Source organism: Lacerta agilis, chromosome 18 (genome assembly GCF_009819535.1).
Source record: "Lacerta agilis isolate rLacAgi1 chromosome 18, rLacAgi1.pri, whole genome shotgun sequence".
NCBI classification, from domain to species: Eukaryota; Metazoa; Chordata; class Lepidosauria; order Squamata; family Lacertidae; genus Lacerta; species Lacerta agilis.
This window is the reverse complement of record NC_046329.1, coordinates 9,054,272-9,124,475: the sequence shown is the minus strand read 5'-3', so window position 1 is coordinate 9,124,475 and position 70,204 is coordinate 9,054,272. Positions and strand designations below refer to the sequence as shown.

The 70,204-nt window shown below is 48.1% G+C and overlaps 3 protein-coding genes across 5 annotated transcripts in view; 1 reads left to right on the top strand and 2 right to left on the bottom strand.

The window, feature by feature from the left end:
- The window catches only part of ARID3A (AT-rich interaction domain 3A), an 18,072-nt gene extending 12,932 nt beyond the window's left edge, over positions 1-5,140 (bottom strand). Inside the window, exon 1 of the mRNA XM_033136914.1 lies at positions 4,739-5,140. Within this exon, the coding sequence (XP_032992805.1) occupies positions 4,739-5,139 (401 nt within the window). The 5' untranslated portion in view covers position 5,140. The remainder of the gene's footprint in view (positions 1-4,738) is intronic.
- Positions 5,141-22,550: 17,410 nt separating this feature from the next.
- Positions 22,551-41,867, top strand: SCAMP4 (secretory carrier membrane protein 4). Its single transcript, XM_033136845.1, has 7 exons — positions 22,551-22,611; positions 27,847-27,903; positions 34,639-34,767; positions 36,250-36,406; positions 38,655-38,756; positions 40,530-40,647; positions 41,626-41,867. The coding sequence occupies exons 2-7, from the start codon at positions 27,897-27,899 to the stop codon at positions 41,800-41,802; spliced, it is 690 nt and encodes a 229-aa protein (XP_032992736.1). The 5' UTR covers positions 22,551-22,611; positions 27,847-27,896; the 3' UTR covers positions 41,803-41,867.
- A 7,665-nt stretch (positions 41,868-49,532) lies between these two features.
- Positions 49,533-62,264, bottom strand: TMEM59L (transmembrane protein 59 like). 3 transcript variants are annotated; one of them, XM_033136836.1, is made up of 8 exons: positions 61,952-62,264; positions 58,459-58,564; positions 56,917-57,011; positions 53,660-53,806; positions 52,700-52,808; positions 51,265-51,382; positions 50,023-50,140; positions 49,533-49,754 (listed from the first exon to the last, which is right to left on the bottom strand). In XM_033136836.1, exons 1-8 carry the CDS (start codon positions 62,198-62,200, stop codon positions 49,596-49,598), a joined length of 1,101 nt encoding a protein of 366 aa, XP_032992727.1. In that variant the 5' UTR covers positions 62,201-62,264; the 3' UTR covers positions 49,533-49,595. The 3 variants fall into 3 exon arrangements, with proteins under 3 accessions (XP_032992727.1, XP_032992726.1, XP_032992725.1); XM_033136835.1 differs by having other exon boundaries at positions 49,534-49,754; positions 50,023-50,164; XM_033136834.1 differs by having other exon boundaries at positions 49,537-49,754; positions 50,023-50,221.
- Positions 62,265-70,204: the final 7,940 nt, after the last annotated feature.

The window sequence follows — 70,204 nt, the reverse complement described above, 5'->3', positions numbered from 1 at the left end:
TACAATTCCCGGGATTTATTCGCGTGGGGGAGACGCGTGATTTTAAAAGCACGGCAAGGACGCGATTCTAGTCCTCGTGGGGGACGGGGAAGGTTTGATCCCGTAGGCATCAAAGCAAGATCGCTTTGCACAGAGTTGTCCAGCTCAGCAAAGTTGGTTTTATTCCTGCTTCGGCGAATGTCTCTAATAATCCCCAAAATACGCAAATCTTGGTGGGTTTCCCTGCCTTCTGAGCCCCCTAACCGTTTTTAACTTCTGCCCAGTGCAAATAAGTCCTCTCTTCCTGAATCTAACAGCCTTCAAGTTTTGATGGATGGCCCCCCCCACTGGGCTATTACTACCAGAATAATGATGATGATGATGATGATGATGATGATGATGCAATTATGATTGATTTATTTTTAGAGGATCAGCTGCCACAAAACGACGCAGCCCAACAGCACATTTTTAAAAGCATTTCCGACTGTGGGAGCAGTGTCAACTTGGAAATAAGCTGCACTGAACCCAGCCGACTTCGGAGTCAAGGGATTTCTGCCCAAGGACAAAAGCTTTCGAAAACCAGAAGTGGGAGATGAGGGGGATCCAACCATCTCTGCATTTCCTGAAATAAGGCGGCGATTCCCTCTCCCCCTTCCAAATTCTTCTCTAGGCAGTGTCGCCTATTGGTTATAGTATCAGACTAACGGCCGCGAGACCGGGGTTCGAATCCCTCCCAGTCTGCCACAAAGCTCAGTGGGTGACCTCACAGCCTCTCAGTCTAACCTACCTCACAGGGTCGTTGTTGTTGTTGTTATGGGGAGTGAAAGAATTGGGGGGGGGAGCTGCCTTGAGACCCTTGGAGAGCTTTCCGAAAGTCAGAGCCCGAAGGTGGCACAGGTTTTTTAAAAAAATCTGGGGTCCTTTAGCTGCTAGATGGCCCTTGCGGGCTTCCCTCCCAGAGCTGGAAGGCGGCACAGGTTTGAAAATAAAAGCCTGGGATCCTTTAGCTGCTAGATGGCCCTTGCGGGGTTCCCTCCCAGAGCCGAAAGACTGCACAGGTTTAAAAATAAAGTCTGGGATCCTTTAGCTGCTAGATGGCCCTTGCGGGGTTCCCTCCCAGAGCCAAAATGCTGCACAGGTTTTAAAATAAATTCTGGGGTCCTTTAGCTGCTAGATGGCCCTTGCGGGGTTCCCTCCCAGAGCCAAAGGGCTGCACAGGTTTAAAAATAAAGTCTGGGATCCTTTAGCTGCCAAATGGCCCTTGCGGGGTTCCCTCGCAGAGCCGAAAGGCTGCACAGGTTTAAAAATAAAGTCTGGGATCCTTTAGCTGCTAGATTGCCCTTGCAGGGTTCCTTCCCAGAGCCGGAAGGCTGCACAGGTTTAAAAATAAAAGTCTGGGATCCTTTAGCTGCTAGATGGCCCTTGCAGGGTTCCCTCCAAGCTTTAAACGCGTGTCTCCTGTCTGCAGCTCCCATTAGGGTCTCTGAACAATCGATTCGGCAAATTATCCAGAACACTAAAATAATAATAATAATAATAATAATAATAATAATAATAATAATAATAATAATAATAATTTCGAGGGGAGTGGGACCTCTCCAAACTTCGGAAGACCCGGACGCTTTTCAAAACAGCTGGAAATTTTTCAGAGAGGGATCAGGAACTTGAATCGAAAGCTCTCCAGGCATTTCAGGGGGTGGTGAGGGGGGGGGGTTTGAACCTGCCAAACTGGTCTCTCCTCCCTGTTTTTATTGTCTCCTGACCCCAAGCAGATCTGGGTGGGGCAAGGAAAAAAAACAGAGAACAGGAGGCCGGTCAAAAGCAAGCAGCAGCCGGGGAAACCGATTTTTCAAGTTTATTTCCCAAGGATCCGAACTCCCTTTGGCCCGCCCGCCCCCCCCCCAATTGCTATTTTTCCAAGCTGGGGAACGAGAAATCTCGCAAACTCCTTATTAAATTACCTAATCTGAGTGTTTCTTAAAAACTTTTCTTCTACTTCTTTGCTCCTTTACAGAAACACTTTCCATAATAATAATCATAATAGAGCTTATTTTCTTCCCTCCAACTCCTATCTTTCTCCTCCAGAAGCCTTTCGAGGAGAGTTTAGCCATTCTTTCTATTGCGGCGAGGAGGGGGGGAAATTCTGGTCTGCGGCTGTTTTATTACGCACATTCGGCGGGGCTCGGAGGTGCCAAACCAAAACCACGGGTCCCACCCATCATGCCCAGAGTTACGCGCTCTGGCTGGCAGCAGCTCTCCAGGGTTGGAGGAGTTCCCAGCCCCACCGCTGGGGACTGAACCCGAGGGCTCCTGCTTGTAAATGCAGGTGCTCAACCGCTGGAATCTGCAGCCCTTTATCAAAGCATCAAGTTAAGGTTGTAGTCCTCATTGTTTTCGGATGGCTTCATAGGAAGCCTCCTCCAGCGAAGCCGGCAGAGCTGCTGCCGGGAACTGAACCCGGGATCTTTGGAGAGTGCAAAGGTACAGCGGCACCTCCGGTTCCCAAACTTAGTCCGTTCCGAAACCAAAGCGTTCCAAAACCGAGGCGCGCTTTCCCATAGAAAGCAATGCAAAACGGATTAATCCGTCCCAGACTTTTTTTTAAAAAAAACAGCCCCTAAAACAGCAATTTAACACGGATTTTACTATCTAACGCAGGGGTCAGCAAACTTTTTCAGCAGGGGGCCTATCCACCGTCCCTCAGACCTGGAGGGGGGCGGACTATATTTTTTTGGGGGGGGGTGAACGAATTGCTCTGCCCCACAAGCAACCCAGAGATGCATTTTAAATAAAAGCACGCATTCTACACATGTAAAAACACCAGGCAGGCCCCACAAATAACCCAGAGATGCGTTTTAAATAAAAGGACACGTTCTACTCATGTGAAAACACCAGGCAGGCACCACAAATAAGGTGAATTTTAAATAAAAGGACACATTCTGCTCATGTGAAAACACCAGGCAGGCCCCACAAATAACCCAGAGATGCATTTTAAATAAAATCACACATTCTACTCATGCAAAAACACCAGGCAGGCCCCACAAATAACCCAGAGATGCATTTTAAATAAAATCACACATTCTACTCATGCAAAAACACCAGGCAGGCCCCACAAATAACCCAGAGATGCATTTTATATAAAAGGGCACGTTCTGCTCATGCAAAAACACCAGGCAGGCCCCACAAATAAGCCAGAGATGCATTTTAAATAAAAGGACACATTCTACTCATGTAAAAACACGCTGATTCCCGGACCGTCCGAGGGCCAGATTGAGAAGGCAATTGGGCTGGATCTGGCCCCCGGGCCTTAGTTTGCCTACCCATGATCTAACAAGACCATTGGTCCAGAAAATGAAAGCAATAAACGATGTACTGCAGCCGCGGAATCGATCCATCGGTAGCTGAGCCGGGTTTCACACAGCCACAAAAACAAAAGAGCCGCAAAAAAACAAACCAAAATTGCAAAATAAATTGCAAAAACAGACAAGACCTCAGCGTAGCAATCGGAAGCGTAACACTCAAAACGGAGCACATTCGGCTTCCGAAAAAAAGGTTTGCAAACCGGAACACTTAACTTCTGGGTTTGCAGCGTTTGGGTTTCCAAGTCGTTTTGAGTACCAAAAGTGTTTGAGAACCAAGGTTCCCCTGTATAGCTAAAAACAACGCGAAATAAATGTACTTTTTACACATGCAAAGTGATTTTAAACTTTTGGGAAACGATAGATAACGAAATGCAAGAAGAAAAAAAGTTTGAAATAACTTTTGTTTTTTAAAAAAGAAGTTTTTTATTAGGGATTATGGGTTATTAAGGAGCAGGAAAAATTCTGTACATGACAACAGCCCCACAAACGTTATTAGCCCAGCGATGGAAGAAGGAAGAAAGGAATGGGCAAAGCTAGTTGGTGGATGACGGTCGAAATGGCAAAATTAACTGGGAAGGTTCGGGAACCGAGAAGACAAAATCTTTAAAAATAAGAGTGGGGAAAGTTTAAAATGTGTACAAAAGATTATTGTAGGCAGGTTAAAACATGGGCAGGAATTTAAAATACACTTGTAATGGAACAGTATGTATGGATAACTTAGAAAGATAATAAAAAATTTTGGGGAGAAGTAGCGATATCAGGTTGAAAACAGGATTAATACGGCCCAGGGAAGTCAGGAGATTCAGAATAATCTCAACATTTGGATCCGGTTTCGTGGTGCGTTTGCACTTTTGAAGATCAAATTAAAAAATTGTTTCAAAAAACAGAAACAATACGGAACAAAACAATTAGAGCCGAACAACAAAAGGTCAAGGTGCTAGTCCTCAGGGCCGGATTTAGGTCTCAGGTACTGAAGGTAACGGGGCCCTTTCTATGTCCAGCTGTCCTTTGCCAACAACAAATTGCCGCTGTTTTTGGTGTTGAATATATGCTATATGGTCATTGATGGACCTCATAGGTATCTCAAGCCATTTGCGCATGCAGAATGTAGGCCCCCTATATATAGAAAGGAGCAAACCGGTGATATTTTGGGGAGCAGGCTAGCAGGGGGGGCCCGTGACTTACATCCTAGGAGCCTACACAACACAAAACACTGTTGCTGGATGCAGGTCTCATTTTATTTGTTTTTTATCTTATATTTTGGAAATGTACACACAGGTATTTTTTTTCCCCTTTCACAATTTTTTTGGGGGGGCCCCAAGAGAGCTACAGCTCGTTCAGCTTATACGTAAATCCGCCCTCATCGCTCCGGGATAAAGGGCCGCCGCAATACTCACATCTCCTCGTCCTCGGAGACCGTTTCCCGCGGGAACACCCCTCCGCCGTCTTCCTCGTCCTCCTCGTCCTCCTCCTCGTCTTCCTCTTCCGCCGAGCAGCGGCTGGCCTCCGACGGGCCGGGGCTGGACGACTGGCTCAGGCCGGCAGCCGCCTCCCGCATGGCAGCCAGCGCCGCCATCTGCGCCCTCTGGATCCGGGCGCTCTCCGGCTCCCCTGCCTCCTCGGCGGCAGTGGTGGCGGGCTCCTGGCTACGGCCGCGGGAGAAGGCCGCCGCCGCGGCGGGAACCGGCAACACAGCCGCCTGATGGGCCGGCGGAGCCTGCTGCCGCGACTCCATCTCCTGTTGAAGGCGGGCTCTCTGCTGCCTCTGCAAGTTCTCCATCACCGCCTGAAGCTTCATGGCTCGGCCGGCAGGGGGCCTGGCGGGGGCCGGCGGCGAAGAGCCCTCGCCCTGCAGGGGGGGCGCCGTGGGGCGGCGTCCGGGCGGAGGCAACGCCGTCGGGGACGCCGTCGGGGGGCCCTTCTGCCCCAGCGGTCCCCAGCGGAGGGCCTCGGCGGCTGGGGGGGGGAAAGGGGTTCGAGACGGGGGGCGGTGCCGAACGGTTCCTGGCGGGGTGCGGGCTTCAGTGGCCGGCCGCCATCCTGCGCCGCGGGGTCCCTCCGCGTCCCAGACGCCCCGAACTGTGGGGCTGTCCTGCGATACTCCCGGGGGCTTTTCCGAAGTGGGTGGTGGGTTTAAATGCGGTCCTTCGAGGCTGCGGCCTCTTCTGCGTCATCTAGGCGTCAGGGAAAGAAAGCCCTGCCTGGAAGAAATGGGGAGGTGGGGTGGGGGGGCGGGAGAGAGAGAGAGAAAAACAGGCACGTTAGCACATTGAGGACTAGAAACTTGACTTGGTTCCCCCCATCCCCTCGCGGCAGGGACTAGAAACTTGATTGCCGGTCGTTTCGTTGGGTTAGGGAAATGAATGTACCCAGAACAGCCCTCTCAACATATTCGCACAAAAAGAGGAAGGAAAAAAAGGGAGGGGGAGGGATAACCTTTTTTAATTCTCTTTTTTAACAAAAGGGAAGCGAGGGGAGGTTCGGCTTTGGCAGGAAGGAACGAACAGACGGGGCCGACTCCAGTCGTCGTTTGAGGTTAGCAGAATTTGACCTTTCCACCAGTGCTAGAAACTCAGATATAAGCGAATCGCCAAATGGCCTTCTCGGTGGTGGCGCCCATCAGATGCCAAGGAGATAAAGAACTTTTTGAAGAAATCTGAAGGCAGCCCCGTTTAGGGAAGCTTTTAATGTTTGGCGTTTTATCGTGTTTTTAATTTTCTGTTGGGGAGTGGCTGGGGAAACCTAGCCAGATGTGTGGGCTATAAACAATAAATAATAATAATAATAATAATAATAATAATAATAATAATAATAATTATTTTCATTTCATTTCTATTCAGCCTTATCATTCAAGGGGCGGGGGGATCTCCAAGCGCTTTACAACACATTAAAACATGCAGTGAAAACAATCTGGAATAAAACGAATTCAAGGAAAATATTTCAGATCCTTCTCAAAGGGTGTTTGTTGCTCATAGTTATTCGCTTCCTTAATTAATAGAGCTTGCCCCATAGCAGAAGGACTCTAGGAGATCGGGGTGGTGCAGTGGTTGTTCGAATGTCGGACTAGGGCCTGGGTTCGAATCTCCGCTCGGTCCTGAAGCTCGCTCAGTGACCTCGGAGCCACAGCTGCAGCACCCTAGCCTACCCGCAGGGCCGTTGTAGGGAATTAATTTTGAGGAATGGGGGTCGAACCATGGGCTCCTTGCAGCAAAAGCTGGGGTATTAAAAGGCAGCAAATAACCTCTTCTGGCCGAGAGGCCAGCCACGCCGCCAACCCAGCGACCGGAAATCTCCACGTCGGTCACAATTGGACCCGCGCCGGTCGTAAAATGCCAGCCGCTTCTCAGCTTTGACATAAAAACAGGTTTCTGGAGTCGGGAGCCATTAATCAACCGGCCCAGCTGGTGAGTCCAGAATCAAGTCGCCGGATCTCAAGGAATGCTTTTTTTTATAAAAAAAAAAACCTGCATATCTGGGCACACGCTCCTAATATTTAACCCAGAGGGCATCTGGCAAACCAAAGACAGACACATACCAGTAAAAACAAAATTAAAAAAAAAAATTCCTTCCAGTAGCACCTTAGAGACCAACTTAGTTTGTTCTTGGTATGAGCTTTCTTGTGCATCCACCGTCTCCATTTCGGGCACCTCGGTTCCCTTACCCGGATTTCCTCCGAAACGGAAAACAAAACCGGCTTTTCACGCGAGGAAGAGTCCTTAAAGGCGCACAGCGAGGAGAGAGGCAGAGGGGGGGCGGGAAATGTTACCAGGACGGGCTGCTGCTCTCTTATTTCCCTCGCGAAACAGATCCAGGAACTCACTGCCACAGGGTTTTTATAAGGGCATTCGGCAAATTAAAAGGGGGGAAGGAAAAATCCGTTTCTCAGCGGCCGCTCGCCGGCCGTCGCTAGCTGGGCTCTTGAAAGGATTAAAAAACCCAAATTACAAATTCTGAAGGCGAGACACCCAGCCTTGGAAAAAAGAGATTTCCGGCCGGGTTCGAGCATTCCCAGACGGCCTCGTCTCGCTCGATTTCTGAGCTCATTCGGCAAAGCGCATAATAATAATAATAGCCGCCCAGAGTGGCTGGGGAGACCCGGCCAGATGGGCGGGGTACAAATAATAAATTATTATTAATTATTATTATTAAGCGCATCTTATGGCATACCCTGTAGTAAGAGTTTTACCCAGAGGAGGGCCCATTGAATTTAATGGGCACCTGCGCCGGCCGAGGCCATTTCATTTCGAAGGGGTCTCTCAGCACTGGATACCTATGTTTTTATATATATATCACGCACGTCCAACAGGTAGATCGTGATCTACCGGTAGATCACTGGACGTCTGTGGTAGATCTCTGGTAGATCACTGGCTCCCCCGAAGAAGCTCAACAGCTTTGGCTCCCCTAAGAAAAGCTCATTTTTTTTTTGCCCTTCACCACCCAAAAACAGGGATTTCCTTCTCCCTAAAAAAAGCTCAACAACAACTTTGACCCGAATGCCTAAAAAACGGGGCTTTCCTCCTCCCCGAAAAAGCTCAACAATTTTGACCTGAACCTCCCCAAAAGGGGTAGATCACAGCCAGTTTTTAACTCTGTAAGTAGATCACAGTCTCTTAGGAGTTGGCCACCCCTGATATATATATAAATTTTCAGAATAGATAAACGCATTCATTGGGTGTACTCTGCCAAGCGAATCGGCTACGGATACGAACCGGTTTCAATCCCGCGCGCAGGAAACAACGTGGCCGCACACCTCTTCTTCCTCTCTCGCGCAACTGCCACGGAAGGCGGGCCACAGGACCTTTCTGATGTCATAGGGCGCTGCGGCCAATCAGGAGCTGCCCTGCCTCTCCACAGACCGCGGGCAACAGCTTCCATTGACGGAGCCACCCCAAAGGCATTTCGAGGTTTCTGCCCTTCTTAACTCGTATCAGGGAAGGTTATCGACAGCGCCTCTGAAAAAATACGCAGCAGCCGGGAGCTGCGATTGGGGAAGAGCTGCTTCCCAGCGGCTGAGCTTCCAGTATCAGAGGCAGTCTACCTTTCCCAAATACCAGCTGCTGGCAATGCCACCCAACCCAAGGCAGAGTTGCGGCAGGTGTGCTCAGGGCCGGCTCGCAAATAAAACGCCACCCCACCCCACCCCCAAAAAATGTACTGGTGGGGTAAAGTATGAATTAACGTGGATATTATAAGGCTAACCACGGTACTCCGAAACCAGAGGGGAAACGGCTTATGAGAATGGAAGAAATATTTAGGTATTTGTTAAGATGTGGGGTTTTTGTTTTTTGTTTTTATATATGTGAAATTGGAATATAGGCTACAGCTTAATAAAGTTAAGTGAAGAGAGGATATAAGAAGTTGAGGCGTGGAATTTGACGGTTTATTTAATAAGAATAAGATTCAAGGCTTAAGATAAGTTGATTATAATTGCAAGACTAAGATTAGATGTAAGAAAGTAGATTTTACAATGTTACAAAGTTACCAAAGAAGATTGGAAATGAACGCAGAGGAGAGGATGTGAGGAAGTCCCAGGTTTAGGAATATAAAGAAGATAAGGATGAGTAAATAAGTGTTTTGTTTGTCTGTATTTATGCATAGTTTGTTGTAGTGTGTGTATTTGTATTCTGTGTATTTTTCTGTTAAAACCCAATAAATTCTTAATTTTTTTTTAAAAAAATTACTGGTTTTTCTTGAGTAACCCACACGGTTTTTAAGGTTCTCATCCGGTTGGCGGATTCCGTTTCTAGTTAACTACGCCATCTGTATTCTTAAAACCACCTGGAAACGACCGATTTTTAAGTCCACTTCACGCCCCAAATCAGGCATAGGCACACTCGGCCCTCCAGATTTTTTTGGGACTACAATTCCCATCATCCCTGACCACTGGTCCTGTTAGCTAGGGATCATGGGACTTGTAGTCCCAAAACATCTGGAGGGTCGAGTTTGCCTATACCTGCCCCAAACCTTAAAATACCACTTTTTTGGCGGCGGGGGGGGGGGGGGGCCTCTTAGGAACATCCTCGGCCCAGTATACCTGAAGGAGCGTCTCCACCCCGAGAAGCGCGGTTACAGGGAACCAGGCAGAGGGCCTTCTCGGTGGTGGCACCTGCCCTCCCGTCAGATGTCAAGGAAATAAACAACCACCAGACTTTTAGAAGACATCTGAAGGCAGCCCAGTTTAGGGAAGCTTTTAATGTTTGATGCTTTATTCAGTGTTTTTAATACTCTGTTGGGAGCTGCCCAGAGTGGCTGGGGAAACCCAGCCAGATGGGCAGGGGATAAATAATAAATTATTATTATTAATTATTATTATTATTATTAAATATCTTTGCGTGGCAGGTCTGCTTTAAGCTCTCCACTTAAGCTCAGCCCTAGAAACCAGCTGATTATGCAATTACAGGTGAAACTCGAAAAATTAGAATATCGTGGAAAGGTTCGTTTCTTTCAGTAATTCAACTTAAAAGCTGAAACTAATATATGAGACGGACTCACGACATGCAAAGCGAGATGTGTCAAGCCTTTATTTGTTATAATTGTGAAGATTATGGCGTACAGCTGATGAGAACCCCAAATTAATCTCAACTTTGGGGTTTTCATCAGCCATAATCGTCACAATTATAACAAGCAAAGGCTTGACGTATCTCGATTTGCATGTCGTGAGTCTATCTCATATATTAAACTCCAGTAGCTAATGAAAACAATTGCTTACATAAATGGATATTTTAATTTTTCGAGTTACACCCGTAAATAGTTCACTGGAGCACGTGCAGAGTGATTTTTCCTCCGCGTCTCCAAGGAACTGACAGGTCGCTCGTTCCCAAGTTTAGAAATTAAAAAGCACCCCTCCCCTACCCCCGTGTAAGCTTGCAATGTCCTCTTGAACCTTCTCCCCCCCCCAAAAAAAATAGCAAGAGATCGGCTGCAGAAAATCCTGCCGATTTTTGCGCCCCCCTCGAATCCTCTATACCTGGAGACAACCCCCAGCTGTTCAGTTCAGAAAGAGGAAGGAGGAAGGGAAGGAGAGAATTTGAAGAATGGCTGAACTGGCAGGAACATCTCTCTCCTAAACCGCCCCCCCCCAACAGTGCTAAAGACATTAATTCCTTAATGATCTTGTAGGAGGCAAGAACTGACAGACAAAGGGGAACTCACAGAAGCCCCTTGCTTAGCTCACCAAAAAAAAAAAAGAAAGAAAGAAAACCTACAGGCCTTTCCGCTTTTCCAGCAGAGTCCAGATGTTAAGCCCCTGCAGTGCGAAAAGAAGTTGTAAGACATCTGGGAAAGAGTGTGGTCTGCAGGAGTCCCAACTAAAAGCTAAATAAAATCGCTTCAACGGGCACGGGGGTTCTTCCCGGTTCCAAAACGAACGGCTTTTGAGATATTCCGACCCAAATCCCGTCGACGGACCCCTTAAAAAAGTCACTTTGAGATGTAGGGGGGCAGGGTTCGTAAATGGAGTTCAGGTGGTTAGGGGGGGGAGGCCCGGGAGAGATGCGCTCCATTCATCTTGCTCCATTCATTTGCCCAAACCTCTTTTAAAGGCCTCCGGGTTGGCGGCCTTGTCCCTTCCTCCTGCGGCAGGCAGTTCCAAAGTTTAACTCTGCCAAGAAACCCCTCCTGAATCTTCCAACCGCCAACCTTATCGGACGGCCGCGAATTCTGGTGTTCGGAGAGAGGCAGGAAAACTGCCCTCTGTCCGCTTTCTCCACGCCGCGATTCATTCTACAGCGCAGAGCGGGCCCCTTGTTGTTTAAAACAGCCGTTATCCAGGGGGCTGGACTAGATTCCTCTGTGGGTCCCTTCCGATTTACGTAGCTCCCTCCCGTGTTCGGTGCCGGCCACCCCACAGCGGCGGCGAACATAAGGAGGGGCTGCACATAGGAGACGCAGCCTAAGATGAAACAGGCAGACGTGCGTTTCCATGCACGGAGCGCATTCTCCGGGCAGAGGGAAGATTTCCACCGTCGAAATGGCCGAATCTGCACCGATTTCAGGGACCACCTCAGTTTTAAGAGTTAGTTAAGAGGACCCGAGGGCACCCAAGGAAGAAGATTTTACTTCCCGGCTCGGACGGAAGTGTACCATTTGAGAGTCGCGTGGTGCATAAGGGAGTCCCCTCGAGTGGTTTGTTTAATTTTAGGTCCGGCCACGAGCCGAGCCCAGAGAGAGGAGTTTGCTCCCCTGCTCAGGTCCACATGCAAATGTCTCTCGCTGACACCTCAAGGTCTTTCCTCTGCAAACGCCATCTGTCCAATTGTTGGATTAGACGGCCAAGGATGTGGGAATTTGCAGAGCTGGGTGTGTGTGTCTGTGTGTGACCTTGCGGGTGACTTTTTTAAATATATTTCTCCGGACCTCTAATAAACGTTGTTGCCTAACTGCGATTCCCCCTGTGGGGGGGAATGAAAGAAATCAAAGAAAACACACCCAGGGGCAGTTTCAACATTCCCGTCACACCTCTGCGTGACCAACAAACCCAGGGGTGGGGCTCTGCAGACTAGTTGTGGGGTCACCTTTAAACTTTGTCACCGAAGTGAGCGACTAAGAGTCGCCCCTATGGAGAAATACGAAGTGGGTAATAGGGGGTGGGGTGGGGTGGGGGAGCCTGGCAAAAACATCCCACTCGCCATGATTTTTTTTTAAAAATGTGCATTTCATCTGTTTTAATATGTAGATAAGAGACTGCGTTCACCATGGCCACAGAGATAACCTGCTAGTTGGCAACAGGGGACTCAGTTTATTCTACGCTGGGGCGAGCCACACAGCACCCCCCGAATTGTCTCAAAAGTTTCCTGCCTCAGAAGAACAGCGGAATAGTCTAGCAGTCAGGGGGCCTGTCCGCTGTCCCTCAGACCTTGTGTGGGGCCTGACTATATTGGGGGGGGGGGAGAGAGAGAAAATAAAAAATGAACGAATTCCTATGCCCCACAAATAACCCAGAGATGCATTTTGAATAAAAGCACACATTCTGCTCATGTCAAAACACCAGGCAGACCCCACAAATAACCCAGAGATGCATTTTAAATAAAAGCACACATTCTGCTCATGCCAAAACACCAGGCAGGCCCCACAAATAACCCAGAGATGCATTTTAAATAAAAGCGCACATTCTACTCATGTCAAAACACCAGGCAGGCCCCACAAATAACCCAGAGGTGCATTTTAAATAAAAGCACACATTCTACTCAAGTAAAAACACGCTGATTCCCGGACCGTCCGCGGGCCGGATTGAGAAGGCGATTGGGCAGGATCCGGCCCCCCGGGGCCTTAGTTTGCCTACCCATGTTGGAGCACCAATTCCAGTTACAGGTAGGTAGCCGTGTTGGTCTGCCATAGTCAAAACAAAATAAAAAATAAAATAAAAAATTCCTTCCAGTAGCACCTTAGAGACCAACTAAGTTTGTTCTTGGTATGAGCTTTCGTGTGTATCTGAAGAAGTGTGCATGCACACGAAAGCTCATACCAAGAACAAACTTAGTTGGTCTCTAAGGTGCTACTGGAAGGAATATTTTTTATTATTTTTTGTTTTGTTTTCACCAATTCCAGCAACTTGCTCTCAAGTGGCGAAACCCCCGTGACCAAGCGAGAAGCCCACCCCCTTCAGCAGACCCCAGAGCAAAAAGGCAACTCTTTCCATTTGGGATTCCTAGCAGCTGACATTCAGAGGCATTTATTGGGACAGAGGAGCGTGAGATGAAACCCATTTAGAGTCGCCTGTTGTTTAAGTCTCTCCGACAGACACAGACACACACACACAAACGGACAGCCATTCATACCAATGTTGACACCTCGGCTGAAACACTTTAAACTCCAAAAACTCCCCACCCCAAGAAATAGGTGAGGATAATCAAATTGGAAGGAGAGGGTCCCTGCTGCCCCTCTGCATGATTCGCAGAGCCAAAGGACCTCCTCACCCCCCAAGAAATAGGTGAGGATCATCAAACAGGAAGGAGAGGCTCCCTGATGCCCCTCTGCATGATTCGCAGAGCCAAAGGACCTCCTCACCCCCAAGAAATAGGTGAGGATCATCAAACGGGAAGGAGAGGCTCCCTGCTGCCCCTCTGCATGATTCGCAGAGCCAAAGGAACTCCTCACCCCCAAGAAATAGGTGAGGATCATCAAACGGGAAGGTGAGGCTCCCTGCTGCCCCTCTGCATGATTTGCAGAGCCAAAGGACCTCCTCACCCCCCAAGAAATAGGTGAGGATCATCAAACGGGAAGGAGAGGCTCCCTGCTGCCCCTCTGCATGATTTGCAGAGCCAAAGGACCTCCTCACCCCCCAAGAAATAGGTGAGGATCATCAAACGGGAAGGAGAGGCTCCCTGCTGCCCCTCTGCATGATTCGCAGAGCCAAAGGACCTCCTCACCCCCCAGGAAATAGGTGAGGATCATCAAACGGGAAGGAGAGGCTCCCTGCTGCCCCTCTGCATGATTCGCAGAGCCAAAGGACAGTGGCTCCTGGCCTTGAGGGCAAGCAGACCTCCTCAGCTCAAGACACAGCTGCTGCTGCTGCTCCTCCAAGAAGGAATCACCTCCTTCCAAGGAGGAGTCACCCCTGAGAACAGAGACTCACGCAGGAGAACGCCCCAACTTTTTACATATTAAAAAAAAACCACTGCCTTTGGGATGTGCCTTCTTCTCTGTTATTTAAAAACAAGGGTGCCCACATGCTTCTAACCGCCGACTTCCTGTGTTGGCAAGTTTGGGCCGGGTGTCCTTTGAGGAAACTTTTCAACTCTAGGATATTCTAGGAGATAAAGATCATTTCAGAGAAGAAAGGAGATGGAGCAAGGGAGTGCCTGATAGGTTTTGAAAATAAAAGAGTTGGTTAAAGCTGAGAAGGCTGTGGTGGGTTGTCGTTTTTTTGTGTGTGTGTGTGTGTTTTTTAAAAAGAGAGTCATGCTCTTATCAGAGAGGGGGGTGTGAATCAGCCACGAGGCCTTTAGAATAATCCAGTATACATACAGTACATTTAATTTTCCCCTCACCCAAGAGTTTAAAATAGCCTGCGGAGGGGGGGGGGGAAGAGAGGCCACTATAAAAAAAACATTCACAGAGGAAGGATACAGACCTATATATATATATATAATTTGCACATATGCAAACTTTTTGCAAATAGATCTTTTTTTTAAAAAAATAAATAAACATAGTAAGCCACACATTTTTCCCCCTGCAAATTATCCCCCCGTGGCCATTGCAAAGCTAATAGTAATGGCAGTATATTGGGCCTAAACTTTGCATAGGAAAGGAAAGGGGGGGCTGTCTAAAATAATTGTGCCCAGAAGGGGGGCAAGTGTGTGTGTGTGTGTGTGTGACCCCTCCCTTCCCCCAGCTTAATCACATCAAGATAAATTTGATGTGAAATGTGCTTTTCTTACACAAAAAAAACAAAAAGCCAGCCACGGGGACAGTCTAAGGAACAATATTTTTGGGGCGTGGGGAGATAGCTCCATTAGAGGTTGCAGGCTCAAGTTTTCCCTTCCAAGCAAACCTACACTTTCAATTTTATATATGTATATATATATACCAATATTAATTAAAATATCGACTCTGTTCGCATGATCTTGGCCGATCTTAATGCACGCTCGCGTCCCGTTTCTCAGAACCTCCTCGAGAGCAAGACCCACTTTAGTAAAGCCTAACTTCGGTGGGTCTACTCTTGTGTAGGGTTCCGCTCGCGATAATCGCGCTCGCTCGGCAAAAAAATGTATACAGAGCCACTCACACGTTTTGGACTTCGTTTTTAGCAAGTATTAGCAAACAGGCTAACAAATATTTTAACTTAAAAGTAAACGAACACGGCACGCAAACATCCTAACCCACTGCAAGAAAGTATCGGGGGTTTTTTGTTGTTGTTTTGTTCTTAAAGTAAAATAAATAAATGTTGGCACGACTTTTAGCCAAAACACGCTCGCGCGTATTTACGCACGGCACCCTACAACCCAGCTTTGGAGGAGGAGGTGGGGGGGGGGGCGAGGGGAAAACTAAACCAACACACACCCCAATTCCCAGATCCTTATTTAGCAACTTGCAAAAGAAGAAGAGAAAAAGAGGGTCTTACCCTGCAAAGGAGGCGGCTGGAGCAGCTCCATTACACCACCACCCCCGGGCCCCCTCGCTCCAGGCTAAAATAAAAATAAGGGAAAGAAATTACGCACAGCCCTCCGCCCCAAGCAGGTGATCCAACCGGGATATAAAAACGAAAACCACCTTTCCAAAGAGACCGGTCCTTATTGATCCGCCTCCCGTGATTGTCGCCGTTTTGCCCTTGCCCTGCGCGCGTGCGGAAGCTGCGCCTCCCTTGTTTTATTCCAGCGCAGCCAGCCCTCCTTTATCGCGCTCCCATCTCCAAGTTTCCTTTTACAAGCGAGGCCATGGCGGCGGCTGGCTGGCTGGCTGGGTCTCCTTTGGCCACCTCCTTCTCCTTCTCCTCCTCCTCCTGCTGGGTCGCTCGGTGCCTAAGGCGTGCTCAGCGCCGGAGAGAGACAAATCATAGGATGACACAAAATAGCAATCAGATGCAAATTCCTAACCTCTGAATCAGGGCCCAGACGTTGGAGAGAGAGGGGTTGGGTCCCGGGGATCAAGGGGACGTCGCCCAATTCCGCTCCTAGGGGGGGGGGAGAGAAGAAAAGGTTTTGCAATTTCATTTCCGCGCTCAAGAGCCTAGTCCTCATCAGATTAGCCAAATACGAACGAATCGCCTGTCGCCGCAAATTATGAATGGATAAAACAAAATTTTAAAAAATTAGCCAAACAATGGTGCCGGGAACTGCAGTTTCTCCGGGGCTCTGGGAACTGTAGTTTAACTGCAGTTTAAGCACCCTTGGCAAACTACAGTTCCCAGCTCCCTTGGCACGCTCCAGAATCCCAGAGAAACTGAAGTCCCCGGCGCCCTTAGCAAACTGCAGTTCTCGGAACGCTTAAACTACAGTTCCCAGAGCCCCGGAGAAACTGCAGTTCCCGACACCATTAACAAACTGCAATTCCCAGAACGCTTGAACTACAGTTCCCAGAGCCCTGGAGAAACTGCAGTTCCCGACACCATTAACAAACCGCAATTCTCGGAACGCTTAAACTACAGTTCCCAGATCCCCGGGGAAACTGCAGTTCCCGACACCATTAACAAACCGCAGCTCCCAGGATCCTTAAACTACAGTTCCCAGAGCCCTGGCGGAACTGCAGTTCCTAGCACCCTTAACAAACTACAGTTCCCAGTTCTCTTGACATGCCCTGGTTCCCATAACCCTTAACTGCAGTTCCCAGCCCCTTTGGCATTCTACAGTTTCCAGAACCCTGAAGAAACTACAGTTCCCACCACCCCCTTAACAAACTACAGTTCCCAGGATCCTTGGTGGGGGCACCTTAAATGTACGGTGCAGCTAAGCCAGGCTCACAGTCCTAAAAACGTAGCTGGTTTAAGCAGGAACATAGATCCCAAATTAAGGGCTGGTTTAAGCAGCAAGTTGGAGAGGCAGTGCGGCCTCGTGGTTAGACTGCCGGACTAGGGCCTGGGTTCAAATCCCCCGCTCGGCTATGAAGCTCGCTGGGTGACTTTTAGCCGCTCCTCTGCTTGCAGCCATCAGGGCCAATGGTTAGGGGAGACGATGGTCCCATCTTTCCTCTAGGTGGCCTACGCCGTTTTAACCGTCCCCACAACGACCCTGCGAAGTAGGCTAAGTCTGAGCGAACCGGCGGCTGCCCACCCACCCACCCAAGGTCCCCCGTGGGTGAGTTTCAGGGCTGAGCAGGGAGCAGCAGCGGAGGGGCAAGGACTCGAATACCTTCAGCCCCAGCCCAGTGCTCTAACCACTAAACCACACTGCCCCACCATTGGAGTCCAACAACAGCCTGGAGGGCCACAGGTGCCCCATATTCGCTGGCTCTCTGAGATTGCCAACTGTGCCCTTTCTCTCCCTCGTGCAAAAGAAAAGGGGGGGGGAGCCCATGAAAAAATGTGACATTTTTGGTTATTTGCAGACACTCCCTAGAAGTCCTGGCAAAGTCAGTTCCGCTTCTCTCTCTCTCTCTCTCTCTCTCTCTCTCTCTCTCTCTCTCTCTCTCTCCATTTAAAGGAGCCGCATCCCTTTTTCCGCCCAACTTCCTCCTGCGCCCCGCCCCCGCCCCTTCAAAATTTCCATGGATATCTAACTAACTAACCCATAATTGGATTAAGTAGGCAGATTTATTTTTATATCATGAAAACAGATGGGAGGAAAAGTTAATTGTGCAAAGGAAAGGAATAGAGAGGGAACAAACAATTATTATTTGGGTTCTTATAAAAAAAAAAAACATGCCCCCCATGGATTTCAGAACAAATATGTCTTTTTTTTTAATTACCCAAATATTATAATGCAAGGAGTTGTAGTGACAATGCAGTGAAATCCTACTCAGAGTAAGCCTATTGGAATGAATGGACCAGGAATTGGTTGTGTCCTTTAGTTTTTGCTTTGATTTCCTGGATAATTCCCCTAATTAGGGGGAGGGATTGTTTTGTTTCTGTTCTTGTTTTTTATTAAGTATTTTGTGTTGTTGTTGTTGTTGTTGAAATTCCACAAATTCCACATCAAAATCCAATGCGCAAGTTTTTCCCCTTTTGTATTATCAGCTTCCCATCCCATTTCCTGAAATGTTTTTTTTTTCCTTTTCCACCCTTAGCTGCAACTTATCTTCCCTCTTTTATATCATAGATATAGAGGGACATGGTGGCGCTGTGGGTTGAACCACAGAGCCTAGGGCTTGCCGATCGGAAGGTCGGTGGTTCGAATCCCCGCAATGACGGGGTGAGCTCCCGTTGCTCGGTCCCTGCTCCTGCCCACCTAGCAGTTCGGAAGCGTGTCAAAGTGCAAGTAGATAAATAGGTACCGCTCCGGCGGGAAGGTAAACGGCGTTTCCGTGCGCTGCTCTGGTTCGCCAGAAGCGGCTTTGTCATGCTGGCCACATGACCCGGAAGCTGTACGCCGGATCCCTCGGCCAGTAAAGCGAGATGAGCACCGCAACCCCAGAGTCGGACACGACTGGACCTAATGGTCAGGGGTCCCTTTACCTTTAAAAGATAAAAACACCAAAAAAAAAAACCAGAGTTGAAGCAAGAAGGCATCTTCAAATATTAAAAAAAAAAATGCAAGCAATGAATTGCCATGAGTTGGAAGCCCCCTGGTGATGATTTCACTGTTTTCACCACCCTCCCCCTTTCAAAAATGTGCATGGAATGAATGAGCTGGCATTCAAATCTATTCTTTAAAAAGCATATTTTGTATTATTATTATTATTATTATTATTATTATTATTATTATTATTATTATTACTATTATTAGCATACCAACCTTCATCCGAAGATCCCGGAGAGGTTCACAACAGAAAAATACTAACTGTCTCCCGTCAAACTACAGTTCCCACCAGCCTCAGTTCACACGACCGGTGGGAACTGTAGTATTTCAACAGCGCCCGGAGCGCCCAGGTTTCCCCATCCCTCCTGAGAAAGGGCAACCCTCTTACTTTCTGTGACCCTGCCTCATTTTTCCAAGGAGCGCATTACATGCGCCTGCCCGCTTAGTTTATCCTCGCAGCGACCCTGTGAGGTAGGCCTGGCTGAGAAAGATTATACACTGCACACGCACCCCCTTGGTTTCATGGCAGATTGGAGATTTGAACCCAGATCTTATCGTTAGACATTTAACGCTGGTGCCAAGCCCATGCTTGTGCCAAGAGGGAACCCTTCAGGGCTTACAGAAATCCTACCAACAGGAAGCGAAGCTGGCACAGGAAAGGGAATGAAGGGGTAAAAAATAATAATCATTAAGTAAACAAGAAATACCGGTTTCTTTATTTTATTTTCTTTCTTTCTTTCACAGTAAAACCATAACAACCGCCCAATGCTCTGCAACACTCCATTGCAAAGTACTTTGCATTACTTACAGGTAGGTAGCCGTGTTGGTCTGCCATAGTCGAAACAAAATTTAAAAAATTCCTTCCGGTAGCACCTTAGAGACCAACTAAGTCTTGAGAGTCCCATGGACTGCAAAAAGATCAAACTTATCCATCCTTAGAGAAATCAGCCCTGATGTTGGGAAAGATGAGGTCTCTTCTAACTCTGTTGTTGTTGCTTAGTCATTTAATCGTGTCCGCCTCTTCGTGACCCCGTGGACCAGAGCATGCCAGGCACTCCTGTCTTCCACTGCCTCCCGCAGTTTGGCCAAACTCATGTTAGTAGCTTCGAGAACACTGTCCCACCATCTCGTCCTCTGTCGCCCCCTTCTCCTTGTGCCCTCCATCTTCCCCAACATCAGGGTCTTTTCCAGGGAGTCGTCTCTTCTCAGGAGGTGGCCAAAGTACTGGAGCCTCAACTTCAGGATCTGTCCTTCCAGTGAGCACTCAGGGCTGATTTCTTTGAGAATGGATAGGTTTGATCTTTTTGCAGTCCATGGGACTCTCAAGAGACTCCTCCAGCACCAGAATTCAAAAGCATCAATTCTTCGGCGATCAGCCTTCTTGATGGTCCAGCTCTCACTTCCGTACATTACTACTGGGAAAACCATCGCTTTAACTATACGGACCTTTGTCGGCAAGGTGATGTCTTTGCTTTTGAAGATGCTGTCTAGATTTGTCATTGCTTTCCTCCCAAGAAGCAGGCGTCTTCTAATTTCGTGACTGCTGTCACCATCTGCAGTGATCATGGAGCCCAAGAAAGTGAAATCTCTCACTGCCTCCATTTCTTCCCCTTCTATTTGCCAGGAGGTGATGGGACCAGTGGCCGTGATCTTAGTTTTTTTGATGTTGAGCTTCGGACCATATTTGGCGCTCTCCTCTTTCACCTTCATTAAAAGGTTCTTCAATTCGTCCTCACTTTCTGCCATCAAGGTTGTGTCATCAGCATATCTGAGGTTGTTGATATTTCTTTAGGCAATTTTAATTCCAGTTTGGGATTAATCCAATCCAGCCTTTTGCATGACGAATTCTGCATATAAATCCAACTCTACAATTCTCTCGTTTACAATTCCAACAGGTTATACCAATAATACCAGCTGAGAAACTGCATTTTCCCAGTTGATCGGTTTTTGTTTTTGTTTTTTTAGGAAAGGTGGAAAGGTGTGAGGGTTTGTTTTTGGCTATTTGGAGATTTTTTTGTTTGGAAATCCTGACATCCAGTGGATGACGATTGTATGACAGCTGAAGTTACACTCGCATCAGAACACTTAAAAGCCATATGGTACCTTGACATGTTGCCCCCCAAAGGATTCTGGGAGTTGTAGTTTGTTAGCGGTGAAGACCCTTATTCCTCTCCCAGGCGAGAGGCAATGGAGTGTGCCTCCGGGGGGGGGGGGGGTGAAATTAAAAGTTTTCAGCAGGTGCTGAAAAGAAAACGAACATGGGGAAAAATAGATAGCTTAGGTCTGGAACTTTGACATTTATACCATATCTCAGGCCTTTAATTTTAGAATATATTAATCTACTAGAGTATACATAGATTTTAATTGTGGATGGTTAGATGTGGTTTTTGTAAATATATAAATCTCTAAAAGCAATCAGTCAATATAATTTTCAAAAGTTACGTTTTAGAAAGAAAATATGTGTGTCGTATTTTTATAAAATAAATATTAAAGCATTGTGTTCATGCCTGATGTCAAGGGGCAAGGAGTTTCAAAGTTGCCACAGTTACTATTGTGCCTTTGGACTAGTAGAATTCATGCCAAACTCCTGAGTTATGGAATCTCTCCTTCAGATTCCCTAAAATTAGATCAAATTACTGCTCAAAGACTGATCCGCCAAAGACTGGATGACATCGATCTACAGCAAAATTATATGCTGGGGGGAGGTGTTTGTTCGCCCCAGAACATCGGTATCACTTTAACTTACCGCGTTCCATCATACCTCTCCTCCCTTTCGACTGTTGTCCATAGACTGGCCTTCACCAAAGCGAGGTTCAACGTTTTTCCCTCCAACGTCCTGAGACATAGATTCTCAAAGGGCCAAGCCTCCGCCATGTGTGAATGTGATAAGGAGACACTGGAGTCTCTCCAGCACATTATGTTCACTTGCCCCTTGTTCAATGTGCCACGGGCAAATTTGTTGGGGTCAATCATACAGAAACTAGAGGGCACCCCACCAGAATTCCACCTCGCCCAAATCTTGCAGGATAAGGATACTCATACGACCCTGAAAGTGGCAAGGTTCCTGGTCGCTGTCCTTACCCAAAAGCGACGCCAAGGAGCACTACAGGCTAGCTAAGGCGTAGTATGCCATTCTATTTTATTGTATTTTATTGTATTGTGGTGTTTTAGCGGCTGTTGTTCCCACTTGCACAAGTTGTTATCTATGTGTTTTCTTTTGTTTTTGTTTTTACTTGTATGGGCCTATGGCCGTAAATAAATTCTATTCTATTCTATTCTATTCTATTGTGCAAATTTTGTTTTTTGTTGTTGGTATAAATAAGTAAGCATTAGTTTGGCAATCAGCATTGATCCCAATACAGTATATCATTGTCGTTGCGCACAAAACACGGCCCTTAGGGCTGTGTTTCTCAACCTTGGTTCTCCAGCTGTTTTGGTACTACAACTCCCATCATCCCCGGCCCTGCAAGCTAAGGATGATGGGAGTTGTAGTCCCAAAACAGCTGGAGACCCAAGGTTGAGAAACAGTGCCCTAAGTTATTGCAGGAGACGTCTGAGTTCCGATAGAGTAGCTGCATGTCTTTATGGCTAGTTTGCATTCCAGCAATTCTGTCCCAACCGAGACACCGTAGCCTCCCTTTCCCCTTTCTTTCTCCTTTCGTAGAGATAAGAAAAATCAAGACTTGCTCATCTTATTTTACAGCTACAGAACTCCCTCGCACACGCGAATGAGGAACCCGGGGCAACACCTCCCCCCCCCGATACCACTGGATGGAATGAGTCTTTTATATTGTTTTGGGCTTAAGTCTGGGACCTGCTTGCCGCCCTTGGCTCCGCGTGAAGCTTCTTCCTTTCCAGACGAATCCCGGAACTCCGTCCCCGCGTGCGAGTTTAAAAGAAAAGTCTACGTTCTTTTCTTCGCTGTCACTTCTTTAGGCGTCCGCCCGCCGACGGCCGTCCCGTGACCGGCCGCGGTGGCCGATGGGAGTTGCAGTCCCGCCTCCCGCGACGCCCTATGAGGGAAGCCTCTTCGAGGACTACGACTCCCAGAGGCGCACCGCGGGGAACCGGAGGGCTGGGGAAAAAAAGCTCCGGGAAAAAAGAGCGAAGGGCAGCGTCGTCGGCGGCAGCGGCAGATGCTGGGAGACGCGTCGGCGGAGGTAACGGACCCCGGAGCCGCGGCTCCCGCTTCCCCCAACGCCCCTCAGGCCCAGGGACGCCGCTGATTGGCTGGCTGGGGCGGGTGGGGGCGGGGCTTGCACCAGGAGCCCGGGCAAAGGGCGCGTGTTGCACGACCGGCGCGTGTGCAAGCGGGGGGAGGGCTCCGTTTGCAACGGTTGCCATTGCTGGGCTGGATGTGCCGAGGCCGGGGAAGCTCCCAGGGTATTGCAATTCTGTTTGCAAGAGACTTTGCACCAATGTTTGCATTTGCTTCATGTTGGTTTTGCAGCCGTGCATTGAGTTCGCTGTGCAACAGTTGGTTTGGGTATACAGTATGCTGAAAAAGCTGCCCAGAGATGGCTGGGGCAAGGCAGTCAGATGGGTGGGGTACGATTAAATAATATTTATTGTTGTTGTTGTCATTATCACTATTATTATTATTATTATTATTAATTATATTTGTGCACCACCCTGAGACAGGCTCACAGAATAGTGCAATTATATCGGTTAGACATGAGTTTGCAGCAATGATGGCATTTGCTTTAGCTGGTTTTGCAGCCCTGCATTGAGTTTGCTATGCAACAGTTGGTTTGGGTATTTGCTGGAAGCTGCCCAGAGATGGCTGGGGCAAGGCAGTCAGATGGGCGGGGTACGAATAAATAATATTTATTGTTGTTGTTGTTGTTGTCATTATCACTATTATTATTATTATTATTATTAATTATATTTGTGCACCGCCCTGAGACAGGCTCATAGAATAGTGCAATTATATTGGTTAGACGTGACATTGCAGCAATAATTGCATTTGCTTTAGTTGGTTTTGCAGTAGTGTAGTGCATTGAGGTTCGCTGTGCAACAGTTGGTTTGGGTCTATGCTGAAAAAGCTGCCCAGAGATGGCTGGGGCAAGCCAGTCAGATGGGCGGGGTACGAATAAATAATATTTATTGTTGTTGTTGTCATTATCACTATTATTATTATTATTAATAATAATTATATTTGTGCACCGCCCTGAGACAGGCTCATAGAATAGTGCAATTATATCGGTTAGACGTGACATTGCAGCAATAATTGCATTTGCTTTAGTTGGTTTTGCAGTACTGTAGTGCATTGAGTTTGCTATGCAACAGTTGGTTTGGGTATTTGCTGAAAGCTGCCCAGAGATGGCTGGGGCAAGCCAGTCAGATGGGGGGTTACAAATAATAATAATAATAATAATAATAATTTATTTTCATTATCACTGTTACTATTTTATTTGTACACCGCCCTGAGACAAGCTCACAGAATAGTGCAATTATATTTGTTAGACTTGACTTTGCAGCAATAATTGCATTTGCTTTAGTTGGTTTTTTGCTGCGGTGCATTTGCTATGCCAGTGTTTTTCAACCTTTTTTGGGCAAAGGCACACTTGTTTCATGAAAAAAATCACAAGGCACACCACCATTAGAAAATGTTAAAAAAGTTAACTCTGTGCCTATATTGACTATATATAAAGTAATTTTTCAATTTTCCCCACCGCACACCAGGCAACATCTCGCGGCACACTAGTGTGCTGCGGAACAGTGGTTGAAAAACACTGTGCTATGCAACAGTTGCTTTCGATATGCTTTCATTTATGCTGGAAGCTGCCCAGAGGTGGCTGGGCCAAGCCAGTCACATGGGCGGGGTTCAAACAAACAAGACAAACAAACAAATATTATTATCATTATCATCATTACTATTATTAGTTAAGTTATATTTGTGCACCGCCCTGAGACAAGCTCATAGAATAGTGCAATTATATTTGTTAGGCTTGACTTTGCAGCAAAAATTATATTTCCTTTAGTTGGTTTTTTGCAGTGCATTGTGTTTGATATGCAGCAGTTGGTTTTTCCTAGTTTTTTTATTTATTTACGCTTTGAACAACTGGGGCTTGGTCAAGAAGTATCTAATGCTCCAAACATTTATTTAAACATCAGTTGCTTACTGCTTTCCTAAGCACCAGGCATAAATATTTTTAAAAAGGGTGTGTATGGATAATAAACGGGTGGCGCTGTGGTCTAAACCACAGAGCTCAGGGCTTGTCGATCAGAAGGTTGGCAGGGGAGAGTTTTTGTCTCATTCATTTTACAGGTGGAAGTCCTTTCAGAGCCGATCCCCTCCATCGGTTTACTCGGAAGCAAGTCCCACTGTGTCCAACTTCAATTGAGAATCCTGGGAACTGTAGTTTGAAGGTGCTGGGACTTGTAGCTCTGGAAGGTCGGCACCCTTGAGCTATAGTTCCCACGGGGAGCCATGACTGTCGGAAGTGGCATGAAGAGTCCTTGTCTCCCCGGAACGGTAGTTTGCCGAGGGCACAGACCTCCCAGAGCTACGGTTCCTTCCCGGCACCCTTGAACTACAGTTCCCACGATTCTCTGTGGCTCTATTAAAAGTAGACGAATCCTGGGAATTGTTGCTTGTAAAGGAAGCTGTGAGTCCTGGCACCCTTAAGCTGCAGTTCTGTTTATAAGAGTCATTTAAAAACACACAGTGTGGGGTTGACTGATTTAAGAAGAGAGGCTGCCATTGGTGTAGCCTGCCTAAATCAATTTAAAATATAGCAAAAATAAAAAAGTCCCTTTAAAACAGAATAACTGAAATGGCGTTCCCTGATCAGGATGAGTTTTTCCGGGAATGCGACGGATGTTCCCTCGGCTTTCGCGACCTCGGCAAGGCATATTTTTCATCCATCCGTAATGGCAGGAAACTAGGACATCTAGAATAGACCTTTCGTTTCCTTTTTAAAGCAGAAAAACAGTTGGCGCGGGAAGATGGTGCTTGGCGGCTAAATCGGCGAGCGGTTTGCGCAGGTGGCGCTGTGGGTTAAACCACAGAGCCTAGCGCTTGCCGATCGGAAGGTCTGCGGTTCGAATCCCCGCAATGACGGGGTGAGCTCCTGTTGCTCGGTCCCAGCTCCTGCCCACCTAGCAGTTCGAAAGCACGTCAAAAGTGCAAGTAGATAAATAGGTACCGCTCCGGCGGGAAGGTAAACGGCGTTTCCGTGCGCTGCTCTGGTTCGCCAGAAGCGGCTTAGTCCTGCTGGCCACATGACCCGGAAGATGGAAGCCGGCTCCCTCGGCCAGTAACGCGAGATGAGCGCCGCAACCCCAGAGTCGTCCGCGACTGGACCTAACGGTCAGCGGTCCCTTTACTTTTACAGGCCAGCGTCGGTGCGGGGCTGCCTTGGGAACATTGTTGACCCCCAGAAGTCTCCGAAGTGTCTAGCCCACCCTTGAATTTGTTGTGCAATAGCTGTGCAGCTCTTTTAAATCAGGCTTCTCCTGAGTGCGGCTCCCTAGACATTGGGCGAGCCAAGTTTGAGATACACTCCATTGTTCAGTCGTTCAGTCGTGTCCGCCTCTTCGTGACCCCATGGACCAGAGCACGCCAGGCACGCCTATCCTTCACTGCCTCCCGCGGTTTGGCCAAACTCATGTTAGTAGCTTCGAGAACACTGTCCCACCATCTCATCCTCTGTCGTCCCCTTCTCCTTGCATCTTTCCCAACATCAGGGTCTTTTCCAGGGAGTCTTCTCTTCTCATGAGGTGGCCAAAGTCTTGGAGCCTCAGCTTCAGGATCTGTCCTTCCACTGAGCACTCAGGGCTGATTTCTTTAAGGATGGATAAGTTTGATCTTTTTGCAGTCCATGGGACTCTCAAGGGTCTCCTCCAGCACCATAATTCAAAAGCATCAATTCTCCGGCGATCAGCCTTCTTGATGGTCCAGCTCTCACTTCCGTACATCACTACTGGGAAAACCATAGCTTTAACTATACGGACCTTTGTCGGCAAGGTGATGTCTCTGCTTTTTAAGATGCTGTCTAGGTTTGTCATTGCTTTCCTCCCAAGAAGCAGGCGTCTTCTAATTTCGTGACTGCTGTCACCATCTGCAGTGACCATGGAGCCCACTCCCTTAGCGCATGGAAAAGATGGGGGGATGAATAAATTTAGGAGAGCCATTCATTCCTAAGAGAAGGGAATACGTCTTCCTGGACGAGAAACGTGTGTTGTCGTCATTCGTCGCCCCCCAGGTACCATTGGAGGAATGCTTCTATTCGAAAGAGGCATTCCGTCCTGGGTCATAGAGGTGCCTCTTCCACAGAGCCGCGAATATTCTCAGTGGTTTGAGGTTTTTTTTAATGCTAGGCTGAAACCCTCCCTCCCTCTAGCAGAGCCGCTCCTGTTTTGCTCGGCTAAAAAAATTAAAAAATGGCTTTTTCTGAGCAGAGAAAGAGACACACACACACGCCTCTTTGTATTACTGTCCCTGGGTGCTTTTTGGAAAAAAAAGGCACCCAACACAAAGGGGTCTTCTGTCTGCCCGGATGAAAGGAGGAGGCTGTGGCTGGTTTTCGCGGAGCGTGGCCGCGTTAACCCGCTGCGTGTCGGAGTTTACGGGTGGGCAAATCGGGGGGAGAGCCCCAGTTACCGAAGACCCTCTTTCCACAACCCGTTCCACTGCCAGACGATGGGAAGTTATTCCTGTTTTTTAGTCGGAATCTCCTTTCTCGTAACTTGTCCGTATCAAGGGAAGTCGTCGTCTTGGCTCTGTTACGCCTTGGTCAGACCACGCCTGGGGTCCTGTGTCCAGTTCTGGGCACCACAATTTTAAGGAGGGTGTTGACGTGCAGAGGGTTCTGGGAACCGAGCCCGATGAGGAACGGTTGAAGGAGCTGGGTATATTTATCCTGGAAAAGAGGAGACCGAGAGGAGTTAGGAGAGCCACCTTCCAATATCTGAAGGGAAGAGGGAGAAAGCTTGTTTTCTTCCTGCTCCGGAGGGCGGGACTCGAACCCGTGGCTTCAGGTGACAAGAGAGGAGATTCCGACTCAACATCAGGAAGAACTTTCCGACAGTAGGAGCCGTTTGGCCGTGGTGACGGACTCTCCTTCCTTGGAGTTTTTTAAGCAGAGGTTGGATGTCCATCTGTCATGGATGCTTTTAAGTCGAGATTCCTGCATTGTAGGGGGTTGGGCTGGATGACCTTTGGGGGTCCCTCCCAGCTCTAAAACTCTGTGATATTTCTTGACATTAAGTCACCTGCGTTGCTAAGTATTTGGTTCATCGGGGTCGATGAAACACTGCTTTGCTGTTTTCGTTCTTTGCCGAGTTAACTTTCTTTCCATATAGGTGGGCGTCCTCTGGCCCCGAAGAAACGAAAAATGTTCTTGCTGAGGTTCAGAATTCGTTTGTTTGTTTGTTTTTGTCTCTCGCAGGGTCGGCTCTGACTTGAAAACTGCCCCGTGGGAAACACCCGAAGAACGAAATGGCAGGTAACGAGATTCACGGGAACGGTTTTGAGTCTCCCGCGCTGCCGGTCTGCGGTGGGTGGGTCCTGTGCCGGCGATCGATTCGGTTTGAGCCTTTTCGCCTTTTGTCTCTTCTCTTCGACGCCCCCGATAACATCGTATATTGCACATTATTAGTAATACGGCAGTAGCTCGGTTCTCGGACGTGATCCGTCTCGGAAGACCGTTCGACTTCCGAAACGTTCGAGAGCCGAGGCGCAGAAGGGGCCGGCTGCAAGTTCGATTGGAAAAAACAACACATGCAGCGGAAGCCGTTCGACTTCCGGGGCGCGTTCGGAAACGGGAGCAATCGCTTCTGGGTTTTTGGCATTCGGAAACCGAGGTACAACTGTACCTCGTACAGCATCTAGATCAAGGGAAGTAATAGTACCACTGTATTCCGCTCTGGTCAGACCTCACCTGGAATACTGTGTCCAGTTCTGGGCACCACAGTTCAAGAAGGATACTGACAAGTTGGAACGTGTCCAGAGGAGGGCAACCAAAATGGTCCAAGGCCAGGAAATGATGCCTTATGAGGAACGGCTTAGGGAGCTGGGTATGTTTAGCCTGGAGAAGAGAAGGTTAAGGGGTGATAGGATAGCCATGTTCAAATATATCAAAGGATGTCATATAGAGGAGGGAGAAAGGTTGTTTTCTGCTGCTCCAGAGAAGCGGACACGGGGCAATGGATTCAAACTACAAGAAAGAAGATTCCACCTAAACATTAGGAAGAACTTCCTGACAGTGAGAGCTGTTGGACAGTGGAATTTGCTGCCAAGGAGTGTGGTGGAGTCTCCTTCTTTGGAGGTCTTGAAGCGGAGGCTTGACAGCCATCTGTCAGGAATGCTTTGATGGTGTTTCCTGCTTGGCAGGGGGCTGGACTGGATGGCCCTTGTGGTCTCTTCCAACTCTAGGATTCTATGATTCTCCCTCCGGTAACACACATGCTGATCAGCCACCCATAATGGCTCCCTTTTGTATACCTCTTAGATCAGGCATGCCCAAAGTCCGTTTTGGGGGCTTAATCTGGCCCCTGTGGCAGTTTATTTCCTGGGGTAAAATCCTAAAAAAAAACTTAAATCCTTAAAAAAGGTTAACAACTGTGGTTGGCCCTTTGGTCGGCCCTCACAGCCCTTCACTTCATCAAATCTGCCCTATTTGAAAAAAGTTTGGACACCACTGTCTTAGATGGTTTTCTGCCAATATGAGGCCTCTTCCAGGAAGGAGCAGAAAAAGGTGGGTGCTCTTGTGGCTTGCATCTGAGGAAAAGATGACTCCCGTACCCTCTCTAAATCTATGTCCTTCGACCTTGGGTCCCCAGATGTTGTTGGACTACAACTTCCCTGAACTGTGACCATTGAGTAAGCTGACTGGGCGTGATAGAAGAGTTTGAAGAGTTTGGATTTGATATCCCGCTTTTTACTACCCGAAGGAGTCTCAAAGCGGCTAACATCCTCCTTTCCCTTCCTCCCCCACAACAAACACTCTGTGAGGTGAGTGGGGCTGAGAGACTTCAGAGAAGTGTGACTAGCCCAAGGTCACCCAGCAGCTGCATGCGGAGGAGCGGGGACACGAACCCGGTTCCCCAGATTACAAGTCTGCCGCTCTTAACCACTACACCAAACTGGCATTGTAGTTCAATGACACCTGGGGACCCAAGGCTGAAGACACTGCTCTAAATGATCCTTCTGTACCTCCTTCATTCCTCTCTTTCTTTCTTTCTTGAAAATAGATATAAAAGACTGAGGGAGAGCAGCAATATGTTCCAGAAACTTCTCTCCTTCTGCAGTTTTCTCCTAATGTATTATTGCAATCTGCAGAGGTAGTTTGCAGCTGTTTTCTTTTTTAAAAAAACAACAGCAACTGACCAGAGATCTAATCTATTAAGGATATAGAACTTCAGTGCAATCTGCTGTGCGTAGCTGTGTTAACATCTGACACTATTAAGCTCTGTGCCTTGCATACAATAGACATCTACTCCGTATAAAATTGTATCACCGCTGCAAATAAAGGGCAACAGCCAGTAGCAAAAGAGTCTGAAGTGAATGGAAATCATGTTTAAGGATGCAGACTATGAGGCCTTATGGGGAATTGTGGACGCAGCAGACTCGTCCCCCTAGGAACACCAAGTGCTGATACCTTCCAGATGTTTTGGACCTACAAGCCCATTGGGATTGCACTGGAGTCATTAAAAGTAACCAGAGCTGCCCCAGACCAAGGTTGGTTCATTTCAGTGAAGCATGCATGGCAGACGGCCCTAGAGAGTATTCCCAGATTTTACCCATGTTCATTAGTGGGGCCATTTGGATTTTCCACCCCAGGTGCCAAAATGTTTTCTTCTGCCTTTGCCCATTCAGAATCTTCTCTTCTGTCCTGTCCTGCTGCTTTGGAATGGGGCACAACTGGGGTTCATTTGGCTCTCCAGGCCTTTACACCCCTCAGCTCCCCCCCCCCCCCGAAGATACCATTCCCAAGAAGACAGTTGGCATTGTCTGCCCAGAACAACTTACCTATTCCTCACCCCCATCTTCATCTTCCTGCAGCTGGTTTGGGGTCTTTGGTCCTAAGTGACCTTCAGCCTCTATGTGAACCTTTCCTTGAAGCCTCGCTCTACACCCTTCTTCCTTGCCTTCCCATTTCCCACCCCCCTTCTGTGTGCTCTCTTATATTGAGCCTGATCCCATCTCTGCTGTCCAAGACCTGATGTCAGGTTCTGCCTACATCTGGGCAAGATGTTCGACCCTGGTTTACCTGAGACCTTGGGAGGGTCCCTTCTTGCCAGAGAAGACCATGCTGAGCCATATGGCCTTCATACAAATCAGCTTCATCTGCCACCAAGCTATCTCTCAGCCTCAGTTCCCTGTCTGTGAAATGGGATCATGGTTTCTTCTGAAGGCAAAGGCGCTATATATAATAAAGCACCCAGTGATTACAAGCGCTGTATACATGATAAATCACAATAGCCCCTTTGTTTCAGCATCTGGGTCCACTTCCCACACTGTTCGTGTTTCGCACGCCAGGCTGCTCTCTGCTGCATTTGTTCTTCCCAGCGGGCAGCTAAAATTGTATTTTATTTTGTGCTGACTGGCGCACTCTTGTCGTTTGCCTTTTTCCACCAAAGTGCTGACTGTCTCCTTCCTCTTCTTCAGGGAGGCATTGCATTTCCACCTCTCCCCCCTTATTTGCAAGGAGGGTAGTCGCTTAATATTCTTTATAAAGTGGCATCCAGTTCAGATAATTTTTGTCCTTTGTGCAGTAAAAATGCAAATCTGCCTGACTTACGTGCAATGGCAAGCATTAATAAGTGATGTTTAAATTGACTGGATTAGCAGTTTTACTGATATATGAACAAGATCCCAGCTCTCTCTTTCTCCTCCCTCCCTGCCCCTCCTCCCGAATAATTTGCACATGCAAAATCAATTTGAATACAACACACTAAATTCAATTTAGTTTTTGTGTAGGAAATTGCACTTATCGGCCTGAACCATTAAATTTACTGTTTAATATGTACTTTCCAGCTCACTTGGTTAGAATTTCATTGCCCTTTATCTGTATAAATTTAATTAGGCCTGATATCATCAGTATATTATAGAACTAATTAAAGATTTAGATAAGTGTGGAGGGTGTTTCTTTAATGCCCTATAAAGTTCCACTTGGCAAAGGAGGGGATTTTTCCTTCCTGCTTTGCCACAGCACTTTGTGGGAGGCTAAGAGGACCCTGTCGAGTCAGAGAATGCTTTTGGAAGCAACATGCAGCAAGTTTGAAGGTGTTCAACCTGCCTCTCTCATACTCTTCCTTAATTAACCTGTAGTGTCTAGTTTGGGGTAGGGGGGAATTTATTTATCCATGAAATAAATTCCCTAGGAGAAGAGTGTAGACACAGTATGTCTGCTGCTGTGTGACATGACTGTTTGCTGATTCATTGCCCCCCCCCCCCAGGTTGCTTATTATCCCATCATAGTCATGTGATAATCCCTGGCCAGGCATTTCCTGCATGTTAGATGGGCTTTGTCTTTGCAGAAATGGCAATGAGTGCCTGTTTGGAAACTATGGCCAGCTCAGAACGATTGATGAGGGCCGGTTATTTGCTCCATTGCTTTTTAACCTGCATTGTCTCCTGGTGGGTTGCCAAACCCCATTCAAAGTTCTGGTTATTGCCTTCAAAGTCAGGTCCATTTTGGATCCACTATGTCTGAAGGACCAGCTTCTCCAGCATGATTCATCCTACCCACCTCTTAAGTTCTTCTAGTGAAGCCATTCCTCTGCATCCAACCAGTCCATGACAGCCACACTTAACCACAGTGTGTTCATGTTTGTACACGTTACTCATCTGCAGAACCCAGAGAAGTGTGAATTTTGAAGAATGGCAGCTTTGTGGTTTGTGTATTGTTTTGAAAGTGTGGATTTGGTAGGTTGACCTTTAAATGCACGCAGAGTGGATGTATTTCTCTTCTATCCCTGCTTGGAAGGTTGCTTTTGACCAGGGGTCAGCAACCTTTTTCAGCCGTGGGCCGGTCCACCGTCCCTCAGACCATGTGGTGGGCCGGACTATTTTTTTGGGGGGGGGGGCGATGAACTAATTCCTATGCCCCACAAATAACCCAGAGATGCATTTTAAATAAAAGCACATATTCTATTCATGTTAAAACACCAGGCAGGCCCCACAAATAACCCAGAGATGCATTTTAAATAAAAGCACACATTCTACTCAGGTAAAAACATGCTGATTCCCAGACCATCCACAGGCCAGATTTAGAAGGCGATTGGGCTGCATCTGGCCCACGGGCCTTAGGTTGCCTACCCCTGCTTTAGCCCCTTCTCTGTAGCCTTCAGGACCGCTAAAACTGTTTCATTCAGTTGGGCTGCCGGTGCTGTCTGATCCGTGGAGTTTGTTTATGATGTTGCCTTTTTATTAAGTTAGTTGTTTGTTTTCAATTAATTTTACTGCTCAGGTTATGTTTGTGAGCTTCTGCAATGATTCCTGTGCTTTGGGCCTCTTCACACTGCAATTTCTGGCTGTGGGACTTATTAAAGGTCAATCCATCCAGCCCATTGCCATCAGCCATTGAGTAGCCAAGGGTCTCGAGAACAGAACCCAGCTCTCCGGTCCTGTTGTCTTTTTCCTGCCCTGTCACTGGAGACAAGATCAGAGACAAGTCTGAACTCTGCAGCAACTGATCCCTCAACTTCCTTCCCATTCAGAACATACAAATGGAATCTTGAACCAGAACCACACCTTTAAAAGATAAAATAATAAAATATTGGTGCAATCCTTAAAAGCCTCTTTGGGTGGGGGGAGCTCTGTGGGGAGAAGCAATCCTATCTTGAACTGCCTGCCTTGGAGGAAAGTCCCTAGATATTTAAAAATAATAATAATCTCAGTGGAAAGGCAGCCAAGATGAAACAATCTCCCATGAGTGCCATCAATACTTTTCTCCATTTAAATGCTAATTTTCACCTCTAACCCTGGCTAGCCTGCATAAAGAAAACAAAACAAAACAAAATGTTTCAAGGGGTAGTCAGGGGAAATTCCTGATTGAATCCTGATCTGTATAAGATTTGATTTCTTCTCAAGATGGTGGCGGGGGCTTTGCATTTAATTTGAAGGAGGCAGCTCCTCAAACGTTCCTGAATCCGTCTGCGGAAAGTAGCTTGTTGCCTTTCCCTTTGCCACTCCAGCCTCCTCTCTACTTATATCCCCTTTTTGTCTCTCCCCCTCCCCACCCCATGCACCCCCTCAGAATGAAAAATTTCTTTGGGGCAGAATTTCTTTCCCTCTTGCTCTTCTTGTTTTTTTCTATGTACATCGATGGTGCCAGATAAATAAACAACAGTAGTAGACGTTCTGTGTAGGAATTGGAATGGAAGTTGCTTGTCGATCGCATCCTTATTGCATATAAACAGATTGTCTTCCACCGAGTCCTGGCATTGGTCCATCTAGCCCTGTCAATGGTTCTACATACAAGGTCTGAAACAAAGGCTTTTCCCATTGTCTCCTTCCTGATCCTTTTAAGCAGGGCTGATTTCAGACTGGAGAAGCGCTATGTGTTTAAAATACTTCTTGGTTATTTGGAGGCCACCAACCGCACAAGAGCATGGCAGTCACTACCCTCTAATTTTTTTCCAATGCTTCCTCTCTCCCCCCCCCCACAAGCTGCATCAGTGTCCCCATTGGCTCTCTGACCCCAATGATTGGCCACAGTCACTGCCACTCTCCTTTTGGGGGACCTAAATGATGTAAACTCAGATGGCAGTCAGCTAGACCCTTGGCTGTTGCTGTTTTCAGAGTCATTTGGGGTCATAGGGCCTTGGGTCTGCACTCTGTCCCTGGCATTGCCATTGGTCCCATGTTACAGGGGAATGCAGCAACCAGAGTGAGTTAGGGAGCAATTTCATAGAGTGGCGTTCAACTATATATTATACAGAGTATACCTGCTGAAATTAATGAACATGGCTTCAGTTGGAGAATGCCCCACACAATTTGCCTTGCACATATCACTGCTTGGCATGTGCATTCCTCTGCCATTGTGGAACTGCACCCTTGATAAATGCACACGTAAGCTCATACCAAAAACATACTTAGTTGGTCTCTAAGGTGCTACTGGAAGGAATTTTTTTATTTTTAATTTTGTTTTGACTATGGCAGACCAACAAGCGCCGTTTCGCAAACCCACCCTCTTCCCCCCCCCCACTTGGGGTATTTCTCGTTCTTTCCCCAGAGAAAGTGAACAACTTCCCTCCGCTCCCCAAATTCATCCCGCTGAAGCCGTGCTTCTACCAGAACTTTGCCGATGAGATTCCCATCGACCATCAGACGCTGGTGAGAAGGATCTATCACTTATGGATCTGTAAGTTTCCACCGGGGGGGGGGGGGAAGCATTGTCTGCAGCGTACTGGATTTTTATTCAATTAAAGTGTGTGTCTGTATGTGTGTGCGCAACCTGAAGCGCTGAATCTGCGCACGCGTGCGGCGCCATTCGGCTCTTATGTGCTAAGCGCGATTTAGCGCTTCTGTTTATACATGCGCGCGCCGAAACCTGGAAGTAAACTGTTCTGGTACTTCCGGGTTCGGCGCGTTCGTAACACGTGCCGAACGCGGCCCGAGATATGACTGTATAACAGTGTTTTTCAACCACTGTTCCGTGGCACACTAGTGTGCCGCGAGATGTTGCCTGGTGTGCCGTGGGAAAAATTTGTTTATTTGATTCCTATTCAAGAGAATTACTTTATATATAGTCAATATAGGCACAGAGTTAATTTTTTTAACATTTTCTAATGGTGGTGTGCCTCGTGATTTTTTTCATGAAACAAGTGTGCCTTTGCCCAAAAAAGGTTGAAAAACACTGCTGTATAAGATGGGATTTTATGTTTGGAAAACATGTGCAAAAACCTATAAAAATTATATTATATAACCCAGGAGCCAAAATGCGAAAATAGATAGTCGGACAGTCTCTGCTTTTATTTAGTAACGAGCAGAGGGTTTCAGCCTCTGGCGAAGGTTTTAAATATTATAGGTTGTTTTGGAATTGTATTTTTATGTGTTGGGCCAATGGCCGTAAATAAAACATACATATACATACATACATACATACATACATATATAAAAGGAATTTGCAGCTGTGTCCCATATGGGGATCGAACCCGCAACCATGGCGTTAATCAGCACCAGCGTGTGGCGCTGTGGTCTAAACCACAGGGCCTTGGGCTTTCCGATCAGAAGGTCGGCGGTTCGAATCCCCGCCATGACGGGGTGAGCTCCCGTTGCTCGGTCCCAGCTCCTGCCCGCCTAGCAGTTCGAAAGCACGTCAAAGTGCAAGTAGATAAATAGGTACCGCTCTGGCGGGAAGGTAAACGGCGTTTCCGTGCGCTGCTCTGGTTCGCCAGAAGCGGCTTTGTCATGCTGGCCACGTGACCCGGAAGCTGGACGCCGGCTCCCTCGGCCAGTAAAGCGAGATGAGTGCCGCAACCCCAGAGTCGTCCGCGACTGGAACTAACGGTCAGGGGTCCCTTTACCCTTTACCTATGTTTGGAAAACGTGCAAAAACCAATAATATATATATATATATATATATATATATATATATATATATATATATATGAATGAATTTGCAGCTGTGTCCCATATGGGGATCGAACCCTCAACCATGGCGTTAATCAGCCTAACGCCGTACCCAACTGAGCTATACAGATGCTGGACTCGCTGAGCTCTGTCTCCTCGGTGCAGTGCAGGAAAAACACCCTCTTTCCAGGGGGGGAAAAATCAAACCCTGTTTCTGTTGCCTTAAGACATTTCTTTTCTTTTCCCTTTTTCTCTCTCCCTTCTTCCACAGTCTACTGCATCACCTTGGGCGTCAATCTCATCGCCTGCCTGGCCTGGTGGATCGCCGGCGGTTCCGGAGCCAACTTTGGCCTGGCGCTCCTCTGGCTCCTCGCTTTCAGCCCCTGCGGTTACGTCTGCTGGTTCCGGCCGCTCTACAAAGCCTTTCGGTAAATGGCCCTCCCACCTGCATTTACCCCCACCCCCAAAAATCTCCAGGACCGATGTTGCTAAGAGCCCTGTGGATGGGCACATTTTTGTTGTTATTATTTAAAACCTCTCTGCAAGGAGAAATCTAGTCCATCAAGAAACTGGCTCCCAAAGTGCTACCTTTCTCCTTGCAGAGTTCTGGAGCGGCGTCTTCCGCACTCGCTGCCTTACGAAACCACAATAAAACATCAAACTTTTAATTATAATTATTATTTTTATTATTGTTTTATATATTATCTGAACCGCCTGAGAGAACTTCTTATTTTTTTGTTTCTGCCTATTTGCATTTCTATTACATTTCAAAATCCTTACATTTTCGGGGTGGGATAAAGGAAAATGTAGGACCTCCCTTCCTCTCTTTCCTCTTATTTCCCCCTTCCCAAACCTTTCTCTTCTCCTCTCCCGATCTCTTAATTCTAACTTAAAACACTGCCGAACTAAACTCACAGCCTCCTAAAACCGATTATCTGTCTATAATGATTTTTTCATGTATCCTATTTCCAAAACCCTCCTTTAAACCTTTTTATCATCCCGATTCCCAAGAGAACTTTTGTAGGCGTTGTGGAAGAGCAGGGATTATTGGCCAGTTTCCGTTCTTTATTTTTCATTATATCCAACAAATCGTGAAACCTCAATAAAACAGCAAACTTTTAACAACAACATATGAATAGGAATAGGAATAATTTATTATTGGCCAAGTACATTTTCCAACATACTTGGAATTTGTTTCGGCTACATTGCAATGTAAACATACAGACGCTGTTCCTCTCACAATACAAAGAAGCAAAGAAACCCCACCCATATTTTACCTCCCCTTAAGCTATACAACTACGAATTTAACAATTTAATGGCACAAGGGAAAAAACTATTCTTGTGCCTGGCCGATTTTGTATATGAAGTCCTGTAGCGACGTCCGGATGGAAGTGAATCAAGCAGATGATGACCAGGATGTAAAGGATCTGCGACAATTCCCTCTGCTCTCTTCCTAACTCGGGTAGCATAAATTGTCTCTATTGAACATATCTATAAACATAACAAAACAACCAACGTTTAAGAGTTTCCCTATAACAGTGGCTTATCACGAATGCATGAAAAGAAACAAACTAAAAAAAAAACCCCGGAAGAAGCGCGATTTGAGTGCTTCTGCGCATGCGCGAAGTGCGCCGAACGCTACTGCGCATCCCGGGGTTGCACGCGCTCCGGAAACGCTTCCGGGTTGTGGGCGTTCGCAACTCAAACGTCTGCCGTATGGGGGGTGTGCGTAACCCGGGGTTCCACTGTACAGGGCTGCCTTCAGATGCCTCCTAAAAGTCCGATCGTTGTTTCCTTGACATCTGGCGGGAGGGCATTCCACGGGGCAGGCGCCACCACCGAGAAGGCCCTCTGTCCGCAGTGTTTTTTTTTTATATATATAAACAAATCTTTATTACTAATTCAAAATACTTACATATAATAATAATAATTTATTATTAATACCCCGCCCATCTGGCCAGGTCTCCCCAGCCACTCTGGGCGGCAAATACCAATTTAATACATATGCAAATACCAACTTAAATAATACATATGCAAATACCAATTTAAAACATCACCAGCATCCAAAAAAAAACAACCCAAAACAAAAGACAAAGAAAAAGTACATTAAAAAGTCACTTTCCATCATTGATATTCTAGTTGTAGCCCAAGTAGGATGATGATCGAAAGTGAAAGAAAAGAAGAAGGGTTTGTAAGGAAAAAATGAGCCGGAAAAGAGAAAGGAAAAGGGGGGGGGGGAAGGAAAGAAAGGTGGAAAGAGGAAAACGGAAAAGAAAAGAATTAGGACAAAAGAAAATCAACAGTAAGCATACACAGTTGATCTTCTAGATCAGTGTTTTTCAACCTTTTTTGGCCAAAGGCACACTTGTTTCATGGAAAAAAATCACGAGGCACGCCACCATTAGAAAACGTTAAAAAAAAATTAGCTCTGTGCCTATATTGACTATATATAAAGTAATTTTTCAATTTTTCCCACGGCACACCAGTGTGCCGCGGAACAGTGGTTGAAAAACACTGTTCTAGATATGCTTCCACTGCTTTTACAACGGTTAATAGTTCTGATTTATTACATTATTCTGCCTGTCATTTTTTTTTTATACTTTCACGTTTTCATCCATCTGAGGACTCCCAGCCTCTGCTGAATCCTCTTTCTCTTTTTTCCCTTTCCTCCCGCAGTTCGGACAGCTCTTTCAACTTCATGGCTTTCTTCTTCGTCTTCGGAGCCCAGTTCGTCCTGACCGTCATTCAGGCCATCGGCATCGGAGGTTGGGGGGCGTGGTAAGTTTTTTTTTTTTTTAAAATAATTTTTATTATTTTTACACTATACTACTACAATATAAAATTCATACATTTTCGTACATTTTCCACTTTGGCTTTCAAAGCCGTGACTTCACTCAATCCCTCCACATGGCTTTCGGAATTATATCTTGATATTATACTTCTTTAATCAACCGTTGCTTCCGTTATCATAAAATTCCTTCTTACTTTTACTACCCTACTTACAATAATATATCTACACAATAACCACAAAACGTCTTGAAATCCTATTAGCGTGTTTAGTTGTAAATTGTCTTTTAAATAGTTCGTAAACTTTAACCAGCCTTTGATGAATTTCTGGTCCCGCTGTTCCCGGATTCTTCCCGTCATTTTATCCAGTTCTGCATATTCAGTCAGTTTCACTGTCCATTCTTCCTTTCGTCGGTAATTCTTCTTGTTTCCATTTCTGTGCTAGAAGAATCCTAGCTGCAGCCACTGCGTATTGGAAAAGTCTAATGTCCTTCTTTTCAATGTCTGTACCTACAATACCTAATAAGAAAGCTTCAGGCTTCTTAACAAAATTATATTTCAACGTTTTTCTTAACTCATGATATATCATATCCCAATACATTCTCACCTTCTTACACTCCCACCACACATGATAAAAGGTACCGACACTTTCCTTATGTTTCCAACACTTATTGTCCGACTTATACATCTTTGCTAGTTTAACTGGGGTAATGTGCCATCTATACATCATTTTTAACAAGTTTTCTTTTATTGACGTGCGGGGAGCGTGGTAAGTGCATTAGTTTCTGAAAAGATGGAGTCTATAATACGCAGTCGTGCTTCGGAAGTCGGGACAGCCAAGTCCCCCGGACGTCTCGGCTCGCGGACGCCGCGAACCCGGAAGTGAGTGCTCCGGTTTGCGAACTAATTTTTGGAAGCCGGACGCCTGACGCGGCTTCCGACCGGCTGCCGGAGCTTCCCGCGGCCAATCGGACACCGCGCTTTGGTTTCCGAACGTTTCGGGAGCAGAACGGACGTCCGGAACAGATTCCGTTCGACTTCCAAAGTACGACTGTCATTCCTGTTTTTAAAACGCAGCGTCTCCTACTCCAGGACATTGACTCTTATAGAACATTACAGGTTGCCGGATTCCTGATTTCAGTTCTTTCGTATAAAAGACTTCATGGAATGCTGCGTGACTATTAAAAACCTAGTAAACGCTATGCTCCATCTTGTATCTTTAAGGCCATAATACGGCACATCTAGAGATTGCAAGTAATGCGAAGGAGATTATGCGTTGTTGAAATATTTTAGTTGATATTTTAGAATGTAAAATGCTGTTTTTATTTATTGATTTGTTTTACCTTGTGGGCTTATAGCCGAATAAAGTATTATCTATCTATCCATCCTTGCAAAGTGCAGTTAGGCTTGCCACGCATTTTAAAAGTGCACGACCCCCCTCAAATAATTTCGGGAACCGTAGTTTGTTGAGGGCGCTTGGCACTGCAGCTCTGCGCAAGGTAAAACTACAGTTCCTAGGATTCGGGGCAAATGTTTGACCACATATGTTCCAGCGCCCGTTAATTTAACGGGCTTAATGTCTACTAGTTTCTAATAATATGGGAATTAAATCCTTTATGGGCCTCGATCTTATCGTACCGCAAACATGCATGCCGTCCAAGGACTGCTGAAAATCAGCCAGGAAGATTTCATGAGAAGGTCTGCTCCAGAATGCAAGATTTCCCCGTCCAGCCGTGACCGGGTGCCCCTTTTTTTCTCTTCCAGCGGGTGGCTGGCGGCCGTGACGTTCTTCGGCACAAGCGTCGGCGCTGCTGTGATCATGCTCGTCCCGGCCATCATGTTCACGTTTTCGGCGCTGGTGATGCTAGTTTGCCTGCTGCGGGTAAGTGAGGCTTCGGCGCCGGGTATGGGTGTCGATGCTCTGTAGAATTTTTAACGCGAAGGCTTCTGGGTGCCCAGAGAATGCAACCAGCTGGGAGGGTGCCCCACTGTAGTAATAATAATATTAACAACAACAACAATAATATACTGTATATTTTGCTCCATAGGGCGCACCGGACCATAGGGCGCACCTCGTTTTTAGTGGAGGAAACAAGAAAAAAAAATATTTTTCTGGTTTTCCTCCTCTAAAAGCCCTGTTTTTTTGAGGATCAGCTAAAAGTTTTGCAGCTTTTTTGCAAAGGGAAAAGCCCTGTTTTTCTGAGGATCAGCTAAAAGTTTTGCAGCTTTTTTTGCAAAGGGAAAAGCCCTGTTTTTCTGAGGATCAGCTAAAGGTTTTGCAGCTTTTTTTGCAAAGTGAAAAGCCCTGTTTTTCTGAGGATCAGCTAAAAGTTTTGCAGCTTTTTTTTGCAAAGGGAAAAGCCCTGTTTTTCTGAGGATCAGCTAAAAGTTTTGCAGCTTTTTTGCAAAGGGGAAAGCCCTGGTTTTTTTTTTTTAGGATCAGCTAAAAGTTTTGCAGCTTTTTTGCAAAGGGAGAAAAGCAAAGCTCCTTTTGCAAAGGGGGAAAAGCAAAGAGGAAAAGCCCTGTTTTTATATATAATATTATATATATTAATAATATTAATATTATATATAATATATATTATTAATAATAACACAGTGGTTTTCCCCTTTGCAAAAAAGCTGCAAAACTTTTAGCTGATCCTCAAAAAAAACAGGGGTTTTCCCTTTGCAAAAAAGCTGCAAAATTTTTAGCTGATCCTAAAAAAAACAGGGTTTTTCCCTTTGCAAAAAAGCTGCAAAACTTTTAGCTGATCCTAAAAAAAACAGGGTTTTTCCCTTTGCAAAAAAGCTGCAAAACCTTTAGCTGATCCTCCCGTTTCCACCCGCCTTTAAAACTCCCCTCCCTCTCCAAAACCAGGTCCACCGGCTTTACCGCGGCGGGGGCGGCAGCTTCTCGAAAGCTCAGGACGAGTGGCAGACCGGGTCATGGCGGGACCCCCCGAGCCGAGAAGCCCAGTTCAGCAACTTCTCCGGGAACAGCCTCCCCGAGTACCCGACCGTCCCCAACTACCCTCCCGGAGGCAGGTGGCCGTGAGTTCGAAACCAGCTCCCGTCAGACTTGCGCCCGGATCGTTTGTTTTTCGGATCGCTGCGCCAAAAAATTTTTTTTCCTTTTTTTACACCTTGCAGTTTTTGTGGATTTTTAAAAAATTCCGGGTGGAAGAATAACATGCACGGCGTTTGTCGTCTTTTCCCTGGTTCTCTCTCTCTTTTTGATTTCAAATCATCTTAATGTTCTCCTTGCCTTTTTGGCAACCGCAGAAGAACCTGGAGGACGATGAGGGGCTGGTTTGGAAATGTAGGAAGCGTGGATGTTGCCAACATTTGACTAGTTTGCCTTGAGGGATGTGGGCCGCCATTTCTGCATTCCTCTATCCTCCCCGTCTCCATCCTCACTTTTTTTTTTGTCAACGGATGCACGGCACGGAAAACGTCGTGTCCTTTAACCTTCATAAATCTGCCTTCGCGGTCAACCTTTTGCCTAAGAGAGCAGCGGATCGGCGCCACATTTTTCGCCTGCGGGCTTTTTTCTTCTTTCCTTTTTTTTGCAGCCTGTTCGGGAGCCTCCACTCATGCAAATAGTTGTGAGAGGAGGAGAAAGAAGACATCGGTTATTATTACTTTGGATTTTTATTTTTGCGTTGCCCGTTCTCGATCTCTTGCCGTTCCTTTGAGGCCGCAGCATTGAGAAAGATCCGTTGTGGGGGGGGAAACACGGAAAACGTCCCCGCAGGTGGAAAAACCAGAGCATCTCCTCTCTGTGCTCAATTTCTGTGTGCAGGGGTTTGTTTTGCGGAGACGCAGAAATGTTAACTCCGGGGTGGCGGAAAGAGGATATTTTTCTCGGAAGTCTTGATCGGTTCAGGACTTTGGAAACGTCCTGTGTATGTTTTTTGATACTTTCCTGCTACTCATTCCTGTCCCAAGCGCCAACCTACCTGAGCCTAGATGAGGAAGACCCCAGGTTTGGCCTGGGAACCCCAAAAACAATAGTGGGCTTCTCTCCTCGGTTCTGGCGGATCGCATCCCGGAAGATTTCAACGCAGCAAAGCTTCACCTCCCGAGTTTCCGCTTCGGAGCTGGATCGGGCCCGTGTCCGCCAGCCGCGACCCCCAGCCAAGCAGGGAGCAATGGTGTGAACTGTGCCCACCCCACAAACCTGACCAGCACTTAACCTTCTTCCACCCAAATATCACAGCAGCATCGATCCACAGGACTGGGTGACGGAGCCCATTCTTTTGGGGGGGGGGTCCTTCTCCCGCATTCACCCCCTCTTGGAAACCCACCCGGCTTTTGGCTCCGACTGCCAGCATAACTGAGATAGAAGCCGCCTCTCCAGAACCGGACCCCTCGGTCAAAATTTCATTTTGGAACCAGCAAACGCTATACATCAACCCCCCCCCCCACCCCAGAATTTCGCTTTCCTTTATTCCCCTGCCCATTAAAAGCGCCGTGGGTCCGCTTCAAACCTTCATGGCTTTCCACGCCTACCCCCTCCAAAGAATCCTGGGAGTTATAGTTCGCGAAGGGCGCCGGGGGTTGCTTGCAGGCGCCGGCGTTCCCTTTGTGGAGCTACAGTTTGCCGGTCAGCGCCTCTTGGAGGGGAGATCTGGGAACAGTAGTTGGGTGCAGGGGGGATACAGGCACCTCCGAACAACTCCCGGCGCCCTTCGCGAACTATAACTCCCAGCATTACTTTCGGGGAAGCGGCGAACTGTTTATGAAGTGGCATCGTAGCGCTTTAAATGTGTGGTGCGGGCATGCTGTTTTTCTTTTTTCTTTTTGCAAACAACTGCATGGGGGGGGGGGCTCATTTTTCGCCTCCCCAGAATCAAAATGTGCCCATTCGTTACCTTGTCTCGCCTTAGCTATTCTGCTCCTCCTCTCGAGGAGCAGAATTAGAACGCGTTAACCAGGAACTTTCCTGGGGGGGTACGTGGGTTTCTCCAAACCCCCCAGAGCGATTTTTTGGGGGGTGGGCGGTTGGGTGGGAGCTACTAATGTGAAAACTGTTGTTGTTTTTTTTTACGGGATGGAGGAGGATTTGGGGGCAGGGCTAAAAGCCGGGCGGTCTTTTCCGCCCGCTAAATGTTCAGAGCGGTATCGCGCCCCCTTTAAGCAGTCCTGCCTACTCCCAAAGAATCCCGGGAACCGTAGTTTGCCCCGGGGGGCGCCCGGCGTGGTTAGGAGACCCTCATTCCCTCCAGTTCCGAGCGAATTCCCTAGGCAAGATAATTAAACCGATCTGCGAGCGGAATTGGTCTCACCTGACAACACCCTGGGGAAAACTACAGTTCCCAAGATTCCTTGGTTTGCGGGGGGGCGGGCAGGACTGTTTAGAGCAGTTCGAAACAGCCTTAAAGTTCCAGTGCAGACAGGGGGGGGATTTAATATCGGGGTCAGCGGTCTTTTAACGACATGTGCCTTACCGGATTACAAAAATCGCTCCCGCCGTAACTTGAATTTTGCTCTTATTTTTCCTTGCCTGCGGGGTGTGTGATTTTGTTTACACTTGAGGAGGGGGGGGGCTCCCCTCCCCTCTTTAATCGAAAGGACCAACGCCTTGTAAATGCACTCTGAAATTCTCCCCTCCCTCGCAACGAAATCTGGCGCCGGGCAACCCGAAATTCGCAGGCGTCCGAAAAACCTCCTTATGGGGTGGAAAGTCTCATCTCAAGAGGCCACGAACCCAGCCTGTTTTGCAGCTGGGGGGGGGGGGCGAGGAACGTGGCTGTCCCGCCTCTCCTCCCCGGATAAGGACGGGCTCCATCTTTGACCGTGGGGCCAGGACGGAAGTCCACACCCCACCCCACCCCACCGCCTCCTAAATATTGAGGTTCCTCCATATCTCGCGAACAGAGCCATTCCTCTGGCACACTGCGAAATGCTGTTTGGGGATGTGGGGAGCCCCCCCCCCAGATTCAGACCCCAAAGACCCCTTAAGGTGTGTCGTCCGCCCGTCCGTCCCCCCACCTGCCCGCTTCCTGGCCTCTCGAGAAAGCGTTCCGATCCCGGCCGCGGTTTCCTTAAACCGACGCCTGCAATTATTACTATTATTTTGCAATTATTCCTATTATTTTGCAATTATTACTATTATTTTGCAATTATTACTATTATTTTGCAATTATTACTATTATTCGCCCCCCCAAAAAAATTCCAAAGGCCGGCCGTTTCGAACCCGCCTGGCAGGAACGGTGCCGCGGCGCTTTCTCCTGAAAACCCTCCCCCCGTACGCCTTTCTCCTACGGGATGTGTTTTTTATGGGGGGGGGGGTTTCAAAAGAGGGTCTGGGTGTTTATAGACGCCTGCGGAATTGACGGGGAGCGGTCATCCCCACCCCGAGTTGTCAGCGAAGTGCCTGGATCGTGGCCCCTTTGGGGCCACCTCCCAATCTCTAGAGGAGGGGGAGCGCTTTGCAAATAGGGGTGCCGACCGGCCTCTGCCCGCTCCCTGAGCTGCAAGCGGCGGGTTCCAATCCTGCTTAGTTGCAGAATTATGTAAAAAAACAAAAAAAAACCATCACTTCCCCACCCCGCTGCTCCAGTGTAAATCCAAGCTTCTGGACTCCCCTGTTTTGTTTGGGGGGAGATGTCTCCCCCCATTTATGCAAAACAGACCTACCTAACTCCTTAGAAGGAGAAAGTTGGGATTGGGGTTCCGCACACCGGGGAGCGTTGTGGTTTTGTGTGTGTGTGTGTTGTTTTTTTTTACATAAGTCGGCAAACATTCGCCAAATACTATACTTCCTAGAAATCTAGGACACCCACATTTTCTTGACCCCCGGGAACCCTGGGAATTCGACGCCATGCCACCCACGTTCCAGATCTCTGCCTCTCCCCCCCCCCGAAACAAACAAACAAAAAAACCACCCTTGCTTTTTTTCTAGCATTGCAGATCCATCTTCGGAGCCAAGCGCGATCCGTTCCTTAAATCTGAAAAAACTGGATCTCCTCGCAGAGTGTACAGTCTCCCGACGTTGTCTTAATATAACCTACCGATAACTCTTCTTTTTGTTGTTGTTTAACGAACAGGAAAATACGTTTGTAACACTCATGTTTACACAAGGGAACTAACTGATAGCTTTTTTGGAAGGGTGGGTACGTGAACGTGGGGTCTCGACTCTGCCAACTTAATATCCGCCACGTTGATTTTTTTTTTTTTTAAAAAAATGTTTATTTTGCCTTGCAGAATGATCTCGCCAGGCGATTTTTTTGGCGACTTTAAAAATAAAAAACGGAATTGAAAGTTTGCCCTGTTGGAAAGGGAAGAGCCTCTGTGTGTTTTGTGCAGTGATTAAATGAACAGGAAATGCAGGGAGGGTCCTGCAGCAGAATAATAATAATAATAATAATAATAATAATAATAATAAATAATTTATTTGTATACTGCCTTTCTATCTTACAATACTCAAGGCGGTTTACAAGCAGAAGAAACAAAAAAAATGTACATCTGCTCAATTAACCCAATTAACTTCCATCTCCACGGTCCCCCAATTAACTTCCATCTCCATGGTCCCCCCAATTAACTTCCATCTCCACGGTCTCCCCAATTAACTTCCATCTCCACAGTCTCCCCAATTAACTTCCATCTCCACAGTCTCCCCAATTAACTTCCATCTCCACAGTCTCCCCAATTAACTTCCATCTCCAGGGCCCCCCAATTAATTTCCATCTCCACGCTCCCCCAATTAACTTCCATCTCCACAGTCTCCCCAATTAACATCCATTTCCATGGTCCCCCAATTAACTTCCATCTCCAGGGCCCCCCAATTAACTTCCATCTCCACGGTCCCCCAGACATCTCCCAGGGCTGCCTCTACGTCTCTGAGATCTTAGGCCCTGGGATGCTCCTGTTGTGACATCCCGGGTTCAAATTCTCCCACTCGGCTCTGAAGCTCGCTGTATGACCAGGGGGGGGGGGAAATCAATCTCTCAGCCGAACCTACCTTGCATGATTGTCGCTAGGATAGAATGGATTGATGGGGGAGAGCTGCATTTGCTGTTTGGCACCAGGGTGCTTTGCTGGGGGGGGGGGGGAGATGGACATTTTGATCTGCAGAACATTTAAGTCTTCTGCCCTGCTCTCTTTTCCCAAAACACCCCTATCCTTGAATGTAGCTGTCTTAATACAAAGGAATTTCAGAAATAGACTGGAAAGAGAAGTGGCTGAATTGCAACTAATCACCAAACTTAAAACCATGGAGACACCTGGTCTGAACAAAGACATTGGATTCTTATCTCATTATACATAACAAAGCTATCTTTAGCCATCTCACCCCTTGCCTTTCCCTGCAAGACTAAGACACACCTATCAGCTGATCACCCATTCCCACCACCCTTCCGAGTAATACCCCTCCCCACTCCCTCACTACATTTAAGGATCTGGTGACTTCTGTTTCAGTGTATCTGAAGAAGTGTGCATGCACACGAAAGCTCACACCAAGAACCAACCCAGTTGGTCTCTAAGGTGCTACTGGAAAGAATTTTCTATTTTGCCGCGTTCCTAATCATCGGCACATTTTTTTAACACGGCTCCAGACTCCCTGCTGCAAAACTTGCTCTTTCCAGGCCTGGAAAGAGCAAAGGAGTTGTGTCCTGGGCTGACCTGCTGCGATTATTCAGCTGGACACAGCTGGCCCCAAAATATCTCGTTTCCTCTATGCCTGCCCCCCCTGGCACGGCTAGGAAGCGGACAGCAGCAGCTGCCTGAATTTTGCAGCAGGGTGGCAGGCGAAAACAGCAGCTTTCTCCAACCGAAGTGAGGAGCTTCCTTTCCGTCTGCCACGAGAGAAGCCACCACACACCAGAGACAGCGCTGTAAACCGTACGAAGCCGCACTTCCCCTGGCCCTGGGCCCCTCCGCGTTTCGGGGGCTCCAAGCTTTCGCCACCGGTTGCCAGGAGGGGCAACGGAAGGCGAGCAGAATTTGTGCGCCTGTTTGGGGGGGCGAATCTCGCAGAGAGGCAGCTTTAAAAAAACCAAGGAGCCTGCTACGTTCTTCCAAACCATCTTTATTCATACGCAAACATGTGCAGGTTTGAAATGGGTGCGTCAGTCCGGTAGAATTTGTGCAATTCAACGACCAAGGTTTATTTCCCTGGAGCTGGCAGCCACTTCCTTCTTGCTGGTATTTGCAAGACTCTGTGCCCCACCCCTAAGCCCGGGGAAGATGAAGGGGAACCTCTGAAAATCCAGATGTTTCCGGGGTACAACACCCACTGTCCATCATCATTGGTCGGGCCAGCTAGCTAGGACTGATGGGAGCTGAAGACCCAACATCTGGGGATCCAGTGGTCCCCTATACCTGTACTCCTGCCGCATCCTGTCTCCCCAAAAAGACCCCCGCAGCCTTGGGCTGCTGGGTTGCCTCTGACAAACAAACAAACAAAACCCTGCACTCCCACTTTCGGATTAAAAAGGATCTGGGGACAGCCATGTCAGGTCGGCAGGGTAACAAACAACAAAATTATTCTTATCATCTGTCCCCAAATTAATCCGCACCTTGGATCCCGACCTGATTTTTGTTATTATTATTATTAAACGGGGAAGGAAAAACAACTTAAGAACAAACCATTCCTCTTCAACACTTCCAGGGGAGACGAAAAGGTTTATTAAGAGATATATATTGGGTTAAGATAGATAGGTGCAGGGGCTTAGCTCAGCTCCGACCGAGGTCTTGCTATTTTTTGATTCCCCAAAAATGGGCAGAGGAGACGGGGAGGGTTGGGGGAAAACACAGCTCTGTTCCGGTGAGAAGATTGCACGAAGGGCTGCTCAGCTTTTTTACACGCAGGGTGACCCGTTGCGTAAGCACGGATGGATACCGATAGCAAAACGGCCCTAAATTATACCCCCCCCCCCAACTGCCAGGATATTCCTTCCGCATCTGATATTTTGGAACGCTTTTTAAAGAGTCTTGTCACTTCAGAAGTTACGGGCGGCGAGAGCCGAGGGCAGGAGAAAAGAGACAGGGGGGAAAACGCATCGGGAAATAAGTTAAACCTCTGTACAAGAGAAACGAGCATTGGGCGAAATGTACAAGCGATCAAAGCTGGCTTGTGGGGGCCCCGCGCCCTCCTTAAGTGCCAGGGGGGTCACAAGATGCGTGCCGGGAGGGCGGGGTAGGAGATGGGGGGGTCCCCAGGCGGACATCAGTGCAAAACGGAACAAATAAACGGGCACCACCAAAAACGACACAGTTTCCAAATGATATGAAGGGGAAATTCGCACCCAGGCCTTGTTGGGGGATGTCGGGACCTGAACTCGGGACCTCCCGGACTCTTGAGTCGCTGAGCTCGGAAGCGAAGCGAGGTTCTAGTCCTCTTTTGTTCCGAATTCAAGCAGCGACGCTGCTTTAATAATACTGAGCCGTATCGCCCATCGAGTACGGCATCGGCTAAACTGCTTTGCAGCGAGTTCCAGGCAGGGGTGTGTGTGCCTGGCCCCTCCCATCCTAGTCCTACTTGATTTGAACCCAGGACTGAAGCAGACAGACTCTGCCTACCCTTTCCCACGGAGAGCGGCGAGTTGATTTCAAATTCATGCGGCGGTTTTCGAAAGCCACGGCAGCCTGCCTCTTCCCAACCCGCAAGACGTCACTGCTAAAAGATATGGCGGCCCCGTCTCTGCCGGAAAGGTACCGAGTTCAAAAAGCGCCCCACCTGGTGGTGTCGGAAGGGGTGGTGTTGCGACGAGGGGCTTGTGGGTGGGCTGGGGAGCTTTCTGATGGAAAACCGGAGGAAACCAGTGGTGTTGGGGGGTGCGGGTACAAGGAGAGGTTGGCGGTGGAGGGGTTGCAAAGGTGGGAAAACGGGGCAGGGGGGCGTCCTTAGAGGGCGGTCTTGTCCAAATCCACTTTGACGGGCAGGAGCGCCGCTTCTTCGTTCTCGGCCGGGCAGATGGCGACGGCGATTACGGGGCGGAGGTAATACGGCACAGAGCTATCCAGGTCTTCCAGGAATTCTTTGTCCCCGTTGATACTCAGTGGCTGCGGGGAAGTGGGGAGAGAAAGGAGGGGAAGATTTGCCCGTTCATTTTCCTCCGAAATAATATTTTGCTAACGGCACGCGGAGTTCTGTCCAGAGCAAAACCAACAGGGGTGAAACGTCACCTTGAGGGGCTGCTCGTTACCGTGATTATTCTTATTTTATTTATCGTAATAGATCGTTTCACCTGTATATTAAAAAAATATTGCAAATGGGGGAAGCGAAAAAGCTCGCCGCCCACCCCACCCGCTTCGGCCCCCCACCCCATACCTGGGTCTTGACGTGTTGCTCTGGAGCTGTCACCAAGCTGGCGCAACTGAGCCACAGCATCACCATGATGGAGAGGAAGAGGCAAGCGGCCAGGATCCATCGCGGCAGGCCCGAACGTCTGTAACACCCAGAGGCCCCCCGCCAGAGAGAGACGACGACATTATGGCCGGCCATGGAGGGGGCGGGCGCTTCGAACTGGCTGGTGGGGGAGAGGGAAACGGGGAGGGTTGGGCCGGCGACGGGTGGGTGGGGGAAGAGGACCATCAACAACGTGGAAGAAGGGAGCAGGTGAGTCTGGCCAGGTGAGCATGCCTTCCGCGGAAGCTCCGCCCCCTGACCCCTCCCACTTCCCCAGCTGGCCCCGCCTCTCCTAGCCTCTGGCCCCGCCCCTCAAACGTTTGCTTGCGATACAATTTCCAGTGAAATAACAAAAAAACCCAGATACCTTAGAGCCCTTTTCATGTACGCAACCGCAGCGGCTAGGATTTTAATAGCTAGAAATTGGAAAGGCGATAATAATTCCCACCCAAAATAAAAAATGATTGGCAAGCGAAGATGATGGAACATTTAGAACTTGCGAAAATGACTGGGAAAATAAGAGAGAAATCAAAGCAAAAAGTTAGTGAATATTGGATAATGTTCAAAGAGTATCTTAAAAAGTACTGATCGAATCTGGAAGCATAAGGGAATTATGAAAATGAAAATTTCTTTTGGCAAGTAACAGGAAAGAATAATAATAATGAATATTATACAATAATATTCTATATATTCTATATATTCTTATAGAATAATAGGGTGTAAAAAGCACAATGAGGAGAGTCGGAAGTTAAAGTATGTGTAATGTCAAAGGATTATGTTATTAGTGTCTATGGTTTATGTTTATTTGCTGGTGGTGATGGGGGGGGCAAAGATGGGAAGGTTTCCTTCCCCCCCCCACCTCCTTTTCACCCAATCGTTTTGCAGAATTTCAGCAGGCATCAGCCCCAGACTTTGAGCACAACTTTGCCTCCATGAGGACTAGGAACTTGACTTTTCAAACAAAAAATTAAATAAGAAAATAAAGCGGATATTGGCGTCCTTTTTAAAAAAATAATAATAAATAAAAGATTCCTCCCATCCCGGACCCATCACAACCTCACTGACCTCTGGGGCCTGCCTGCACATTTATCCTCAATCCCACCCTTCCCCATTCCTCTCCCTGTACCCCAAATATCGCCGCCGCCCCCCGCCCCACTTCTTTACTTGGACATGCAGCCCAGAAAGTCGTGTTCTGGGGGCGCCTGGGTCTCCGCTGGGGGTGACGATTTCGCTCTGGCTTTTGGCTCTTCCGCGGGGGGCTTCTCCGGTTTCTCACGAAGGCCTGGAGGGGCGAGGGAAATGTGTGGGGAGGGAAATACGGGGCAGAAAAGGAAACCCGTAAGTTGGGGGACGGGGAGATAAAATGCAAACCGGTGACACCAACCGCCTTTAAGAACGGGAGAGGGAAATTTTGCAATAAAACCAGGAGCGGTGTGTGGCGTTCCCAATTTCCCCCGGCACCCTGGGTTTTGCAAGGATGTTAAAAACCGTTTCCAAGTACGTTTGACGTCATCCGAAGGCTCCAGCTGGTGTAAATCAGCGTGCAATGAATCGCATCCCTTTCCCGCAACCCCTAAGCTGCAGAGCCCTCTCCCCACAGAGGTGCGTCAAGCACATCTTTCGGCGAACGCAGAAGATGTACCTCTTTGGCCTTCCAACACATGGGATGTGTCTTTTCAGCACGTTGCCATATTTCTGCAATGGTGGTTGTTGTTCAGTCGTTCAGTCGTGTCTGCCTCTTCGTGACCCCATGGACCAGAGCACGCCAGGCACCCCTATCCTCCACTGCCTCCCGCAGTTTGGCCAAACTCATGCCAGTCGCCTCGAGAACACTGTCCAACCATCTCGTCCTCTGCCGTCCCCTTCTCCTTGTGCCCTCCATCTTTCCCAACATCAGGGTCTTTTCTAGGGAGTCTTCTCTTCTCATGAGGTGGCCAAAGTACTGGAGTCTCAGCTTCAGGATCTGTCCTTCCAGTGAGCAATCGGGGCTGATTTCTTTGAGAATGGATAGGTTTGATCTTCTTGCAGTCCATGGGACTCTCAAGTGTCTCCTCCAGCACCATAATTCAAAAGCATCCATTCTTCGGCCATCAGTCTTCTTTATGGTCCAGCTCTCACTTCCATACATCATTACTGGGAAAACCATAGCTTTAACTATACAGACCTTTGTCGGCAAGGTGATGTCTCTGCTTTTTAAGATGCTGTCTAGGTTTGTCATTGCTTTCCTCCCAAGAAGCAGGCGTCTTCTAATTTCGTGACTGCTGTCACCATCTGCAGTGATCATGGAGCCCAAGAAAGTAAAATCTCTCACTGCCTCCATTTCTTCCCCTTCTATTTGCCAGGAGGTGATGGGACCAGTGGCCATGATCTTAGTTTTTTGGATGTTGAGCTTCAGACCATATTTTGCGCTCTCCTCTTTCACCCCCATTAAAAGGTTCTTTAATTCCTCCTCACTTTCTGCCATCCTCACTTTCTGCAATGGTGAGTTGTTTAAAACTGCTTTTACCTTGCCTTTTAAGGGATGCAGCCTGCCCCACGACCTTGTCCTGAAGGGCAGGTGATTATTAATAATACTAGCAAAATCAATACTCTCTTTTACCTGCGTGGGGCTTCAAAGTGTTGGAGGTCGATGGCGCCCACGCCTTCTCCAAAACTTCCGATTTGGGCACCTGGACGTCTGGAAGCGGATACTCGATCTCTGGCTGCGACTGAGGACAAAAAGGACAGTCTTTAGAATCGGCCGGGACCCTGAGAGTCATCTAGTCCAACCCCCTGCAATGCACGGATCTGGGTACATAGGAAACCTTGGAAATACACAGGGACCGCTTCTGCAGAGCGTGTTTTCCATATATCGCAGTTTGCAACTGAGCGCAGCTTCACGTTGCAGCTTTGCGTTGCCTGCGAACATGGGGTGCATGAGCGTGCGGTTTTTTTCAAATTAGCACAAAACATACTAATACTAATTCAAATTAGCACAAAACATACTAACTATTATTATTATTATTATTATTATTATTATTATTATTATTATTAAACACCCCACCCATCTGGTTGGGTTTCCCCTGCCACTCTGGGCAATTCCCAACAGAACATAAAAAACACAATAAAACATCAAACATTAAAAACTTCCCTAAACAGGGCTGCGGTGAGATGCGGGTGGCGCTGTGGGTTAAACCACAGAGCCTAGGGCTTGCCGATCAGAAGGTCGGTGGTTCGAATCCCCACAATGACGGGGTGAGCTCCCGTTGCTCGGTCCCAGCTCCTGCCCACCTAGCAGTTCGAAAGGACGTCAAAGTGCAAGTAGGTAAATAGGTACCGCTCCGGCGGGAAGGTAAACGGCGTTTCCGTGCGCTGCTCTGCTTCGCCAGAAGCGGCTTAGTCATGCTGGCCACATTACCCGGAAGCTGTACGCCGGCCAGTAAAGCAAGATGAGTGCCGCAACTCCAGAGTCGTCCACGACTGGACCTAACGGTCAGGGGTCCCTTTACCCATTACTTTCTCACCGCTCCTTGGTTTTGCCACCCGCCCCCCAACCCACGCCAACCCTGCTAGCACCCACCTGGAAAACGACGACTTTCCCGTCATCCGCCTGAAGGTAGAAGGTCCACGTGGAGGAAATGAAACTCTGCGCTGAGCTGACAATATCGTTGCAGAAGCTGGAGACCAGGTCAAAGACGGAGAACGAGGGGGGCTTCGGGTCCAGAACCTGTGGGAAGATAGATGTGAGCCAATCTGAAAACTCCCAAACCCTGAAATGTCGGTTTCTCACAGGTGTGCAATGGGGATGATGCCATACCCAGATCAACTATATGGGGAAGTAATAGTAATAATAATAATAATAATAATAATAATAATAATAATAAATTATTTATACCCCACCCACCTGGCTAGGTTTCCCCAGCCGCTCTGGGTGGCTCCCAACAGAATATTAATAAAAAAGCGATAAAACATCAAACATTAAAAACTTCCCTAAACAGGGCTGCCTTCAGATGTCTTCTAAAAGTCAGATAGTTGTTGATTTCCTTGACATCTGACGGGAGGGCAGGTGCCACCACCGAGAAGGCCCTCTGCCTGGTTCCCTGTAACCGCGATTCTCACGGGGAGGGAACCGCCAGAAGGCCCTCGGGAGATGGACCCCGGTGTCCGGGGTGGAGATGCTCCTTCAGGGATACTGGGCCGTTTAGGGCTTTCAGGGTCAGCACCAACACTTTGAATTGTGCTCGGAAACATCCTGGGAACCAATGCAGGTCTTTCAGGACTGTTGTTATGTGGTCTCGGCGGCTGCTCCCAGTCCCCAGTCTAGCTGCCGCATTCTGGATTAGTTGTAGTTTCCGGGTCACCTTCAAAGGGAGCCCCACGCAGAGTGCATGGCAGTAGTCCAAGCGGGAGATAACCAGAGCATGCACCACTCTGGCCAGACAGGTCTCATCCTGCGTACCAGATGGAGCTGGTAGACAGCTGCCCTGGACTCAGAACTGACCTTCGCCTCCATGGACAGCTGTGAGTCCAAAATGACTCCCAGGCTGCGCACCTGGTCCTTCGGGGGCACGGTGACCCCATTCAGGACCAGATAAAAGTCCCCCACACCCACCCACCCTGTCCCCCTGAAACAGTACTTCTGTCTTGCCCTGACAATCTCTGCAGCCCGCGTCACGATCCAAAAGCCTGTGCCGACACACGTTTGCAGACGCGCACATGCAGGCAAGCACTCTGCCCGTGGCGACAGGTGGCAGGATGAGTCGTTTGGGCACAGGATGTTTCTCGCGGCATTCCTGCCCACGGCTTGGCTTTGGAGGAAATGTCTGGAGGAACCAGCCTCCTAAGCTGTTTTTGAGACTAAAGAATGGCTCTCTAATCCCCCAACACACACACACACAAATATTTTTCTCCCAGCCACTTTGATCAATCTTACGAAACTATAGCAGCCCCGCTCTCCCGCTGGGCTGAGGTTTCGATGCCAAACCCACACAGGTGCCAGTTTAGTAGTAATGTCGTGCTATTGAAGAGAGAGAGGTATGGGGTTTCCGGCGCCCCTTTCAGACTGGTTTGCGTATTCCCAGAGGACGGTTGATTTAATTTAGTCTACCTGCCCGCAGACTGTCTCGCCAGAGTGGTGCATGCTCTGGTTATCTCCCGCTTGGACTACAGCAATGCGCTCTCCGTGGGGCTCCCTTTGAAGGTGACCCGAAAACTGCAATTAATCCAGAATGCGGCAGCCAGACTGGGGACTGGGAGTGGCCGCCGGGACCACATAACACCGGTCCTGAGAGATCTACATTGGATCCCAGTACGTTTCCGAGCACAATTCAAAGTGTTGGTGCTGACCTTTAAAGCCCTAAACGGCCTCGGTCCTGTATACCTGGAGGAGCGTCTCCACCCCCATCATTCAGCCCGGACACTGAGATCCAGCTCCGAGGGCCTTCTGGCGGTTCCCTCACCGCGAGAAGCAAAACTACAGGGAACCAGGTGAAGGGCCTTCTCGGTAGTGGCGCCCGCCCTGTGGAACGCCCTCCCATCAGAAGTCAAGGGAATAAACAACTACCTGACATTCAGAAAATACCTGAAGGCAGCCCTGTTTAGGGAAGTTTTTAAACTGTGATATTTTATATGTATTTTAATGTTTGGTGGAAGCCACCCAGAGTGGCTGGGGAGACCCAGCCAGATGGGCGGGGTACAAATAAATTATTATTATTATTATTATTATTATTATTATTATTATTATTATTATTATTATTAAAGTTTATTTATGCTTTTCAAATTTATCTACACTTCGCTGATTTTAAAATCATTTCAACATTTCGAAACTTGACTTCCCCCCTCTTTCAGCGGTTCCTTATTTTTAATACCTTCTGCATTTCCAAATTAACTTAATTTGCTCGTTTATTCATCTGCTTTAAATATTACTCCTAAACAACTGCAATAGCAGTTGCAATAATAGCAACAATTGTTGCAATAATCCTACCGATGTCCTTAATCTGCTTTTACAATTTACCTGCAAATATTCCATAAACCGTTTCCACTCTTTTATTTAAAGAAAAGTGTTTTTACATGAGTAGAATGTGTGTTTTTCTTTAAAATGCATCTCTGGGTTATTTGTGGAGCACAGGAATTCGTTCTCTTTTTCCCCCCCTTCAAAAATATAGTCCGGCCCCCCACAAGGTCTGAGGGACAGTGGACCGGCCCCCTGCTGAAAAAGTTTGCGGACTCCTGCTCTAGGGTTGGATGGAGGGGGGTTTCTGGCAGGCTCAAGACAGCCCCCCTCCCCACTTTTGATATCCAAGGTCTCTGCACATTTGCCATTAGAAAAAGATGCTAGTCGTTAGATGTTTGCCATTAGAAAAAGATGCTAGTCCTCAGGGCCGGATCGAGGTTTGATGAAGCCCTAAGCCACTGAAGGTAACGGGGCCCTTTCTATGTCCAGCTGTCCTTTGTCAACAACAAATTGTCGCTGTTTTTTGTTTTGAATATATGCTATATGGTCATTTATGGACCTCATAGGTATCTCAAGCCATTAGCCCATGTTGCCCTGCAACCGGTCCATGCAGAATGTAGGCACCCTATATATAGAAAGGAGCAAACCGTTGATTTTTTAGGGAGCAGGCTAGCAGGCAGGGCCCATGACTTACATCCTAGGAGCCTGCACAACACCAAACACTGTTGGCGAATGTAGGTTTTATTTTATTTGTTTTTTATCTTATATTTTGGAAATGTACATCCAGGTTTTTCCCCTTCAATTTTTTTGGAGAGAATGGGGCCCTAAGCTATAGCTTGTTTAGTTTATACCTAAATCCGGCACTGGTTTAGGAGACAAATTACCTTTTCTCCCCTGCTGTCTGTCTCCGGCAGCTGAGTCCTGCATCCCGTCGTGCAGCCAAACTGCTCGTCGCCGCCAGCGTAGGCTTCCATGCAGGCTAAATTGTCGAGGGGAGGTGGGGGAGGAAGAGGTGGGGGGGGGGAGAGAGAGAGGTTACCCGCCGCGTCTCTGCGCGAGTCTGCGCTCCGGCTCTTTCCGATGGGGCGAGGCGTACTGTCGCACCTCTGCACTTGGCTGCGAGTTTGGGGGGAATCTCCCAGCGGAACTACCTGCCTCCGAAAGGAGGAACAAAATAGAAAATTGGAAATAGAAAATTCTTTTCAGTAGCACCTTAGAGACCAACTGTGTTTGTTCTTGGTATGTGCTTTCGTGTGCATGCACACTTCTTCAGATACACTGAAGCAGAAGTCACCAGATCCTTAAATATAGTGAGGGAGTGGGGAGGGGTATTACTCAGAAGGGTGGTGGGAATGGGTGATCAGCTGATAGGTGTGGAAAACCTGTTGACGACTCTTAGTCAACTTAGGCTGCAATTAGTCTTGCAGGGAAAGGCAAGGGGTGAGATGGCTAAAGATAGCTTTGTTATGTATAACGAGATAAGAATCCAATGTCTTTGTTGAGACCAGGTTTCTCCATGGTTTTAAGTTTGGTGATTAGTTGCAATTCAGCCACTTCTCTTTCCAGTCTATTTCTGAAATTTCTTTGTATTAAGACAGCTACTTTGAGATCTTGTATAGAATGTCCTGGGAGATTGAAGTGTTCTCCTACTGGTTTCTCTGTCTTGTGATTCCTGATATCAGATTTATGTCCGTTTATCCTTTGGCGTAGGGTTTGGCCTGTTTGTCCAATATGGAGAGCTGAAGGGCACTGTTGGCATTTGATTGCATACACAATGTTGGAAGATGAGCAATTTAATAGTCCTGAGAGGGTATGTTTGATGTTGTTGGGGCCAGTAATGGTGTTGTCCGGGTTTATGTGGCAGCAAAGTTGGCATCTGGGTTTATTGCAGACTTCTGTTCCAGTGTATCTGAAGAAGTGTGCATGCACACGAAAGCTCATACCGAGAACAAACACAGTTGGTCTCTAAGGTGCTACTGGAAGGAATTTTCTATTTCTAATTTTCTATTTTGTTTCGACTATGGCAGACCAACACGGCTACCCACCTGTATCCGAAAGGAGGGTATGCCTCAAGTCCCTGAACGAGTCCCTGCTCTGGCTTGGCTACCTCCCAACCGAGAGACGCGGCCAAGACTTTACTGCCTTTAAAAAGACAAGAGTCTGTTGCAGAGTTGATCACATCCTACGAGGGGCAACGAGGGGAGGGGTCCCCTCCCTTGTTTTGTGCCTGTCCCCACCTGCGATTTTCCATTATCCTTCCCCTCCGCTCGGCTGTGTCTGTGGGAATCAGTTGCAGAAGCTCCAATATAGCCGTTGGGGAGATGACAGCAGCTTAAGTGGAAAGGAAGTTCTGGATAATGTAACCGAGCGGAGTTTGGAGCGGGGGGGGGGTGTGTTGTTTGTAGGGAGGAGGGGCGCAGGCTCACCCGATTCGCACTCGACTCTCGTTGCGTTCAGGTCGGCCGTGGCGTCCACAAAATGACAAATGGAAAACAGGCGGCAGCCCCGGTAGCATGCGTTGAGGACAGCATCCTGCGGGGGGGGGGGTTAGAATTGGAGGGGGGGCAAGAAGGGAGAGAGAAATTAAGGTGCTGTGCAGGTCCCCCCCCCCCGTTGTCACAGAATCAACAGTTCCCCCCTGGCCCTGTTTCCTTCGATTTCACCCTATAAAAAAGCCCGAGGTTTGGTCTGTTGGTCACGTCTAGGTGTGACCAAAGGAAGAGGGTCAGGGCTATGCAGGTGAAGAGCAGGGGCTGGAAAACGAAAAAATCAGTTTTGAGCGGGGAGGTGTTAGTTCGGCCCCCACCACCCCGAGCCTAGAATATGGGGGAAAGCCTGACAAGATATGTGCCTACCTTCAACGGGCGTTGTACAGGTGGGTGGCCGAGATATATTTTTAAAACTATTTATCAAAGGTAATATTTGCAGCAGGCCCCTGTCTCTCTCATATATATATATATGTACGCTGTTAACGGCAATTTGATGAAAAACGGATGGCGATTAACTGTTTTGGAAGGGTCAGAAAAGTTTTCAGCCACTGTTTAAAAGTTGGAACGCGCTGCAGAAAGTCTATAGTGTCCCGGACAAGTAATCTGTTCTGCCTGGGTCAGAACCAATTTGGAGTCCTGTGTCCGGTTCTGGGCACCACAATTTGAGAAGGATATCGGCAATTGATATTCTTGGGGCAGCCATGATGGTCAAAGGGGTCTGGAAACCAAGCCCGATGAGGAACGGTTGAAGGAGCTTGGGTATGTTTAGCCTGGAGAAGAGGAGAATAGGAGAACCATCTTCAAATATCTGAAGGGCAGTCACAGCGAAGAGGGAGCAAGCTCGTTTTCTCCTGCTCCGGAGGGTAGGACTCGAACTCGTGGCTTCAAGCGGCAAGGAAGGAGATTCCGACTAAACATAAGGAAGAACTCTCCGACGGTAAGAGCTGTTCGACCGTGGGATGGAAGTTGGTGGGTTTCCCTTCCTTGGAGGTTTTTCGGCAGAGGTTGGACGGTCATCTGTCATGAATGCCTTAGCTGAGATTCCTGAATTTCAAGGGGGTTGGACTAGATGACCCGCAGTGCCCCTTCCGACTTTACAAGGGGTTCTATGAGCGGCACTTTAAACATTCCAGAGGCATCAGACAGAAGCTAAGTATTGCCGGTTCCAGTTTGCTAAAAGACAACGGAATGGGTGCAATGCAGAGTGGCAGAATAATCTGCAGAATAATCGGACTGGCCGACCTTATCAGGATGTTGTAAAGATATGTTGTTTATTCGTTTAGTCGTGTCCGCCTCTTTGTGACCCCATGGACCAGAGCGCGCCAGGCACTCCTGTCTTCCACTGCCTCCCGCAGTTTGGTCAGACTCATGGGAGCTTCGAGAACACCGTCCAACCATCTCGTCCTCTGTCGTCCCCTTCTCCTTGCGCCTTCCACCTTTCCCAACATCAGGGTCTTTTCAGGGTCGTCCAGCTTCCAGGTCATGTGGCCAGCATGACTAAGCCGCTTCTGGCGAACCAGAGCAGCGCACGGAAACGCTGTTTACCTTCCTGCCGGAGCGGTACCTATTTATCTACTTGCACTTTGTGCTTTCAAATTGCTAGGTGGGCAGGAGCAGGGACCGAGCAACGGGAGCTCACCCCGTCATTGCGGGGATTCGAACCGCCGACCTTCCGATCGGCAAGCCCAAGTGGCTCAGTGGTTTTAACCCACAGCGCCACCCACGTCCTAGAGGGAGGGTTTAAAAAAAGTCTTCGCTGCATCACCTTTGTGATCGTAACAGGAACGTTTGACTGACAGAAAGGACATGAGACCAGCGTCTTTGACCTGATTCAGCAACACGATTCACGCCCCTCAGTTGGCTCTGGATCGGCACCAAGGAGAGGGGGGGGCGTGGCGGCTGCACAGAACCTCCATGGCCAGGAGCAGTCTACCGGGAAATTGCCAGCGAGCGGCAGAGGAAAACGTGGGTGCAAACACACACACACACACACACAAACACCGGTTCCCCGAACTGACCTCCAAACCAGAGGCCGGATTTAAATGGGCCAAGAAATTTTAAATGTCTTTAAAAAAAATTAAGGATTTAAATGCCTTAAAGAATAATCATAGCATAGTTTGCAACCTCGGCCTGCTTATTTTAATCGCGTCCCCATCTCTCAACGCATTCCATACTCCTTTCCCAGCGCTGCACAAAATTGTGTATGTCACAAACACGGCTTATGCAAACCCTCCCACCCCTCCAAAAAATAAAAATTGAATGCAGAAGAACAAAAGATGTTTTGGGAGATGAAATCCCCAGCACAGTTAGGGTTGTCTGCAGCTAAATCCTACGCAGCGCGGACCCATTAGCGGAACTGCACACAAGCCATCTCCTTTTGTTCCAGTGGGTCTACTCTGAGTATCTGAACCCCCCCAAAGGCGGAGGCCGAAAGCCCCACGAAATTGGAAACAATGAAAGGTTGTGTGTCTTTGAAAAAGAGACGGGTGGATTTTAGCTTGGAAGGGGGGGGGCACAAACAAAAATAAAAATCGGACACAACAAGGCTTCTTTATCCAAAGCGTTTTCTTCCGGGGGGGGCAGTGATGGATTGGTACCTGCAGAAAGCAGATCCCACATGGGGGGGGGGTTAAAATTAAATTAAACCCCATCGCACCTAAATAAAGCAATACTGTACACTAGATATGCCCCCCCAATCAAAACGGATAATTTTAAAATGGCATGTTTCATTTTTATTTAAAAATTGCTTCCCCCCCTCTTTTTTTTCTGCAAACAGGTCCCCTTATATCTTTCCTTAAACCTTTTCCGTCTCTTTCCTCCCAGCCTGGAAAAGATGGATGCTTGTATTCTTCCCAGTTTCGGGGACCACGAGGGGGGGGGGGTAGGCAGAGAAGGCATCAAAGGCTATTTATCTGCGTTATTATTATTATTATTATTATTCTCCTCGGAAATTTCTGTGTGCGTTTTAACCGAAAACAATATCTTGGGGAAGAGACGGAGCATAGAACCCGGTCGCGCTAAAAAAAAACCAAATTTATTCCTGCTTTTAAATACAGCCATCGCTTTTAATCGTGCGCAAATTCTGGATGCCGAAAGGAGCAAATCTAGTACGGCTGCTTTGAAATATAAAACCGCTTCCAATTAATTGCGCACACATCTCGGATGCTAAAGGAGAAGGTCTTTTGCTGCTTTTAAACACAATATTCGCTTTTTTTAACCGGTGCACGGATCTTGCACGTTTGAGGTGGGTTCTGGTGGTGCCATTTCTCTGAACGCCATCCCCGACTCCGAGTAGACCCATTGCAACGGCGGGGCGCGCTTGGACCCTGTTTTTTGTTTTTTTTACCCCCTCTCCCTTTGGGGGGCAAGGGGTCTACTCGGAGTAGGAGCCTGCTGCGCCGCGCTCTCCCCGGGGCCCTGGGTGGGTTACCTTGGCGCCGGGGGTCTGGAGCCGGAGGCTGGGCGCGCAACGCGCTTGGCAAGCCGAGATGTCGCCCAGCTGAGCCGAGAAGGGGTCGCCGTCTCCCGGCGGAGGAGAAGACGAAGGAGGCGGCGGAGGAGGAGGAGGAGAAGGGGATGAAGATGAAGAAGGAGGAGGAGGAGAAGCGGCGGCGAGGGCCGCCAGCCCGGCCCGCGGGAGCAGCAGGAAAAGGAGCAGCGCCGCGCCAAGTTCGGCCATCCTGCCCGCCTGCGATGGAGAAGAAGATGGAGAGGCCCGAGGAAGAAGAGGAGGAGGAGGAGGAGGAGGAAGGCGGCCGAGGGAGCCCGGAGCGAGCGGAGGAGGAGGAGGAGGAGAAGCGTCGGGGGCGCGCCGGGAGAGCAGCGGAGCAGCCTGGGAGAGAGGGGGGGGGCAAGGAGGGAAGAGGTGCCGGGGCTCGAGGGAGGGAGAAGTCGGCTGAAAGCAGTGAGGGAGCGAAGAGGAAATAGGTGATGGATCTCAAGGGAGGAGGGAAGGAGGGTATAAGTGCCGGGGCTCAAGGGAGGGAGGAGGAAATAGGTGATGGATCTCAAGGAAGGAGCGAAGGAGGAAATAGGTGCCGGGGCTTGAGGAAAGAGGAAATAGGTGCTGGGGCTCGAGGGAGGGAGGAGGAAATAGGTGATGGATCTCAAGGAAGGAGGGAAGGAGGAAATAGGTGCCGGGGCTTGAGGAAAGAGGAAATAGGTGCTGGGGCTCGAGGGAGGGAGGAGGAAATAGGTGCCGGGGCTCGAGGGAGGGAGGAAAGAGGAAATAGGTGCTGGGGCTCAAGGGAAGGTGCAGGTAATAGGTGCTGGGGCTCAAGGGAGGGAGGAGGAAATAGGTGCTGGGACTCAAGGGAGGGAGGAGGAAATAGGTGCTGGGACTCAAGGGAGGGAGGAGGAAATAGGTGCCGGGGCTCGAGGGAGGGAGGAGGAAATAGGTGCTGGGGCTCAAGGGAGGGAGGAGGAAATAGGTGCCGGGGCTTCAGAGAGGGAGGAGGAAATAGGTGCTGGGGCTCAAGGGAGGGAGGAGGAAATAGGTGCTGGGACTCAAGGGAGGGAGGAGGAAATAGGTGCTGGGGCTCAAGGGAGGGAGGAGGAAATAGGTGCTGGGGCTCAAGGGAGGGAGGAGGAAATAGGTGCTGGGGCTCAAGGGAGGGAGGAGGAAATAGGTGCTGGGGTTCAAGGGAAGGAGGAGGTAATAGGTGCTGGGGCTCAAGGGAGGGAGGAGGAAATAGGTGCTGGGGCTCAAGGGAAGGAGGAGGAAATAGGTGCTGGGGCTCAAGGGAGGGAGGAGGAAATAGGTGCCGGGGCTCAAGGGAGGAAGGAGGAAATAGGTGCTGGGGTTCAAGGGAAGGAGGAGGTAATAGGTGCTGGGGCTCAAGGGAGGGAGGAGGAAATAGGTGCTGGGGTTCAAGGGAAGGAGGAGGAAATAGGTGCCGGGGCTTGAGGAAAGAGGAAATAGGTGTTGGGACTCGAGGGAGGGAGGAGGAAATAGGTGCTGGGGTTCAAGGGAGGGAGGAGGAAATAGGTGCTGGGGTTCAAGGGAGGGAGGAGGAAATAGGTGCCGGGGCTTGAGGAAAGAGGAAATAGGTGTTGGGACTCGAGGGAGGAAGGAGGTAATAGATGCTGGGGCTTGAGAGAGGGAGGGCAAATAGGTGCCGGGGCTCCAGGAAGGGAGAAACTACATGCCAGCATCAAGGAAGGAAAGAAACAAGGAATGGGTGTGGGTGTCTCCGGGAGAGAGGTTCTGGGGCTCAAGGAAGGAAGGAGAGGGTTGGAGGTAGCCAAGCTGGGGGTGTCTTGCGAAGAGAGGTTGGGGTGGGGGCTCATAAAAACGGGGAGGAAGGTTCAGATGCAGCTCAGAAGCAGGCGGGGGGACGGGGACGAAAGCCTCAGGGCAGCGTAGCTACAAAGAGGTCCCTGTGCTCTGTGCATGCTCAGAGGCCTTGGGCCACTTTCCCATGAATCTACCATTACTTTATCCTGCGTTGAAATGAAAAATAAATGGGTTCTGCTATTAATTTCTCTTGAGGTTGTTTCTAGAAAAAACCTCAATATACATACAGTGGCACCTTGGTTCTCAAACTTAATCCGTTCCGGAAATTCCGTTCCAAAACCAAAGCGTTCCAAAACCAAGGCGGGTTTCCCGTAGAAAGCAATGCAAAATGGATTAATCCGTTCCAGACTTTTAAAAACAACCCCAAAAACAGCCATTTAACATGAATTTTACTATCTAACGAGACCATAGATCCATAAAATGAAAGCAATAATCAATGTACTGTACTATTAAAAAAATAGACAGTATTGTAGATGATAAAAAAATAAAATTATTATTTTTACTTACCTGCACTGATTGGATGGGGGGGCTTTCATCCATTTCTGCAGTCAAACAATCAACCAGTCAGTAGCTGAACTGGGTTCCACACAGTCACAAAAGCAAATTAGCCGAAAAAGCCTCAAAAACAAAAACGCAAAAGAAATAGCGAAAACAAAAGTGCCAAACTTAAATGTTCGGAAATAAATGTTCAGAAACAAAGGCGCGGCTTCTGATTGGCGCAGGCGCCCCGGAAACAATAGCCGACAGCCGCATCGGACATTGGGCTTCCAAAAAGTGTTCGGAAACCGAAACACTTACCTCCGCGTCTTCGGCGTTTGAGAACTACAGCCTTAGAGAACCAGGGTGTTTGAGAACCGGCGTCCAGCTTCCGGGTCATGTGGCCGGCATGACTAAGCCGCTTCTGGCGAACCAGAGCAGCGCACGGAAACGCCGTTTACCTTCCCGCCAGAGCAGTACCTATTTATCTACTTGCACTTTGACGTGCTTTCGAACTGCTAGGTTGGCAGGAGCAGGGACCGAGCGACGGGAGCTCACCCCGTCATTGCGGGGATTCGAACCGCCGACCTTCCGATCGGCAAGCCCTTGGCTCTGTGGTTTAACCCACAGCGCCACCTGCGTCCCATTAAGGAATGTTCTACTCGACTGCTATCTGTGTTTCAGATCCCGCAATCTAGTCCAACCTCCTGCAATACAGGAATATGCGGCTGCGGCGTACGGGGATCGAACCTGCAACCTTGGCCCTGTCAGCGCCAAGCTCTAACCAACGGAGCTGTTTGGAAATAAACGAGAACGCAAACAACGTCGGCTCAGAGGCGGAGCCTCTGCCTCGCAGGAGGCGGAAGGGGCTTTCTTTGTCCTCGAGTTTAATATAGGAATCCATGTGGATTTTAACGATTCATTAGACGCCACCTCTGATGTTTTATGGCCAACGCAAGATGGGGTTGGAGAGAAAGGTGGCAAACATGCCCGAGGGCACCGCAACATATGCATCTAAATCAATCCTTTGCATATTGGGGATGCGTGGCAGAGAATTTTGTGGCAACGAGAGAGAAAAGTCATTTTTAAGCTTTCCGATTCTGCATGCATGCATTAACAGCAAGCATCGGATTAAAAGTAATTTTTTAGGACGGGACATTACCACATACACACACACCCCATCTCTCTGCCCCACACAAGAGGGAGAATACCTCTCCAAAGCTGGCATTCCTTGTCCCTTGCAATTTTTTTTGCTTTTAAAGAAATGTGTTTTATTAAAAAGAGGCCACTGGTCCCATCACCTCCTGGCAAATAGAAGGGGAAGAAATGGAGGCAGTGAGAGATTTCACTTTCTTGGGTTCCATGATCACTGCAGATGGTGACAGCAGTCACGAAATTAGAAGACGCCTGCTTCTTGGGAGGAAAGCAATGACAAACCCAGACAACATCTTAAAAAGCAGAGACATCACCTTGTCGACAAAGGTCCGTATAGTTAAAGCTATGGTTTTCCCAGTAGTAATGTATGGAAGTGAGAGCTGGACCATAAAGAAGGCTGATCGCTGAAGAATGGATGCTTTTGAATTATGGTGCTGGAGGAGACTCTTGAGAGTCCCATGGACTGCAAGAAGATCAAACCTATCCATTCTCAAAGAAATCAGCCCTGAGTGCTCACTAGAAGGACAGATCCTGAAGTTGAGGCTCCAGTACTTTGGCCACCTCATGAGAAGAGAAGACTCCCTGGAAAAGACCCTGATGTTGGGAAAGATGGAGGGCCCAAGGAGAAGGGGACGACAGAGGATGAGATGGTTGGACAGTGTTCTCGAAGCGACTGGCATGAGTTTGGCCAAACTGCGAGAGGCAGTGAAGGATAGGCGTGCCTGGTGTGCTCTGGTCCATAGGGTCATGAAGAGTCGGACACGACTGAACGACTGAACAACAACAACAAGAGGAAACATGTTAAAATCTGCTCCCTGATCTCGGTCCGTTGAGGTGTTTGCAATCGGTTTAATCGCCTCAATCAATTCAGAAGCAGTGGGCAACCTGGAAAGGGTGTCAAGCATACCGAATCTGGTAAAATCACTGAATCAAAGAATTGTAGAGTTGCGAGGGGCCGCTAGGGTCATCTAGTCCAACCCCCTGCAATGCAGCAATCGTCACAACTATATATATATAAAAATTCCCCAACTGGTGACCAAGAGCTCCTTTCTGAGTTACAAAGGATCTCGAAACAGAACTTTTAATCTTTTAATGTCTAATCTCACTGTAAACATGTGGTACAGTGACAATAAAATATTTCTATAACTTCCAGAGACCCCAGGTGTTCAATTTTCTTGTGATGAAGGTCTGCGGAGACTAGGGTGTCTTTCGGATGCATTTGATTCATACACACATATATACAAGCTGAGTATACAGGTGAAACTCGAAAAATTAGAATATCGTGGGAAAGTCCATTTATGTAAGCAATTGTCTTCATTAGCTACTGGAGTTTAATATACGAGATAGACTCATGACACGCAAAGTGAGATAGGTCAAGCCTTTGTTTGTTATAATTGTGATGGTTATGGCGTACAGCTGATGAAAACCCCAAAGTTGAGAACAAAAATAAAAAGACAATTATATACAATACATTTTAGGGTTTTGAATCAGTAGTCAAATGGTAGACCTTATTCCAATCGCCCCGGCTAAAAACCTTGCCACCTTTGCTGTCACTTTCTCATCTTGATCTGCCAAGAGAAAGGACACTGGGGCAGTGGCTGGGCGACCCGGAATGGACAATAAAAGAGGGGTGATAATCTCATTCCTCAAGTCTTTATCAAGAGGGCAAGCCAGAAGGGCATGCGCCACCGATTCGGGACTGCCATCTCCACAGGGACATAAGCGTTTTTCGTGTGGAATCTGTTGGAATCGTCCCTTGAGTCCAGCTGATGGCAAGACATTCAATCTCGCGAGAGTCAAAGCACATCTATATTTTAGTTACAGGTAGGTAGCTGTGTTGGTCTGCCATAGTCGAAACAAAATAAAAAATAATAAAAAAATCCTTCCAGTAGCGCCTTAAGAGACCAACTAAGTTTGTTCTTGGTATTCAGACCAGGTCTCTCCATGGTTTTAAGTTTGGTAATGAGCTGCAATTCAGCGACTTCTCTTTCCGGTAAATTTCTGAAATTCCTTTGTAGTAAGACAGCTACTTTGAGATCTTGTATAGAACGTCCCGGGAGATTGAAGTGTTCTCCTACTGGTTTCTCTGTCTTGGGATTCCTGATATCCAATTTATGTCCATTTATCCTTTGGTGCAGGGTTTGGCCTGTTTGTCCAATATAGAGAGCCGAAGGGCACAGTTGGCATTTGATTGCATACACAATGTTGGAAGATGAGCAATTAAATAGTCCTGAGATTGTATGTTTGATGTTGTTGGGGCCAGTCAGACCAGGTCTCTCCATGGTTTTAAGTTTGGTAATTAGTTGCAATTCAGCAACTTCTCTTTCCAGCCTATTTATGAATTGCTAAGTGATGCAGAAAAAGCAAAGACATCACCTTGCCGACAAAGGTCCGTATAGTTAAAGCTATGGTTTTCCCAGTAGTAATGTACGGAAGTGAGAGCTGGACCATAAAGAAGGCTGATCGCCGAAGAATTGATGCTTTTGAATTATGGTGCTGGAGGAGACTCTTGAGAGTCCCATGGACTGCAAGAAGATCAAACCTCTCCATTCTCAAAGAAATCAGCCCTGAGTGCTCACTAGAAGGACAGATCCTGAAGTTGAGGCTCCAGTACTTTGGCCACCTCGTGAGAAGAGAAGACTCCCTGGAAAAGACCCTGATGTTGGGAAAGATGGAGGGCGCAAGGAGAAGGGGGCGACAGAGGACGAGATGGTTGGACAGTGTTCTCAAAGCGACTAACATGAGTTTGGCCAAACTGCGGGAGGCAGTGAAGGATAGGCGTGCCTGGCGTGCTCTGGTCCATGGGGTCACGAAGAGTTGGACACGACTGAATGACTGAACAACAAAAGTGAAGCAGATAGGGCACCAGAGAGTCGAAAGGCAAAAGTGGAATATAGTCACGCCATGGGCAAAATTTCCTAATTGTGGGCAAGTCGTTCTGATGCTTGAGATCGCTTAGGCGCCGGCCAATTAGACGGTTTGCTTTACTAAAGCCCAAAGTGAGTACAAAGTGATGTCATGCGGGCGCCAGGGTGCCCCCGTCGGTTCAACACCCCCCTGGGCGATGATGTCACCGCGCCTGGCTCCCCCATTTTTCACCAGGCCCGTGCCGACAGCTCGGCCGCCCTCATCCGTCTTCCGAGGTGGCGAAAGGCCCGTCCGGGAACAGCATGGCATCATGGCCGAGGAATGCCTCCGAGATCCTGTTTCCCCGGTCGTGAACATCTGTTTGGCTTGCCAACCGTCCGTGCGATACGAGGGCAGAAAACAGCGGGCGCCTCGGCACCCCGCTCTGAATTCTCAGCGGGTGCCCGGCTTGCCAAAACACCAACCGGTCGGGGGTCCAGGCTGGCCCTCCCGTACTTTTTTGACCACCCTGTTGTCGGGGAGGCTTGACCCCACCCCACCGCCTCCGTCCCTGGGTCCATCATTCGCTTCCCAAGGAAGGAGGGAACCGTTAATTCGTAACCACGATCAAAGACATTCTGCAGTCGTATCGTATTTTCCCCTCCAGAGCATCTGAGCATTCTTGGATGTGCCAGTGGCGTGTTGGGTGAATATTTAGGGAATCTGCGCCCTGCGTTTCTAGGGTGTATGGGGAAATTATTCCTTGAATCTATACCATGCTTTTTTCGGGGTGGGGTGGGTATGCATACCCCTAAACATTTTGCAATTCTTTGCCTTTTTGTCCATTTGCAGTCTTTATTCTCCCCGATTCGAACTATAAAACGGTGATTTCCTTGAGTCAGAATGAGAGTACCCCTAAACATATTTTTTTTAAAAAAGAAAAAAGCACTGAATTTATATATTTGTTGAATTTATGTACCGCCCTACACCCGGAGGTCTGAGGGCGACTCACAAAAAAATAGGTAGTATCTCTGGTGGGGACTATTGTGAACCCCCCTGAGATCTTTTGAGGACGGGTGGAATAATAATAATTAATAATAATAATAATAATTCAGTAATAATAGGAAAAAATGTTTAAAATAATCTTTTCTTTAAAAAATAAACAACCCAGAAGTTTTTATTTTAGGAATCATACGTGCCAAAATTCCCTGACCATTAGGTCCAGTTGTGTCTACACGGTACTGAATTTGGTACTTGGCTTGGAAGAGGAAGTCCTTCAGAGCTGGGGGGGCACTCCAGCGGACACTTAGCTGGTCCTCGAGGTCGCCGACGTGGTTGACGTGGACGTCCGAGGGTGGGTCGGTCGTGACTGTTGGGGGAGAGCAACAGGCAGTGCTGGATTTAAAGGTAAAGGGACCCCTGACCATTACGTCCAGTCGTGTCCGACTCTGGGGTTGCGGCGCTCATCTCGCTTTACTGGCCGAGGGAGCCGGTGTCCAGTTTCCGGGTCATGTGGCCAGCATGACTAAGCCGCTTCTGGCGAACCAGAGCAGCGCATGGAAACGCCGTTTACCTTCCCGCCGGAGTGGTACCTATTTATCTACTTGCGCTGGTGTGCTTTCGAACTGCTAGGTGGGCAGGAGCAGGGACCGAGCAACGGGAGCTCACCCCGTGGCGGGGATTCGAACCGCCGACCTTCTGATCGGCAAGCCCTAGGCTCTGTGGTTTAACCCACAGCGCCGCCTGCGTCCCTATATAGCTTGTTTATCTTATTTAATTAAAATTTATAAATAAATACTTATTTATGTATTTATTGTAAATAAAATACAAATAAAATAAAACCTACATACAGCAACAGTGTTTTGTGTTGTGTAGGCTCCTGTGATGTAAGTCATGGGTCCCGCCTGC

What these genes read in the sequence shown, in the direction of transcription:
- SCAMP4 (XM_033136845.1), top strand. An exon ending in GATCTATCACTTATGGATCT is followed by an intron (nt 34,768 to 36,249) that starts GTAAGTTTCCAC and finishes CTTCTTCCACAG; the next exon opens with TCTACTGCATCACCTTGGGC. An exon ending in ATCGGAGGTTGGGGGGCGTG is followed by an intron (nt 38,757 to 40,529) that starts GTAAGTTTTTTT and finishes TTTCTCTTCCAG; the next exon opens with CGGGTGGCTGGCGGCCGTGA.
- TMEM59L (XM_033136834.1), bottom strand. Translation starts at nt 62,200, where the DNA reads ATGGCCGAACTTGGCGCGGCGCTGCTCCTTTTCCTGCTGCTCCCGCGG. An exon ending in CAGACAGCAGGGGAGAAAAG is followed by an intron (nt 53,807 to 56,916) that starts GTAATTTGTCTC and finishes ATCTTCCCACAG; the next exon opens with GTTCTGGACCCGAAGCCCCC. An exon ending in CACTTTGAAGCCCCACGCAG is followed by an intron (nt 51,383 to 52,699) that starts GTAAAAGAGAGT and finishes TCGCCCCTCCAG; the next exon opens with GCCTTCGTGAGAAACCGGAG.